This window comes from Microtus pennsylvanicus, chromosome 11 (genome assembly GCF_037038515.1).
Source record: "Microtus pennsylvanicus isolate mMicPen1 chromosome 11, mMicPen1.hap1, whole genome shotgun sequence".
NCBI lineage: Eukaryota > Metazoa > Chordata > Mammalia > Rodentia > Cricetidae > Microtus > Microtus pennsylvanicus.
Window position 1 is genome coordinate 79,113,545 of NC_134589.1, and position 72,089 is coordinate 79,185,633.

A 72,089-nucleotide genomic window follows, 5' to 3' on the forward strand; every position below is an offset into this window, starting at 1 on the left:
GAGAGAGAGAGAGAGAGAGCCTCAGGAAGGTAGAAAGAGCTGAAATGAGCTATGTGCAGTATGTCCAGGAGGGCACTCAAATCTAGCAATTGATGAGGTACAGACAGAACATAAAGATTACTCTAGGAAGCAACTACAGGATCCTATGCTGATTCATGGCAAGTTTGACCTTAATCTTTTGGTGTTGGCAATTGATAGTACTTTAGAGCTTTTTGCTAAGCTATTACTTTTTGTGTTTTATAAGTTTTACAATAAATTAATATGACGCAAGAGGATTTAGAAATGTTAAAGCCCTTTGCCCTCAAAACTTACTGCTGTCCGGGAATGCGGAGACACTTATCCCTAGAGCCCGGATGCTCCAAATGCAATGTTTTTATGTCATTAGTCCACAGCTCTGTACCATCGCTTTGTGATCGGGAGAAATCGAATTCCAGTTTCTAACTCTGGCCTTAAAAGACCTACTATGCTATGTCACAGAGTGGACAAGGCTTGTGTTTGCACCTTAGGCTTTTAGAATATTCACAGAGATAGGTGATCAATTAACTATTTTTTTCTACTAAAAAAAATGAAACCTTATAACATTTATCTGTACTTTTCTTTTTTCTATCATCTCCAGCCAAGAGAAACTAAATCTACTTCAATACATATAAGTTTGCTTATTCTAAATATTAAAATATATATAGAAATATAAAATATATACTCCATAAATAGTTTCAAGCAGCTAAAATAACCTTCAAAATAATAATTTAAACAGTATCATACACAACTCTTCTTCTCATTTTTATTTACTAAATAATGTTCCTACAAAATGTTTGATATGTGGGCTGTATTTGACTTTTACCCATTCATAATAATTCTGCTATGAAAAATCCATATGTGAGCTTTAGATTGTTTTAGAGTTTTTATTTTCCAGAGTTGGCACATGAGTTTGCTGCCTTAGTTATTCATATAGAAGTGTTAGGTAGATGATAATCTTATAGCTAACAGATTGTAGCAATGTCAGACTCTTCTAAGGTGATTTACAGTTTATAGCCCACTAACAGTATCCAACTGTTCCACTGTCTCCACATCCTTTGCAATGCTTGCTGCTGTCTATACTTTTCATTATTGACCTTCTATTGAATACACTATGGTGTTTCATTGTGAGTCCTATTTCTATTTCTTGGATAGTTAATGATGTAGAGAAATTTTTCATTTTTTGCTATTTACATGTGTTCCTAGGGAAAAGTATCTATTTAGAAATTAATGTTTAGTGGAGTGACTCTCAAACATTTTCAAAGCTAGGAGTTTGGAGCTAGAAGATGGGTCAGGGGGTTAAAGTGCATGCTGTGCCATCATAGGACCTGAGTTTGAATCCCCAGCATCAATGTATAAAGGTCAGCTTGGTCATTTGTGCTTGTAACCACGGTGTTGTATGGAGACAGGACAGAGGAATTGCTGTGGCTTGCTGAATACCAGCTTAGAGAGACCCTGTCTCAAGAAGATAAAGAGTGATGGAAGAGAACACTTAACAGTCATGTCACCATTATGTGGGAGGGAGCAGATTATTTGCGCTATCTACAAACTCTGAAAATCTCTGCATTTGTTTCTGCTTCACCCCAGCTCCTCTGGATATCAAAATGCATCCGAACAAATGTATAGATAGTTGCATACTATTTCTTTGCACCATATCTATTCATATTTACAGTTTTACTCCCGATATTTTATCAATGCCTTATCTATATCTATTCAATCTATATCTATTCAAGCACTCACCTTTAACTTTTACACCTGTGGTGTCTATCACCTTTTTTCAAGTGTACCTCTGGCCACATATCCATGCAATTATCTGTCATGCATCATACTTTGAGGAGTGTTGTGGTGGCCCCAAGTCCGGGTGACATCTGTAGCAACCCATATTTTGGGGTGACACTTGTGTCAGGTCTAGCCTTGATGTTGTTTGTGCGTTCTTGGGTAGGTGTGTGAGGATTAGAGTTATTAAGCAAAAGGAACAGATACATGATACAAATAAAAGACAGAAACACAAAACAACATTGGGAGGGAAATTCAGAAAATACTAAATCTACCCTTATTTATTTTCTATATCTTTATATATGTCACTTCAAAAGATGAAGGGGGAGGCAACTGACTTAGTATGATATAAGGAGTAGAGAGAGCATCCTCAGTCAAGCACTCTGTTGTTTGGACTTGAATTCTCTGACCTTTGGTCAAGATGGAGCAGTTCCACCTCCGTACTCAAAATACTGATAGGTCAGTATCTCTTGCTTGTAGCCACACCTTTTCTCAACAACTCTGAGAGAACAAAAATAAGCTCAAACTCGCTGACCTTTAGTCAAGATGGAATGAACTCACATCGGTGGGCCCTCATAGATATTCTCTTTCCCTTTTGATTAGTTTGAATAAGGGTTTGTCTGTCTTCAAGAAATAGCTCCTTTGTTGCATTGATTCCTTGTATTGTTTTCTCTTTTTCTATTTTATTTCTCAGTTTGATTATTCCTGTCATCTACTCCTTGATGAGTCTGTTTCCATTTGTTTTAGAGCTTTTAGGTATGCAGTTTAAGACACTAGTGTGAGATTTCTCAACTTCTTTTTATGTTGGCATAGTGCTATGGACTTTCCTCTTAGCACTGTTTTCATAGTGTCCCATAGGTTTGGGTATGTTGTATATTCATTTTCCTTGAATTCTAGAAAGTTTTTAATTTCTTTCTTTATTTCTTCCATGGCCAAGGGGTGATTCAGTTGAGCACTGTTCAATTTCCATGAGTTTGTAGGCTTTTTTGCAATTAGTGTTGTTGTTAAATTCTAACTTTAAAAAACAGTGATCCAATAACATACAGGGGGTTATTCAATTTTTCTTTTGTTTTTGTTGAAGTTTGCTTTGTTACAGAGTATGTGGTCCATTTTAGAGAATGTTTCATGAGGATCTGAGAAGAAGGCATAGTCTTTTGTTCTTTTGTGTTTGGGTAAAATGCTCTTTAGATGTCTGTTAAGTACATTTGAGTCATGGCATCTGTTAGTTCTTTTATTTCTCTGTTAATTTTCTGTTTAGCTGACCTGTTAATTGGTGAGAGTGGGTATTGAAGTGTCCTACTATTAGTGTGTGGTATTTGATGTGCAATTTAAGCTTTAGTAGTAGTGTTTCTTTTACATACGTGAGTGCTCTTCTATTTGAGGCATAGGTAATTGGTGCTTTTTATCCTGACTGCCCAGTCCCAAATAAACAAACAAAAGCTTTTATATAGATTACAAAATGTTCAACCAATAGCTCAGACTTCTTATTAAGTAACCCTTACACTTAAATTAACCCATAATTCTTATCTATGTTTATGGCTTGGTACCTTTTTTCAGCATAGAATTCTCAACTTACTTCTTTGCATTTGCCAGAAACTCTCCAATTCCATGTTCCTCTTCCTGGAATTCTCCTAGTCTGGCTCTTGGCTCAATCTCTTTCTGACCAGCTATCAACCAAAGAGGTTTTATTAGTAAATGAGAGTAATACATAATTGCAGTATATAGAAGGGTTATCCCAAAAGCCAGTGAAAGAGGGGATACAGGAAATGTATTAAATTAGTGCATTGATTCAGAGTACAACAATTCAGTGACTGGAAAAATTGCTATAATATTAATAGAAATTGAGTTTTCAAAAGGGGGCAATAAAATTTGAACGAAATATGATGAGTAAATATAGTGCTGAAATTCTTCTTAAATAAGAAAAATCAATATATGTGTATTGCACAATACATACTCAATAATATTTGCATAATTCTTGTTAATATGATTACAATAAAGCACAGATTATAACTATTTGCATATGTCCTTATTGTATATCTGTACAAGTTGTGCAAATGTTTATGTATAAAACTATATTACTCTGAACCACATAGTATTCATTTACAAAACTTTTACTTAATTAAGTTATTTAAATTTATACATATGTAGACATCACTCATGAAAGTGAGTTAGTTGTTTCATAGCATTAAATACCTAGTATTTCATTCAAACATACTTAATACATGTCAATTATTTAATTATATGATATAAAATATATCTGTATATGAATAAATTAATTTGGTTAATACACTTAATTACTAAACTATTTTAACAAATATCATTGAATATATGAATCATTAATTTCTCATGTTATAAATACATATAAAATAGAAAACAATTAGTTTAATTTGTTTGCATATTTCTTTAGGAAACATTTATTAAAATATATAGCAAAATAAAATCCATTTTCATTTGGTGATTTTTATAATTTTGGATATAATTATGTGTGTGTAAATAAAAATGTTATTTTTCTAGTTGAGGCTCCATTCCTTAGATATATTTCTAGCAAGAGGACAATATTATATTAACAATGCGTAATTAATGCAAAAGATCAATTTTAGTAATAATCAGATCACTTAGGAGACAAGTTACCTTTAAGACATTTTAAGCTCATTTTGGGACTCCAGTAAGTATTTATAAGAAGGATATCCTGTTGTAAACATATAATAATGTCTTGGTGCTATGCACATGCCTGCATAGTGAAGAATTCAGTAAATAATCATATTATGGTGAAAAGTTCTGATTAAATTGTCAGTGGGTTCTGTCTACTTCAGGAGATTCAGCATATCTAGACACACTTGCAATAGGGACTTTTTTCAGTTAACCTGTAAAAGTAGTATGTGGGGAAAAGTTTGGCTTTGTCTGTTTGGGTAATTCTTCATTCTAAATAATAGTACATATCATTCTTAGCTAAATTGTCTTTGGCATGTATTTGAGCTTGGTATTGAAAAATGCATTCTTATTCATTCTTTTTACTGGGGTGACAGAGTTTCAGAGCTTTTTTATTTATTCAGCCTACTTCAGTTTTTTTTTCTTTAAGAGATTGAAAAACAAACTCACAACTTACTCTGACCATCAGTGACTCACGTTGAACAGATAAGTGTTTTGTTATTTGGACTTCCACATAAAGACTCTCAAGTTCTTTCTGATCTATAATCAGTCATTGGTAAGGCAATAAATATAATTTTCAAATTATTGAATATTTTTTCTTCTCTCATCAAAGTAACCTCATTCACTAGAAATGAGAAACAATACAAACCATGATTGATCAGACATTTATTAAATCACATATTTCGCCTCCTACCTCAGGTAAGATTGCTAGAAATTCATTAAAATGCTTTTAACAGTGAGCATTAATATGAAATAAATCTCAATTTGAGTCTTTGGATGGTGATTAATCTAGAATTATTTCCTTTTCCACTGCATAATCAGGCATTTATCAGTATTATGGAACTAGATGTAAATTTGTCTTTCCTGATTAAAAGTAATTTATTACTTCATTTTTATAATAACTATAATTTTTCAGCAAAAAACCATGTTTCATACTCTGGTAATAACACTTGTGTAACTTTGTACAAAGGGAGAGGGAGACTACAGTATTCAGAAACCATATCTCTTCTTATATTTCACAACCATTGCACATTCTCAATTTCAAGGAGAAATCAATAATTAGAAAAGGACTCTTTTATTTAGATCCTTTGTACAGTAGTTCTCAGATACGTACTTTGATTGGCTTCAAAAAGAAGTGTCATAAATTCCCAAACAGATTAACTAAACAAATGTTTCTTCTGGATTGGACAACTGGAGGGTAGTATCTAACCAGAGCAGCTGCAGCTCAGATTGCAGTTTAGTGTTATCAGAGATGCTAGAAGTGTGCTTTTAAACAATTTCTGACTTCTCAGGAGGGACCTACACAGATCAGTGTGTGTGTGTGTGTGTGTGTGTGTGTGTGTGTGTGTGTGTGTACATCTTACCAATTCACAACATATTGCCACAATATTTGTAGGCCTCTTCCTGTTTCCCTCTCCTGAACTGTACAGCATATGTCCTGTGTTGGCATACAAGAGTTCCAAAATAGTCCAGAATGGAGAATAACAAAGGTTTACTTATCTGGGGATAAACTCACAGAAAGAGTAGCAATCTGCAGTCCTCTGTGTGTGCTTGGAACTGGAACCAAATGCAGCATCCAAGAGGCTCATGCATGTTTTTTGTCTGCATTTATAATACATGAGACCATGGCCAAACTGGGTCAGTATCTTAAAGACTATTGGTTGAAAGAGTTCCCACAGCACCTCCCCTTTTTGTATAAATAAGAGAGTCCTAAACCTAACACAAAACAATATACAATAAGAGCAAATATCAAGTCTTGTCCAGGGAAAAGAAAAAGCAAAGCACACTTAAATATTAGAATTGGAAGTAGCAAACAACAACAAATAAGAAACATATGCTAAATGTTTCTATAGTTATCCTATTCTAAAGAGTCTAAGTTTATATTAAATATGTCTTGTTAAGTTATGTGAGGAAAGTAACTATGATTATCTAGACTTCATCCCTATCAAAGACCTGAAAAGAGAAATAATAATACTTGACTAAATAGAAAGTTCAGTCAAGCAACTTGCAAAAGGTACAAGAAATGACCAAGACAACTGGATACCTAGGCAAGAACCCAAAGTCTCATTTCCAATGTTGGGACAATCAACTTTGGCTAAGGCTGACAGTAACCAACAGACCATTTTCAAAAGCAGGAAATTTTTAAAAACCATCTTACCCTGTCTTGTCAATGTTTAGCAGTCTTTTTGCTTGGATTCTGCTGGTCCAGTCTAAACATCATGGATTTTATCAGTGTCCGAGGCAGGGCAGTTATTTGCCCAAAGGCCAGTTGTGTCAAGAAGAAAACAATCTCAAAGTGGTGTGTCTTTGGTGCCCAACAATCTCTTGGGAATAGGTCCATGTTGCCAGGAGCAATACCATATTCTACAGTTCTTTGAAGTGATTGAAGATTACCTATCTATGTGCAATACAATCTCTATGCATCTAAAGAATCTGATTAGTCTAAATATAAGTCTGACAAATGTGGATGGCTATTGACCTGTAATTCTTAATTATACCTGTATAGCTTAAAGTCTAACACCTTATATTAAAAAATTAAACAATCTTTAAACAAATTTGGAGTAAATGAGGACAATGACCTCAAAATGTAAATAAAATACAAGTATCTTGATCAAAGGTAGAAATGTATAGTGCAATATAATAAATACATCCTAAAATTGCATCAATATACAGAATATCTTAAACAGAGATAGAAGCATACATGCATACAATATAACAAAATAACTTTGCATAATTGCACAAATATTGTAAACAGAAAAAAAGCATATTCAATATAACAAATATAATTTGAATTTGTATCAATATAGGAGAATCTATACCAATTTAAATTATCTATAAATAATAGCTCACAGGTATTCTCCCTATTACTCACTACTACTATCAGTGTGAGTAAGCTCACACAAATTTACCTATTATAACATTCCATCCACTCCTTCCCCCCCATTTTTATCAAAAGAGATCCCTGAATTTACTTTATTTTTAACCCCAACCCTATACCACTTATAACCAACCCCAAATAAAAGGTCCCTAACCCTGAGGACAAACTTCTTTTGGAGAGGGGATGTCATTTGCTAGAATTAATTCCAGGTTTCATGAAGGCAATGTTATTTCTATGGGGTACTGTTAAAAATAAAATGATTTTTAAGTTTCAAGATTTCTGGTACAATTCCAAACAGTCTCTCAATAGTCAGAAGGGATTTTCTGAAATTCTTATTTGATATTCTGGCCAGAACATTGTTAAGAAGGTGCACCATCTCAGCTAGTCCAGTTGGAATCATCTTGAGCAGTTTGTAACCTCAAACCTTAATTTAAAGGTGGCACTGTTATCTCAACTAGGGGGAATAGTTGTTGTAGGGCCCCCATCTTCTTCCTGGAAACTTCAAAGATTATTGCAGGAAAAACTGTTGTTCATTTCTGTGGTAACTCTTTCTGTCAATAGCTCTTAAAATACCAACCTACTTTGGGTATGATTTTTATATACTATAAATGCAGATATAAAGCATGTGCAGACCTCATGGCTGCTGGATTTGGTTTCAGTTCCCATTGCACAATGAGGACTATGCATTGCTACTCTTTCTATGATCTAATAATTCATTTAAAACATCTTAGATGGTGAAAAAGACTTAATAGTCCCAGGGAATTAACATCTGAACATGAGAAAGAATTGACTTTGATAAGAGTAAAATTACAGGAGATGCATGTGGATCACATAGTTCAAATTTTAACTGATTCTGGTCATATTACTCTCAAAATTAAAAGGGCTTTGTTCCACTTTACTTAAATCTTCTGATTTGTAACCTGCCTTTTCTGATTTATTTGCATTAATATAGAATGTAGGAGCTCCAGTTATTGTGTGTCATGTACAATATGAGGAAGGAATTCCTGTAGAGAAATTTAATGCAGAAGAAAGATGTTATCTTAGAATGGATCTTTTTACCAAATAAACTGAGTAAAAAAAATTAAAATCTTATGTAGAAATGTCTCTAAATTAATTTTAAAAAGGAAAATTAAGACTTCTTCAATTAGCATGAATAGATCCAACAGAGATTATAGCACCTCTTACTAATGATGAAATTCAAAAAGTATGGGAAGACAATGAATCCTGGCAAAGAGCTTGTACTAATTTTTTGAGAGAGATAACTATCCCAAAAGTGATAGAATTAAACTTATAAGAAGAACTACTTGGATCCTTTCTCACATTGTATATGACACACAATAACTCGAGATACTACATTCTATACTGATGCAAATGAATCAGAAAAGGCAGGTTACAAATCAGGAGATTTAAGTAAAGTGGAACAAAGCCCTTATAATTCTGTCCAAAAGTTAGAATTTTATCCTATTCTCATGGTACTAAAGGATTTTAAAGAACCTCTCAATATAGTTATTTGTTCACACTATGCAGAAAGAGCTGTTTTGTATATTGAAACCACTGAATTTATACCAGATGATACAGAATTGACTTCATTATTTATTTATGTTTAAGATACAATAAGAAATAGGCTTTGTCCCATATATATATATATATATATATATATATATATATATATATATATATATATAGTATGCATCCATACCATATGTGTCTGTGAGGTCCTCTAACACAAGATAAAGCAGAAATTGATTGATTACTCATTGGAAATGTGCTGACCGCCCCAGAATTTTATAAAAAGAGATCATATCAATAGTAAAGGTTTAACAAAGGAAATTTCTATTACATGGCAATAAGCTGTGTAGATTATAAGGAGATGTCCTACTTGTTCTCCATCTTGCCCCCATCCCAACCGCCATCAACTCTGAATGTGAGTGACAGTTGTATGGCTGGGGTAGACTGTGAGGACACTCTCAGTGAGACCAGAATTTATCCTTACTGCTTGTACTGGCACTTTAGAACCCATTATCTTTAATCCCGCTTCAATAAGATTACCCCACAATCATAGCTACTCTAGCAATGAGCTACCAATTTCAAGGATGCTCCTTTCTTTTTTTTTTTTTAAATCTAGCACTTTGATTCCAAATCGCCTTTCTTCCTTGGCAGACATGTTCTGTTTTTCTATAGTCAACAATGTGCCTGGTTTGCTATCAGTGTAGCTGATTGTGTGTCTCTCTCTGCTGGATTTCAGATGCATGTCAGCTCTATTTCCTACTGCTCTGCCGACTGTATACCAGTCCCACTTCTCCATATAGCTGTTCATGACAGCATGGAGCTTACCTTGTACATTCCCATGATAAGGCATCCACTCATTCACAACCCCAACAGACAACACTATATTCCTTCTATAAATTTGAGTCCAAGAAGCTGTGAGAACAAGTGCTTTATGATAAGTATCTGCTGCCAAAGACTCTACAGTATGTGTTTAGACTTTCAAATGCTTCTCAATGTGGCTTCTAGCAAATTATCCTATATTTAATCAATAAAACAATATTCATTCATTATATCACAGTTTTGTACATAAAAATTTCTTTCAGGTCTCATTGGCTTATTTTCAAGGTATAAACAAGCCTGTATTCCTCTTCATGGATGTTAAATTATTCAAAATCCTTGGCGTGTGATTCTTTCCTTTCCTATTTTTTCGAAGCTATATACATTACTTCTATGTTATACTTCCGTTGTTACATCTTCCTAAACTTTCCTGTCTTTATAATCTCTTTTCCACATTAAAATACCATTTACTCATGTTAGCAATGCCTGGATATTTCAAAAGAATTACCCACAGTAACTCGCATGATTCACCAATTAAATATAATATGTAACTTAAATTACATTATTCCATGTAAGATAGCACAGATCAATTTCAAGGATTGAGTCACTAACACCTTTGAGAAGTAATTATTCTGCTTATCAAAGAAATTATACTCATATGCACTGATTCATGGGAACCATTAACAATGCTTACTTATCTCTGGCTAAGGTCCTCAGAATTATTACAGAACTAGATGACAAGATTAAACTAGGCATCAACTTACAGAAATGAGTACATAAGAGGTTGGGTTTGATATCCTGGTTGTATAGAACTGTTTCCAGGAGAGATGAGAAAAACCTTAGTTCCACAGAGACCTGGGGATAGATGTGACACTTTGATACCTTTATTGAGTTGTATGGTAGCAGTGTATAAAATTTACAAGGGAGGAGAGGCTCTGGCAGTTCCACATGAGTTAGACTGGTGCATAAATCTGGTTCACATAAAATTCTAAACTAATCAAGAAAGAATAAGAAACAAAAAATAGAAAGGAAATGTAGCCCCATCTATGGCACTCACAAACAAACAGGGCAAAGTTTGTGGTTGAGCTGGAATAACTGGGGGGAATTTCTCAGAAAACAAAGGCTGTGTTTGTGAGCTTCTGAAAAAAACTTTCAAGTTTGGACAGTAGTTCAGTGATGGTCTAAGGAATGGAACAGTGCTGTTGAAACTGGTTATTCTTGTCACGGGTTAGACAATTATCCCTTGTGGAACGTGCTCACCTTTCTCTTTTTACAAGAAAGTACACTGGAAGAGAAGGGCATTCTCACCACTGGGTCCTTTCAGCAGCAGGAGGGAACAGTGGAGCATTTGTATTCTTTTCTCTTTTCCAACCAACTTCTAAGTATCCTAAGAAGAGAGACCTGATGTGGTGTTTACTAATGTATCCCCCAGTCATTTATTAAATAAATCAATAAAATTATGATTGATAGACTAAAAGAATGAATATACAATTGAAGGTATACTTACATACAACTTTCTAACAAAGCAATATAAAACCAATAAAAATAATTATTGTTAAGGAGTGATCATCTAGGAATTGGGGACAGGACAGTTTGGGGAGTAGGGAAAACTGGATGCTCATTTCAGAGTATTTGGGGTTTTAATAAGCTTGAAATATAATGACTTTATTCCACCTAAATAGGAGTTTCAGAATAACAATATGGTTCATTTTCATTTATTTTTTATACTTCACTAGCTTAAAATTATGATATCTTTTAGTTTAAAAATGTCAGGAAAGAGATATTTCTTGTTCTACTGCATTCAAAATGAATGTAGCTGAAAACCTTCAGAAAGAATAGAATTGATTATAGTTCAATCATTTATGACAGATTTGGAAAGACTACTGTTACAGCAGGACATGATTGTTAAGTAAAATAGTCACATGATTTATCCATCCACTCCCAAAGAAAACAGTACTGCTGCTGTTTAAAAGAAAATTCAGACAAAATTTAACTCAGGTTTCGTGAAAAAAAAATATACAGAAACCATAGGAAAGGATTCATACCCTAAGTAGTCCAATAAAGATAGGTGTCTGCTAATAAAGATATACGTTAAGTCCAGATTATGCAGCTAAAAATTAGCTCTCAGAGACCAAAAAAATGTTGAAGATTTCTCAACCTTATCCGGTAAGACCTCCTTCTCTTTCCTGCTCTGGGTGGAGGAGCGTGTTTCTCCTGGAAGCCTTAAAGTGGGAATGAATAGCCCCATCAATCTGTTCCATGATGGTTCTTGTCCCAGAGAAGTTGAGGAGGAAAATATAAATGAAGTTGTCCCAGTTCTCAGATTATGAGGCCAGATGAACGTCACCTGCACAGCAGAGGACTTGTTGAAGTCTTTTTGACTTAAAAAAGACTTCCTTCCTTCTTCCTTCGTTCCTTCGTTCCTTCCTTCCTTCCTTTCTTCCTTCCTTTTTCCTTCCTTCCTTCCATTCTGGTATTCATCATAACTTATTTTAGTATTATTAATTACATAGTCAAGCACGATGATAGGTTTCATTATTACACTTTATTGTTTATTTTTGAGATTATATATTTTTTTATTTTTGGAGTTGAGAAACATGAAAGGTTCAACAGAGTACACAAATCTCACTGTAAAATGGAAATAGAATTGAGACTGTATCTTAACTACATTTCCCCATTCACTTCCCACCCTCTTCCACTCCAATACCCTTCTTCACTTGCTTTCGAATTCATGATCTCTTTTTTCCACAATTGTCATCGAATGCATGTGTGTGTGTGTGTGTGTGTGTGTGTGCAAAAACATTCAAAATATAACCTGTTTAATACATAAAATGTTACTAGTAGGTATTTTTTCAGGACTGATCATTTGGCAAGGAGTAACCAGTTAGTGGTGTACTCTGCAGCCCAGTTGGCTTGGAAATAGAATATAAACCAGGCTGAGCTAGATTCAAAGCAACACTCTTTTTTAACCCTCCTTAAATTGGAGATTACAAGCCAGGTGGTGGTGGTGCACACCTTTGATCCCAGCACTCGGGAGGCAGAGGCAGGCGCGGATCTCTGTGAATCAAGGCCAGCCTGGTCTACAAGAGCTAGTTCCAGGACAGGAACCAAAAAGCTACGGAGAAACCCTGTCTCGAAAAATAAAGAGAGAGAGAGAGAGAGAGAGAGAGAGAGAGAGAGAGAGAGAGAGATTACAAGCATAAGCCACCCCATCCAACTTGTTTTTGAGAATTAGAAACTACAGATTTTAAATACTTCATAGAATCTAATGAATTTTTTTTGTAGCTGACCATGTGTATAGAGAGAAAGACAGGAGGAGTATAAGAAAGGAGCTTCAGAGAGGAAAAGGAAGAGGAAAAATTGTGGTTCTTTAATTTAAAAAATAAAAAAATTAAGAAGAAAGAAAAAAATCCATCGAGGATCTATTTACTTCTATTTTTTGAGGGCGGGGTTATTTGTTTTCTCCTATTCTGGTTTTATTTTACTTTATTTTAGCATCATTATGACCACCATCATTATTTTAGATGCCTATGTGTTTTGTAATTAAAGAGTAAGAGTATGGATTTTGGTTGGTGGGAAAATAGGGAGGATATTGGAGACATTAGGGGAGGGGAAGCTATAAACAGAATATACTGCATGGGGAATAATCTATTGGATGCTGACAACGAAGATGAATGAGCATGTGTTCTTGCCAACTGAAATGGTTATCTTTTTCTGTTCATCTCTAGAAGATTAACTATAGTTCCAGAAAATTAATCACTTTGTACAATCCAAAAATCTACACATTACCTAGAATGCCTGATCAGCACAATTTATTTTCATGAGTAATTGCTAGAGGGCCAAAATAAAGTTTTAAATGCAAATTTCTGTGTGGTGGCTTATTTAGGAACAAATGCTTTATCTGACACATGTGCCTCTAGACTCGGGCTTCTGGCCACATCATTTTATTTTCTGAATGAAGCAGGTATCCTTCAGTAAAAAGACTAGTCTGAGAGAATAAGCTCCATGAAAGCAGGCACACTGATACATCCGCAGGCACGTATCCCTCACTTTGTTATAAGGCCCACGTGTTCTCAGCCTCTCGTGTCAGTTTCCTTCTTCCATGCAACAGCTCTCTGCAAAGGTCTGAACGCCAGAAGTTCCCACCTCGCCTTTTAAGCTGCATGATTGCAAAGCTCGGCTGTCAGGTCCAGAAGCCTGCAAAACATTTTCAAATCTCCCCTGCATGCTTTTAAACTCTAATTCTTGTAATCTGCAAAAGTCTGTGTTTAGCCTTATAATTTATGAATTCCTCACAATCTGTCCATCCTCTCATGATTCACCCCAGTCCTAAAAAATCCCAGTTCTGAGACTAGTCAAGTATAGCTATGAGGAAAGGCTACCAGGGTTTCAGGAGGAAATAAAAGTTTACTGGAGGAAGAGTCATAAATAAATAAGCTGATTGTTTATGAGACAAAATAAAGATAAATCAGAATGGTGATGCGTTGTGTGTAAACTCTCTGGAGCTCTGCTGTTGTCTTTATGGTGCACAAAAGACTGATGTACAAATGAGGACTCTTGAAAGAGCTATGGTGCATGAAATCTCTTCCCACCTATGATGGTTCTTCCTCTGTAGAAATTATATCATCAAGGTTTGGACAAACCACTCCAAATATAAATTTCTTACCCCAACACAATCTGTGCGAAATGCCCTTCCTTCTCTTATTTTCAAATGATTATACTCATCTCATCTGACTGAAAGAGAAACACAAACATCTTTCAAAAAATTAAGTCTAAAGTCACTGTCTTAGATGACTATGCAGTGTTCTTAATAAGATTATGGATTTCATGCCTTTATAATACAAACTTCCAGTGGACCAGGTAATACGAGTTATTTGACATGCGAATTGCTCAAATTTCACCCTCATACCACTACACTCACTTTAATCAATTTGCCACTAAAAATGTCTTTGTAGAATCATGACATGCAGAGCTACAGCTTTCTATCCCACGAGGAAATACAAATGATTCAGTGTTTAGCAGCAAGTAAGATCACTGCAGCAGCTTGCTTCCAACTGAGCATCTCTCTGGAAAATTATCCCTGTGGATTGGAAATAATAGCATGAACCAATCACTGTTTAAGAAAAAAAAGCTCAAAAATTGGGATTCCCTCCCACCATGACCAAGAAAACAGTTTGCTTATATTTGTAAAAGCTAAAAACACTTTGCAAGTTCCCAAACTGCCCCCTTTCCCTTTAAAGAGGCTGCACTTTGCTGTCTCTCAGTGACCCATTCCATGCATCTAGATCTATTTTTCCCTTGTGTCTTAGTTTATTAAAATAAATGTTGTCTTTTCTTGGTGTGAGCAAAAATAAACGGTGGTTCATATTGTGCGTGGGTTCTTGCCCATGACAGTCCAGACTGCTAACAGATTGCTAATATGTTAACAGCTCTATTATAAGAGCCTCAAAGATGCCATTTGTGAAGCCGAATCCTCCATGCTAAATGTGCTGCTCAGAAACTCTGGGAGAGATATTGAGAAGTCCAGATGGCTTCCGTGTACAGGTGTCTGCACAGGTGTAAGAGATGCAGCTATCTGGGCATGCTCCACTCCCCTCTGCAAGGCTCCATGCTTATCCAGGTGTGGTTACTCTGCGAATCAAAACGTTGACTTAAATAGTACAGTAACAGCTCTGCCTTCCGACTCTGCCTACCTATGTTAAAATGGAAGATACTTTAAATAAAGACATTTCTGAAAATGAAGGATCTTAAAAAAAATGAACAATGGTTGGACTGAAGGAAATTATATATATTTTGGTTCCTCCTTCTAAAGATATTGATAAAAGCCTTTACCTGATATGACTCACAAAGCCTCAAGACAGGGTGTTATTCAAAATTTCTATGCATTATTCATGCAGAACCTGCTAAATCATGCATAAATACACCCCTTCCTTTATGAGCAGAATTCTGCTGTTCCAATGACATTATAAAGGAGATTCTAGTTTTAGCTAGGAACATGGGCAATAACTAACAAGAGTACTTGTGAGCCCATGCTCACAGGCTGTGCTCTGTAAAGACAGCCCAGGAACCTTCCAGTGGATCAGGATGAAAATCATCTGTTCTGCTTCCCAAAGCTTCTTGTTACTGCAAGGAAAATATTCTATTGCAGGTTGTCATGGTTGCCACCCTCGATCTTTAGAGATGCTGTATCGGTGGGGTTCAGCCACCGTTTTATGCAATCCCCGATGAATTCCACACAAATAAATCCTACCCAGTGCATACTTGCCAGCCACTCTAGAAAATATTTTATGTGTACAAATTTGGAACAAGTTTGATCATTTTAATTATATTTTGCATTATTGAGTACACTCCACAGCATAAAAAAATTGTATCTTTTGAGGTATCACTAGTTTCTATTTATGTATATACACATTTCTGATTATTAATTTTATATATATATAGCTTGCTTTGGCAATTCTTTTTATGTAATGAGTATATCTTGACCCAAATAGGGCTCAGAAGCACACCTGCCCAGCATGGATTATTTGATTTATTCCCCACATTCTTCTTATCTCATTTATGGGTACTGAATTTGTTTTTGTTTGTTTTTGAGACAAGGTCTCACTATGAACCCCTAGGTGGTCTGGAATTCACTATGTAGACCAGGCTGACCTTGACTGCAGAGATACTTATTCCTCTGCCTCATGAGTGCTGGGATTAAGGGCATGTGGTTCCAGACCCGGGACACCTATTTTAAATTTAAAAATATAAAAATAAAAGATGTATTTCTAAAAATTTAATCGTGATATTATGAGAGAAAAAACTTCCAAAGATGTCATTGAGTTTGCTTTCTGTTGGACTTGTAATTCTGGGCATGCAGCCCACCCTTAAGAGTAGTTTATATCACCAAAAAGAATCCCCTGGTGAAAACTGCATTTCATTTGCAGTAGTTATAAATTAGAAATATATTCTGGATAAATGATGGGGGGAGGTGTTCAATCCTTTCATCTCTAGGACCCCATCTGGTACAGACCTTTGTGAACCTATGCATGCTATCTCAGTTTCTGTAAATTCATATGTGCAACCAACCTGTTGAATTAGAGGACCTTGTTTCCTTGGTGTCCTCCAGCTCCTCTGTCTCTCACACTTTCTGCCTCATCCTCAGCAGGGTTTGTTCTGTTCTTTTTTTGTTTTGTTTTGTTTTTGTTGTTCAAGATAGGGTTTCTCTGTGGCTTTGGAGCCTGTCCTGGAACTAGCTTTGTAGACCAGGCTGGTCTCGAACTCACAGAGATCCGCCTGCCTCTGCCTCCCGAGTGCTGGGATTAAAGGCATGTGCCACCATTGCCTGGCGGTTTGTTGTGTTCTGATGGAAGGGATTTGATGGACATATCACATTTAGGACTGAATATTCAAAGGTCTCTCAATCTGTGAAATTATTTAGCTGTGGTCTCTGTATTTATTTCCTTTTGGTACAGGAGAAAGTCTCTCTGATGATGGATGGCTAAGCAAGGAACTGACTGATGAGCACAGCAAAATGTCATTAGAAATTATTATTTTTTTATTCATTTTCAAGACAGGGTTTCTCCATAGCTTTTTTGGTTCCTGTCCTGGAACTAGCTCTTGTAGTCCAGGCTGGCCTCGAACTCACAGAGATCCGCCTGCCTCTGCCTCCCGAGTGCTGGGATTAAAGGTGTGCGCCACCACCGCCCGGCTCATTAGAAATTATTTTACTGCTTCATTCTTTAAATAGAACAGTAGTATTTGGTTTCACCCTGAGTCTCTGGGCTATGTGCTATCAGGTTTTTGGTCACCCAATCTGTCTCAGATCAGCATGTCTGTTTTTATGCCAATACCATGCTGTTTTTATTTTCACAACTCTGGAGTATAACTTGAAATCAGGGATGGCAATACCTCCAGCTATGTTTTTATTGTTCAGAATTGTTTCAGCTATCTTAGGTTCTTTTGTTTTACCATATGAAGTTGAAAATTGTTCTTTTAAGATCTGTGAAGAATTGTGTTGAAATTTTAATGAGAATTTCACTGAATCTGTGCATTGGTTTTTGGAGGATGATCATGTTTAGTTCAATTATCCTACTGATTGGATTAATTCTGAGCCTGGGAGATCTTTCTAGGGTCTGATATCTTCTTCAATTTAATGACTTGAAGTTTTTTTTATCATCAAGGCTTTCACTTGCTTGGTTAGAGATACCTCAGTATTTTTATATTATTTGATGTGATTGTGAAAAGTGTTTTTTCCCTCATTTTTTTCAATCCATTTTTCATTTGTATATCTCCTGATTTTTGTAAGGTAATTTTCTATTCAACTACAATTTTTGAAAGAGTTTATCAACTGTAGGAGTTTCCCAGTCGGATTTTTTTGTGTCCCTTATATATACTATCATATCATCTGCAAATATAGATACTTTGATGTCTTCCTTCCCAAATTGTGTATCTTTGATGTCTTTCAGCTATCTTGTTACTCTAGCAATATATATTGCAAAATATACAATTGTATATTTGTAGTACAAGTAATATATTGAATATGTACTGAGATAACGGTTAGTCTTGACTTATTCCTGATTTTAGTGGAATTTCTTTCAGTTTCTATTTAGGTTGAGGACAGCTCTGGGCTTGCTGTAAACTGCCTTCATCCTGTTAAGGTATGTTCTTGTTATCCTTTCTCTCTCCAGGCCATTTATCATGAAGGAATTTTAAAGTTTGTCAAAGGCTATTTCTGCATCTGAGATGATCAAGTGGTTTTCATCTTTCAATTTTTATATCAATTTATGTATGTTGAACTATTCCTGCACTTCTGGGAAGATGCCTACTTGGTCATGGTGGATATGATCTGTTTGCTATACTTTTGTATTTGGTTTGAAAGTATTTTATTGAGAATTTTTGCATCCATGTTCATAAGGAAAATTGGTATTTAATTCTCTTTCTTTGTCAGGTCTTTATGTGGTTTGGGTATAATTGTAATTGTGGCTTTGTAAAACAAACTGGGCAATGTTCCTTGTGTTTCTTTTTGTAGAATGTGAGGACTGTTGGCATAGGTTTTTCTTTGAGAGACTGATAGAATTCGGTACTAAAACCATATGGCCCTGGGCTTTCTTTGGTTGGTAGACACTTAATGATTGGTTCTATTTCAGTATGGTTTAAGGTACTGTTTATATTGCTTATCTAGCTTGATTTAAATTTGGTAAGTGGTATGTATATAGAAAGTTATCAGTTTCTTTTCTATTTTAGTTTGGTAGAGTACAAGATTTTACAGTATATCCTTATGACTCTCTGGATTTCCTCTTTTGTCGATAATTTTGTTCGTTTAGAGATCTTTTGCTACCTTTTTTTTCATTTTCTCAAAAACTAATTCTGTTTCTTTGATTCTTCTTGTTTTTTTCCTGTTTGTTTGATTTTATTTTATTGATTTCAGGCCTGAGTTGATTATTTTTTGCTATATACTCCTTTTGGGTATGATTGCTTCTTGTTTTTTTTTATGTACCTTTCAAATGTGCTAATAAGTTTCTAGTATGAGATAGCACCATTTTTTTTAATATAGGTATTCAGTGTTATGAACTTACCTTTTAGGATCACCATTTTTTGTATCATAAGTTTGAATATTTTGTGTGTTCATTTTCATTCAGTTCCAGAAATGAATGTTGCTTTTGTTATTCAGTTTTAATTTGTGGTGGTCAGATAGAATGTTTGGTTTTATTTCAATTTTCTTACATCTATTTACTTGCTTTGTCTGAGTATGTAGTAAGTTTTGCAGAAAATTCCATAAGGTGCTCAAAAGAAGGTATATTCTTTTGTGTCTGGGAGAAATGTTCTGTAAATGTTTGTTAGGTTAGATCCATTTGTATGTATTTTGGATGCAACAAAAGAATGGATCCCATTTTTGCATCCATTCTGTTATTCTTTGTCTTTTTCTTGGGAAATTTAGACTAGTGATACTAAGAGATATGAATGATCAGTGTTTGTTTATTCTTGTTATAGTGGTTTGGTGGTTGTTCTTGTTGTAGCTGTGATGTTGCTGTTGATGGTGGTGGTGGTGGTAGTGTATGTGTAAGAGTGTATGTGTTTCCCCTTTTTTGATTTTCTGATCTGAGATTATTCCCTGTGTTTTCCTGGATGTGATTAAATTTTTTAGGTTGGAAGTTTTATTCTAGCACCTCATGTAGATAGATATTGCTTAAATTTGGTTTAGTCTGGGAATATCTTATTTTCATGTCTATTATAAATGAAAGTTTTGCTGGGTATAAGATTTTGATCTAGCATCTGTGGTCTTTTAGAGTGTATAGAACAATCTGTGCAGGCCCAAGTCAGGTGTTATTCTAATAGGTCTGCCTCTGTATGTTACTTTGTCTTTTCCTTTGTTTCTTTTAATATTTTTTTCATTCTTCTGTACATTTAGTGTTTTGATGGCTATGTATAGAAAGGACTTCTTTTCTCGTCCAGTCTACTAGGTGTTCTATGTGCTTCTTTTACTCTGATAGGCAACTAATTCCTTAAATTAGGATGTTTTTATGATTTGTTGGAAATATTTTTCTTTCTAATTTCACTTTCTAATGTGGCATTCTTCTCCTTTTTCTATTTCTATTATTCTTAGACTTGGATTTCTTTAAAGTGTCTCAGATTTCCTGGATCTTTTGTGTCAGGATTATTTTAGATTTAATAATTTATTTCCTCAAGGTATCCATTTCTTCTATCATGCCTTCAATACCTGATTTCTCTCTTCCATCTCTTATATTTTGTTGGTGAGGCTTACCTCTGAGGTTCATGTTTGAATTTTTAAATCTTTTATTTTCAGATTTCTCTCAGATTGGGTTTTCTTTATTGATTCAATTTCTTCTTTCAGGTCTTGGTTGTTTTATTCATTTCCTTCTACTCTTGTTTGTGATTTCATATATTATTTTAAGGTCTTTATTATTTTTCTTTTAATAGAATAGATTGGACCTCTATATATTTATAGAGTCTATAGTAAGGTCTTTGCCTTATGCTTCAGTTGTGTTGCTATTCTTAATGCTTACTGTGTTAGAGTTACTGATCTTTAGAAGAAACAAAATGTCCTGGCAACTGGTCTATAGCGCTGAGAATGAGACTGGAGAATTGGATTTGGAGGAGAGGAGAAAGGGGTAAAGATCCCCTGTAATCCTACCTTTTTCCCTGGCCAGATTAGCCTGTGGGTTCCCAGGGAACCTCTAGTGGTTTTCAAGGTCAGTATATTGGGATGAGTTGCCATTTATATCTGTTTATATTTATTTATAAAGCAGAAGTTTCCTTTGCTTTAAAGCTATTATCTACTTATGAGTGAGTACATACCATGTTCATCTTTCTGAGTCTGAGTTGCCTCACTCAGGATTTTTTTTTCTAGTTCCATCCATTTGTATACAAATTTCAAGATGTCATCATTGTTCACTTACCACTGAGTAGTACTCCAATGTGTAAATGTGCTACACTTTCTTTATCCATTCTTCAGCTTAGGGGTATCTATGTCATTTCTAGGTTCTGGTTATTACAAATACTGATTCTATGAACATAGTTGAACGAGTGTACTTATAGGTATGATTGAGCATCTTTTGGAAATATGCCTAAGAGGGTATTGCTAGGTCCTGAGGTAGGTTGGTTCCCAATTTTGTAAGAAACCACCATACTGATTTGAAGAATGGTTGTACAAGTTTGCATTTCCACAAGCCATAAAGGGGTCTTTCCCTTACTCCTTGTCCACTCCAGCATATGTTGTCATTGGTGTTTTTGATCTTAGCCATTCTGACTGGTGTAAGATGGTATCTCAGAGTCATTTTGATTTTGCTGATGGCTAAGGATGTTGAACATTTCTTTAAGTGTCTTTGAGCCATTTGAAATTCTTCTGTTGAGAATTCTCTATGTCTGAACCTCATTTTTAAATTGGATTATTTGGAATTTTGATGTCTAATTTCTTGAGTTCTTTATATATTTTGGAGATCAGTCCTCTGATGTGGCATTGGTGAAGATATTTTCTCATTCAGTAGGCTACCTTTTTGTCTAATTGACTGTGTCCTTTGCTTTACAGAAGCTACTCAGTTTCAGGAGGTCCCATTTATTTATTGTTGCTTTCAGTGTCTATGCTACTGGTATTATATTTAGAATGTGGTCTCCTGTGCACTGAAGGCTAGTTCTAACTTTATATTCTACCAGGAAGCTAAGTAACAAGGTGAGCCCTAAGAAAAACGTACATAGATCTACCTGAAAAGGGAAAATAGACAATATTACATGACAAAATTTGGAACATTGGGTTGGAGCGAGAATGGAGGGCAAAAGGGGAAGAGAAGGAGAAATGTGGAGTGGGGAGGAGAACTGGATAGTTGTGAGATGGAGGAAGGACAGAAATGAGAGCAAGGAAAGAGATATTTTGATTGAGGGAGTTATTATGGGACTAGCAAGAAACCTGACACTAGATAAATTCCTAGGAATCCACAAGCATGACTCCAGATAAGACCCTAAGTAAGAGGAGAGGGCGAACACAGAGGCCTTGCCCTATAGTCAGACTCATGAATATCTTAAATGTCACAATAGATCTACATGGGATCACTGAGCTGAGCTCCAAAAGTCTAGCTAAAGAGTGGGAGGAGTGAGAATATGAGCAAAGAAGTCAAGACTATGCTGGGGACATCCACTCAAACAGTTTACATAAACTAATGGGAGCTCATTAACTACAGCCAGACAGGGAAATAACCAACATACATCCAAACTAGTCCCTCTGAAGATCAGTGACAGTTGCATAGCTGGGGCAGGCTGTGGACTCACTGACAGTGGCACCAGATTTATCCCTACTGCATATACTGACTTTTTAGGAACCTGTTCTCTTTGGATGGATACCTTTTTCAGCCTAGATATAGTAGGGAGGGCCTTGGAACTTCCCCAAAGCAATCTGCCTTACCTTCTCTGTGGAGTGGATAGGGTTGCAGTGGGGAGGGGTAGGTAGGAAGAATGGGAGGATAGGAGGGAGTGGGAACTAGGATTAGTATGTAAAATGAAAAGAAGATAATTTGTTCTCTTTTTTAAAAAATTAAAAGAAAGTATAAAAATAAAGCAGAAATTTAAAAAAATAAAAGGGCTTATTTTAGCTGTCTGTACATGTTTAAGAATCCTGTCATTAATTCGTTGACATCACTGGACAGATTTTACACTTTTATAAAACAGGAAGATCTTGTGCTTGCCAAGGAATTTGTTTTAATCATTTTCTCCTTTTGAAAGATGTATTTATTTATTTTATGACTGAGTGCTCTATCTGCATGAACAAATTTATACCAGAAGAAGGATCAGATGAACTACAGATGGCTGTAGGCCACTATGTGGTTGCTGAAAATTGAACTCAGGCTCTTAACTACTGAAATAACTCACCATCGATCTTTCATTAAAGGCTAGGCTCACAACCAAAAATAATTTAATTATTTTCTTTGTGTTTTAATTTGTAGGCAAATTATATAAAATACATTCAGCCACCACTTCAGGTTGCTATCCTAAAAAGGTTTTCAGTAATTCCAGTGAATCCTAAATTGCTCACTCATTTTTTTTTTGGCTATGCCTAAGTAGCAAGGCCATTTTCTAGAAGAGATTTGATACCATCTGAACAAAATGAATTAAATATCTCTTAAAAGTTACTCAAGAAGTTACTATTGGAAGAAGACTGGAAAAATGCTCAAATGTCAAAAGCAATATGTGTCCCATATGCCCTTGCTTAAAGAAATAAGTACTATTTTGAAGCTTTGGTAACATGTCAAATATACAAAACTCAAAGTTCAGCTGAGGCCTACTGGCCCATAGAGTGATTATTGACAATTGCCCTGCACTGCTCCCATTACAAACTTAACCTGCTCTGGTATCAGCTTCATTTATCCTGGTATATTTCCCAGAATTTACATTACAACAGCTCTACATATGAAAGTAGCTCATTAATTTTTCATCATAGGTGTTATCTGTGAATGTTACTATTATTTTTGCTTCTGAAAATCCAGGCTTATGTATGTACATCATGTATTTTTGATGGATATCACAGGAAAAATTGACTAATTCTGAGGGAATTTTATATAGAACTTGAAATTCTCAGAGGCAAAGAAGACATGTATTTTTATATATAATTTTATAACTTCTGTATGAATATATTATATTAAGAGCATATCTGCCCTCTCTTGCTCCCACCAACTCCTTTAGAAAACCACAAAATCTCCCAAACACATATTTTCATCCATTTCTGACCTTCATGTATTGCTGTCATCTTTTACAAAGATTTTTATTATTTGAAATGTACTATCTGAATGTTTTCAATCATATCTCTGAATTTCAATAAAGAAGACTTAAGAATAGCAGGGGGAAAAGTGATTCAAAGACTGATTTATTTTAGTCCTCAAGAATATATGGCAATTCTCACTCCTTTTGACCACCGGCAATCACCTCTATGAAACTTCCTAATGTCGTATATCAGGCCTAGGGATATAGAACTTATATGTGTTGACTTACATGGGGCCACAACACATAATTTGACTCCTTTCACACTGTGCCTGAAGTCAGCTAACTAGCCTCTCACCATGACTTGTAATAAAAAAAAATTCTCATTACACCCCAGGAAGCTTGGAAACACTCACACTGCTTTGCATAAAATATCTTCAAAAGCAATGAAGAAGGCATCCACGGCTTCCCATGAGAGCTGTGTTGATTATGGCATTATCATTTTCAAGATGAGGAAAACAGAGAGGGGTTAAATGACTGGAAGAAATGGCAGTTTCATTTGGAACATTAGAGAACTTGAATCAGCATTAGCTACACAGTCACAGTTGGGCAGTCAACGTACCGTCTGTCTATGGCATGTTATTAAAATTGTGGCTATCCCCATATAATGTGTCATTGTTGCTTTGCTCTTGTGTGAGGAATTAATCTTCACACTGATACTTAAGTAACCAGATTTTTTTCTTTGCATTTGATTTTACATAAAAGCCTGCCATTTTATTTAAAGATGGCCCCCCTAAGCCTCAGATGTTGGTACTTTGTCATATTATAGAAAGGATATTCTATAGACCCCAGGTTTCGGTCACTCAGTATATGAAAAAATATACAAACTTCTAGCTGATTCAACTACATTCTTATTGCTCTTACATTATATGTCTTTCACGATCTTCCTTGTGACTGAGAAAAGTGTCAACAACAAGGATCTGTTGTGCAAATCAATGCATAGATTAGTGGATCACTATTAAGTTTAGAGCCAAATAATAATCTTTAGATTCCCAACCCCAGGTCCTATATAACAATGACTATTTTTTTCTTTTCTTAAAGTCTACAATGATAAGTTTTCACTGTTTATTTTCTCATGTATTATAACATTCAAAAATGATAAAGATCCAGTACAAATTTTCTTACTACCTAAAGTAAAGATCCATTCTCAAAAGAATGATTTTTATTGACAGTATGATCAAACACATTTTTTCGTGGATCATAAAAAAGACCGCACCTCAGTTGACTGTACTCACAACATATCAAATTAAAGGTATGTTAGAAAATATGAAGAGGTATACGGTATGGGGAAATAGACATGATCAATGCATGATGCATGGAAATGTAACAGTGGATCAAATTAATTTTCTATAAATTATATGTGGTAGTAATTATAATGATAAAATTTAAATAAAAATATTATTATTCAGCAGTATGTATGTCTAACTATGAAAGAGAAGGAATGTTGCATTCACAAGTAAAACTGGAAATTGTTTCTAATTGCATGTAACATTCAAAAGTAATATTTAAATGCAATGAGGAAGAAATTTCTACTGTAAAATTCATTCTATTTTTTATAGACTTTAGATTAAAAGTGATCATTTTCCAATGAGTTTGTATAGTAAGTATAGGTAACTTGTCATAGGGTACTTTGGAAATGGATAACATTTTTAATGTATGTTATTAAAATAATAAAATTAGTAGATATGGAAAACCATGTACAAAGTCTGTAGACTGAACTAAGAACATAAAGGCTAGAACAGAAGACTTCAAGTTTAGAATCCATAGGACACAGTGTTGTTCCGATTGCTTCTCTCTTCATTTTTCTCTGTATACTCCTTTTCTTCCTGAAGAATCTACATAGTTAAAGATTCTAGAAGAATGCTGTTTATACTAGTTGCTTGGAGCTGGTTGGAAACAAAATCAAATCAAAATCAATTATCTATTCCATTCAGAAAATTTACATTTAATTCTGACAGAAATTCAAGATGATTTCTATGAACTCTTCAAATCAGGCAGCTTGGGTTTTCTGGAGCCTCTGAGCTGGCTGCAGATGTTGATCATATTAAGCAGATTCTGTAAATTGAGCTCATAAATTCTATTTCATTTTATCTTCAGTCGTTCTGAACAGCACTTGAAGTCTGTAGAGAGAGCACCATGTGTCTACACTAATTATAAGTTCAGAACATATAAAATTACCTACTGACAGAAGAGTGTTCTGATTTTCAGTCTATAGAAAAGTTGCCTGATAGGAGAAATCTCTTTCCTCAAGATGAACTGGAGATACAGTTGAGTATGAGAGTTGGGTGCCAATTGTCCAAGGATCAATAGGCATTTGACACGATTTCCTTTACATGCATTTAAAGAATTTAAGATAATGTAAGTGACATTTGATTAGGAAGTAGAGTTGTGTTCCAATAAGACCTCAACATTAATATTTTTCAGTTTTCTTATTCACCAATTGGGAAACATTGAAAATATTCTATAGGTGATTTCTATCAGAACTATGTATTAAGAAAATGCTTTAGGTGTGACAAATGGTTAGCTCGGTCAGATCAGAATAATCCTACTTGGTAGAAAGCAACATGAGATAATCCACAAGATATGGAAGTGGGGGGTGATGGGGTATGGAGCAGGGTAGAGTAGAAGTATAGTTATGTATGCCTGCAGGCCAGAGGAGTGCACCAGATCTCATTACAGAAGAGCCACAATGTGGTTGCTGGAAAATGAACTCAGGATCTTTGAAAGAACAGCCAGTGCTCTCAACCACTAAGCCATCTCTCTAGCCCCATTTGTTTTGGTTCATGGTTTCTGAAGGATTTTAGTCCCACATGCCAGGTAGCACACTGAAGAGTTTATTGTAGCTAGCCTATCTGGTGAACACTACACACATCAGTTGAGAAAAGTAGGAAAGATCTACTAGAAATGGAAGCTAGGATTAACGTTCAAATAACCTCTCAAAGTAATCTCTTTCTACTAATTCGGTCCCCTATCCCAATCGTAAAGGCTCCAAAGACCTCCAAAACATTCTAATTGCTGAGAAACAAGTGTTCAAAGCATGAGTCTGTGGGACACATTTCTTATTCAGACCATCACAATGAGCCTTAGAGGACTCATTCAAATCATAATATTCTGCTCTGTCCCTTACAAAACATATCTTTCTTTTGTATAAAATCCATTTATTATCACAATAACACCTAAGTACCTTAGACCCACCAGCAGCAACTGAAAAATGTGAATCCAAAGTCTCCTCTAAACTAGACAGGGGCAAGACTCCCATCATGATTCATCCTGAAGCAAATTCTTTTCAGAAGTGAACCTATGAAATAAAAATACAGAGGTGCAATAGGTATTAGGCAGATATTCCCATTTTAAAGAGGAGTTAAGGGAAACCTGACACAAGGCCAAGTAAGTCCAAAACCCAACAAAGAAAATATTGTCCTCAGCATGCAAACTCATGGGGACACTGGGGGATTTGAGAACTTTGGAAGTACTGATCCCATAGTTTTGGTGATGTCAGTCTGGACAGCAGGTATCAATGTTTGGAGACCTGTGGTTAGTTCTCCTCGCCACCTGCTGGTGGCTCTGCTACTTTGGTATCTCCAAGGTAGCCCCTTTCTCACAGTTTCTCTTGATATTGCTGTAAGGGGAGCCATGCAGGGGCCTCATTCTTTTGGCTGTGCGAGAAGTTGCTCAGATATAGTGTCTCATTAATGATGACTTAAGAAATCTCCTGAAGTAATTTTTTTAATGACAAATCTCTACTGAGGCTTCTCGGTAATTCATGAGAACTCCGAAATTCAGGTGAAGGAAGCCATAATTCTTATAGTTCTTACATTCTGCCCACCTACTATGTCAGCACTATAAGAATACAATAAGTCTGTTGTTTTTGCCCTTGGGAAGAGCAAGCCAAGTTAGCCGAGTTTCTTTTTGATTTGAATGTATTCATGAATACTCATGTGTGTGTTGGAAAGACTATATGTACACATTTACACGCTGGTGTGGAGGCCAGCATTTGACAATAGGAATCTCTCTCTGCTGTTTTCTGCTTTACTGAAGCAGGGACCCTCGCTCAATTCAATATCTGGCTTTACTCACTGCACTCTCACTGTAGTCCTTCTGCCAGATTCAAGTCAGGAGAAAAGGTGGAGATTCAAGGACATATACTTATCCAAATTGCTCTTCAAAGTAAAAGGTTTATTGGATGGTTCTTGATGCTACAGGAAACATGGCATGCGTCTGTAGAAATAGACTTAAGCTTCTCCCAGAAAAATAGAAGTTCCTAATATTAAGAACGTTCAAAGGAAGACTATGATGCTACACAATGAATGTAGCAGTAGGCTTGCTCAATAAGCATCCTTCACTTTGCGCTCATGCCCAAAGGACCTCTGATTCCTATCTGGCAAGGAGGAATAGAAATAGGTTAAGGTATTGATAACTTCAGGGTCATAGCCCGCATCCCCTTTCTGCTTCTCATAACAAGTTGGACAATAGGGAATGTTAGATGCATGTGGCCTGGTGTGTGAGACAATAGCAACCTTATCTAACATGCCTTCTTGAGACAGATGTGAGGCAGATGAGGATCATGTCTCAGAATTTGGGAAGCAAAGATCCCAGATTTCACTGGGCAACAAGCTATTGAGTTTCAATTAAGGATACCACGAATAGCTAAAGGGGGACTAAAAATCAGAGGGGTAAGAAAGCTACCCACAACAGAAATCATCCATCCATTTTTCTTTATTCTTCTCTCTTCATTCCATCATTTCTCAGTGTTCCTTCTCCCTTGTGCTACATTATTCTTCCTTGCCCTATCCATTGCAAATGTTCCCATTCATATATACCCTTAGAACCACCAATTCCCCAGCCCTAGCAGGTTCCAGGGCTGGAATTATTTTTGCTCCATAGGAAACAAGAATTCACACACACACACACACACACACAGAGAGAGAGAGAGAGAGAGAGAGAGAGAGAGAGAGAGAGAGAGAGAGATCCCTGGCCTGGCCGTGGCTAGTACATGTCTGGAGAACTCCTTAATGGAGAAAGTTATTTAAGAATGGGAATTAAAACATCTGGGAATTTTAAAGGGGAAAGTTAGTGCCCTATGCTACATTTTTAGGTGGCAGATAAAAGGTTAAAAGTTTTATTTTCAGTAAAATTATGAATAGTGCACAGATTGTTTAAATCAACGTGTCACTTCTCTTCTCCTAGTAAACAGAGAAAATACCAGGTAACCAGGAAACCTATGTAAACAGTCAAGGAGAAGCTGATGGCTCTTGATCAGATAGCACATACACCAGATGCTGCATTTTCTTTGGGCCTAGGTCAGGAATTTTGACTTAGGAAATAGAAACAAAGAAGGGATTGAGGCTTCAGTTCCAGGCTATGCTGTTATCAGCCATTCTGGTCATGAGGTAAAACCAGAACAGCAGCTTGGGCAAGTAGCAATTCTATGTTCTTGAAGAGCTGTGACTATCTTAGAATGCTCTATGCCAGAACCCTAAGCATTGACCAAATGCTTACTGATGAAGATAATTGCAGATCTCTGTGCTTACCTAGAAGAGAGGAACAAGGTCTGGCCGTGTGAAATTGTTTTTATGAAATAGTTCTGAACTGTGGGAATAAATTTCCAAGTATGTAACAGAAAGAGAGTTAGCTACATTAGAGAATCTACAACAAAGGACAGTCACTTTATTCACAAAGAAATAATGCCAAAATGCCTGGCCTTTTGGTTTAGCTTTTACCAGATCCCTTGGTTCCAATAAGTCTCTCATGAAAGATGGCTGTGCAATTACTTTATAATATTGTGGCTTGTAGCAACAAGCCTAAGGAGGCAGCTGAAGGACACTCCACAAGTCATTATGCCCTCCTAGACTTCTAATTCCTTGATGAGACAGACTCAGACTGAAATGCCATGGCTTCTGTCTTCCACTGTCTTTATAAATATCATCTAGTTTGTTTCTATTCTCATGAATCTCTTTAACAGAGGTTTCTTTTATTTTCTCATGTATGTATGTGTGTCTAGATATATAATATGTACATATAATATATATGATTTATATTTATATATAACATAATTCTTCATTGATTCTTTGGAAATTTTACATCATACACCCCAACCCTGCTTACCTTCCAGTCCTTCCATATTCATCCTTCATCCCTACAGCATCTCCCCAAAAGAAAACCCCCAAAATTAATAAGCAAAACAAAACAAACAAGCAAAAAACTACCTCTATTCTCCACTCCATCCTTTCCATCTCTCCCACACTTCCTCATTCACCTTAGTGGCACTGAGAGCTGCAGTGTGTTACGCAGTTTATCGTTTGGTTCAGTCACACCCACAAATGTTCTTTGCAGTAAATCATTGGGCTGGTTCAAGGCCTCTGGCCTTAGACACACCATCGTCTCTAGTTCCTCGCCAAAACTCCTCTCAGATATTCTGCCATTGCTCTAAGTCATGGAGATCTCCAATGACTAACATTCCACAGGACCAATTCTCATGCTCCAGAAAGCCACAGATGGGGTAGTTGTTAGGGTGTATCAACGCAAGGCCCAAGATTTGGCTCTGGGTGATAGCTGAGCTGGTCAGTGCAGGCCACTGACTGCTCTCCTCACCCAGGGAGCAGAACAAGCTCTTGCAGGCCCATGCCATCAGAGCCAGCTCTCCCATATCCAAGGTTAAGGGTAGGGCCAGTTCTCCTAAGCACATGAGTGCATGTTCTTGGATACCGCTCTCTCATGAGGGGTGTGACCACATCTCCTGCTGCTGTGTCCAGCACGGGTCATGACCAGCAATCCTGCAACCAGTAAAGGGCAGGGCCAGCTCAACACAACGCTTAAATTTCAAAATGCACGGTTCCTATGACACCCCCCCCATTATAACATGGGCCATGTACATCAATACAGACCCCAGATGCAGCAGGAACACGGACCCATGCAGCAGTACATCGCCCTTGGCAGCAGCTTGGGCTCAGTCATCACCATGTCCCCAGTAGAAGGACAGGCCACCCAGATCAGTATGATGCCAGTGGAGCATGACCCTTGAACACCATTATGGCTTGGGTGGCTGACCAGATCCCAGGGCAACTTCATGATTCTTGGTGGTAATAGGAGCCATGGACCCTGACTGTTATAGGGCCATGGATCCAGACATGGCCAAATGCTGCAACCTAGACCCAGATATCAGCATGGCCCCTGCACAGGCTACTCAGATGAGCACAGCCCCTGCAACAGCAAGGCCCTCAGACACCAACATGGCCACTGGTGATGGCTGAGACCCCAGGTATCCTTATGGCCTTTGGTAGCAACATGGGTCATGAATAACATCACAGGTATTCCAATGGCATTGCCCTTTTAAGAAGCTTGGAATCCTAAAATGAAAAGGGCATAAGGTAGATAACAGAGCACACAAAAGGGATTCATATTTCTATTCATATTTCAACTCTCATGTAATAACCCTGTATCTTTGTATGGTTCTTACATTGGGAACAGTTGAATTATTCTATAAGATACCTGATGTTTTTCTAGGTCCTAGAATCTAAGACTAAGTTTCTGTCAAAAAAAAAAAAAAAAAAACAACCCAAAAAACAAATCTTGTACTTTCTTTGATAATAGTTTGTTTTAGTCCTCAGATTTCTTAACTCTCAAAATCATGAGTCAATATTTGCTGTTTCCAGTGTGTGTGTATGTGTGTGCACATATATGTAGGTATATATGTAAAGCCACAGGTTAATAGGAAGTGTGTTCTTTAATCAACCTCTACCACGTTTTGAGATGTGGTATCTCAGTAAATCTGGAGCTTGCTTATTTAGCCAATCTGAGAGCAAGCCCCAGGAATTCTCCTCTCTCCACTTGGCCCCAAACAGAGAGCTCTGTTGCATGAGCACTGAGGATCAAACTCAAATTCTCATAGTTGAGCTGAATATACTTTCCTGGCTTAAACATCTCCTTTGTTCCCTGTTGCCACCATTTTAATTGTAATTATGTTTTTTTTTTTTTATTTTATGTGATTTCCTATCACATTCAGGCATGCTGCAATGTGTTTTATCTAATTGTTTTCCTAACTCTTCAACATTTCTATTTCTATTTATTTATAATACCCTTGAAGAAACTGAATTTTACTATTAACCCACTTGCAAAGATAAGAGACGTAATGCTCACGTAAATTACTTCTTCACATTTACACACTTGAACTTACCTGGAAGACCAAGAAGCAATTACTTCTTCTGACTCAAAGGAAAGTTGCTTGACTGAGAACACTCAATACGTAGCGCACTTAAGGGTCTACTTTTGATTATAAACTAGACTCAGGTTCTTAATAAATGCCTTTCCCTTTTTCTTCCATTAGCCCACCTTTAATCTTCCCGCAGAATCATTTTATTATTTTCAACAACCATTGCTTGACCTTATTTTCTTTCCAAAAAAAAAAAGACATGAATTTTCTTGATTGAGTAGTTGTAGAATTGTAGTAGTAGTGTTCCTTTTCTAACCTCATTTCTTTATCACTTATCCATAAATCAAGTCATAAAACTTCCTACTTATCAACTCTACTGTACCTCTTAAGACACCGATATAGATTCTGTGAACAGACATAAGCATTGGTTTATTTCGTTTACATCTTAAGTAGTATATATCAGCCCTTCTTTCTAGGCACCTATTCAGTTTCTGTACAGGCTGCTTCACTAAATCTCCTTAGTTTTGTTATATGAGTACTTTAGCTTCTGTTCCAGTTAGTTTATCAGATCAATAAAGTAAAAAAAATGCAGAAAGTTCTTTTTGTAATGGTCAAAAAGTGGGTAGAATACTTAAGGAGGATTATGTAGGCTCAGGGCAATCATTTCAAGGAGTCAAGTCTCTGTGGGCTTTATATTGAAAATTTGCTGAACCCACTAGAATATTACTTGAAGGACACAACAAATTTTAAAGAATAGCAAAAAAGAGATAAAGCTAAATGTAAAACATCTAACATTGAAAAGAAAAGAGCTTAAGAAAAAGTTTTTCCCTCAAAGTATATTTTTAAGCCTGCTTACTAATTATGATTTGAAGACAGAAATCAACATTTGTGTAGAAAACAATGTGCATTCTTTTCTCTGGAGTCAATGGTAGCTCTAGAAGGAAAAAATGAAATAAATAACATTTTATTACCATAAAATTTAAAATACTTTAATCTAATTTATGACAAACTCTCACATGTCATCATTAAGGCAGAAACTTCACCATTAAGGCAGAAACTTCATAGAAGCCTCCAACATTGAGATCTTTAGATGTACTTTAGATTAAGGCTAAGAAAGTTTCCCCTACTTAGTTTTTTTTTTCTTTAATTTTTTTTTATTTTTTCCATTCAAAAATTTACACTTCCTCCCCTCCTCCCACTCCCTTCCTGCTCACCTACTCACCCTTCCTCCTCCCCTTCCCTTCTTAAGAGAGAGGGCAGGGAACCCTGCCCTGTGGGAAGTCCAAAGCCCTCGCGCCTCCCTACAACCAGGCCTAGGAAGTTTTGCATCCAAATAGACTAGGGTCCCAAAAAGTCAGTAAGTGCCTTAGAAGCAAGTCCCAGTGCTTTTATCAATGGCTTCTCAGTCAACCCCCATTGTCAGCCACATTCAGAGCATCGCATGCTCATTCAGTCCCGGTCCAGCTGGATTTGGTGTGCTCCCATTAGAACAGGCACACTGTCTCAGTGGGTGGACCAACCCCTCGTGGAAACTTCATATCACATTATTTGGGTTATTGTAACTGAAGCAAGCAATAAACATGTGATACAAGCTAACTTTATGCAACAGAACAATTGGTTAACTAATGTACCTTAAAGGACTGTAGCTTTGTGTATGATTTGTGCTCAGAGTTTTCTCACCGTCTTTACTCTGCAATTCTTCTATCCCATTGGATGTGCCCTCTTTTGCCAGTTCATTATGCAGTTCTTATGAACTTCCAAGCATATTTGAAAGGTTATCCAAATAATTGGACAAAACTTTGGAATTAGGTGTTTGTCCCTGGTTGGTTTATACAACTCCCAAAGTTATCAAACTCCCAAAGACTTTGAGCAAGGAAGTATGTTGATAATTATTAGATTGGCAGGCAGGTTGGAAGCAGGGTGGACTTCCTTCTAATTAAACAACTGCACATATGGATTTGCGTTTGGTGCTCTGTATTTATACTCATGGAGGTTTACATCAAAGAATAGTAGATTCTTATGTAGATCATTCTGTGTCTATTCTCTGCGTCTTTTACACCCAAACAAATTGGGTTGAAAGGCAAACCTGAGCCTATAGAAACCAGGACTCTAATGCTAGGTGAAAGAGTCACTGATTTCACAGCTGCCAGAACTGACATTCAGTTTTGATTTTCCTTTCTCTTGTCTTCTAGTTAAACAAATGCACATATGGATTTGTTTTTCTGCCCTCTGTATTTACGCTGCATGGAAGTTCACATCAAAGACTAGTCGATCCTTGGGTGGCTCATACAGTGTCAGTTCTCTGAGTCTTTTTATATGCTCGTTCCTATCAGCAGAAATGCCTGCCTCTCCCTAGTCCCCTTGGATGTGCTTCTTCAACCTGTAACTGCATGACCAATTCCATTAATGCTCAGTTAAATGTCAGTTCCTCAATGAAGACTTGGAGTAAAAGGTTCAGAAAGTTGGATTTGCTCGTTGCCCCGTCAGATTAAAAACCAAATGAAAGTGTTTGCACCATTGCACATGATAAAGCGTCCACATCACTGGAGACCCGAAGCAGATCTCTGCTGGATGTGCTTTACGGCAGGACTTCCAATATTGAAAGAAAACAGAAATGGAGTGAAAATTGAAATGGGCAGAGTGGGATATAATCTGACAAGAGTGAATTATTATGGCTGGAGGGCAATAAAAGGGAAAGTTTGTTGGAGAGAAAAAAAAGTTAGAATTGCAGTAAGTCCACATTGTTTGGGATGTCTGCATTTATAGTGTGCAGCAGTTGCACTGGGCTGAGTCCTAACTGACATCTGGAAAAACAATACAGTAGTCCTAGAGTCTTCAAAGGTGACTCTACAATTTAAAAACAACATCAAGAATAAATCCAAACAACACTGTGATGTGTCTCAAGCTGCTAAGTCCTTACATTCCCATTTTAGGATAAATAAGAGCACAGAAAAGGATAATAAACACAAGAAGAAAACATCTCAATCATTCCCCTTTTCCTGGGATGTCCCAAACTGCTACCATCAATTACATTCTAAAGTTTTAAACTAGCACAATACTTATTGAAGCTAATGATCTCAAAACTTTCTTTTCGCTATCTTGTAAACAAATTCTTTGTGTCACCCATGCGGAATTTTCTTCTGGCATGTAATTCCCTCTACCTTTGCCTAATGCTTTGAATTGATGGTGCTATTTCAGATATGTCTATGGTATTGATGATCATCTAAAATGTTCTCTTTTTACATTACTTCACATGTTCCTATTTACTACACACTTTTAGTTGGTTCTATTTCGTACATGTCTGTCACTCTTGTAGGCTAAATTCTTTGTCTATTTTGTTTTCATTCAATACATATAGGATAATATTCCAAAGGAGATATTCAACACAAATAAGTTATTCTCAGAGTTCAAAAGGAGTGCAGGTCATCCTAGATATCAACAACCTTTCTTCTCTGCTGTACATCCTTCTCCATTACCTTCCTCAGGGCACATTCACCGGGCACTCAATCTGCCATTATTATTGTCCTTGATTATGATACAATCCTGAAGCCATACTGGAATATAGGCTGATAGTTAAAGTGGTCGAGAGAATGAACACAGGAACAAAGAAAGCAGTAGATGGGTTCTTTATTCTCAGGCCTACAAGACAGCGTACATAATGGCTGAGGAGTTATACCTGGCTGAGGAGTCCAGAAACTCCTACGCTGAAAGCCCCAACCACTCTTCAGCTGGAAAAGATGTAACTCAAAAGAAAGAAAGGATACAGTTGTACTAACCTCATTCCTTAAAAATATTTTAAATGTGATCTTTTTAGACTCCTCATTACCGTTCACAGTGAAAAATATTTTTAGTGACTTGGTTCTGGAGATTTCCAGCGTGACAATATAACAGTGCTATTAGGGGCACATTCTGCCATGAGAGTGAAGACTAATGAGCTGACGCATTCCCGAGGGACAACGTGACTCCTGTATGATTCAGCTGATCTCCATCACATTCTAAGTGAGAGTGAGTCACAACACCCAGGGAGCTCCCTGATTCCTCTTTGAAAAGAAATGCAATTGAAGTGTCCAAACACAGGTATTGGGACGTTTTGAAATGCCTTTTTTCGTTTGGGGACTGGAGGAGATTCTAGCGCCTTCTATCATAAAAGAATCTTTAAAAGCAGTGGTATTTATCATCAGCTAAGAAAGTGTAAATATGCTGAATATAAGCAAGTGTATTGCATGTGTTTGCATTTGAATAATTGAACAATATGGCAATCTCATGAGCAGGAATATGGCTTCTATAGATAATTTATGCAAACATACTGTGCAGATGATATCCATTTATTAATGCACTTACACTGACTATCAACTATGTACAAAAATGTTCTAGGATCTGTGGATGCAATAGTGAGCATACCAGTGATAGGTTCTAATCTTAGGCACTAACATTTCTATAGTGGAAGCCATCAATCAATAATAAATTTAATAAGATATATAAGACATTAAGCAAGGCCTAGAACTGACTAAAACATCAAAAAGAGAGAAACTAATGTTCCCTTTCTTACGGCACAATGATGGTCAGGAAGAAAAAGTCTGCTTTTAACTAAGGATAATAATTGTTAAAACAATATATCTGAGTGTAAACACAGTAAAAAAGTTAACAGAATATTTCTAGGAGGAAAATATCCATGTAAAAGCAAACCTATATAGCTAAGTTAATAATTGTAGCATGCTGGTGTGTTTCCATGAACAACACCATTGTCAGGTTTCTTTTCAAACTGGGCAGAAATGAAGGCCCATGCTGCTTAGTGTCGCAGAATAGAAATCCCTTTCCAATGCCACTGGTGGTAGAAGCATTTAATTTCTCAGATGGAGCTTCGTTTAAATAAAAAGTCAAGAGCTTGCTGCTTCTAAGGAAGATGGCATTAGGTAGCTGCAAAGCAAAATCACTGTTTCCAGTTTTGAATTGAACTAAAGCAAAATTCAATTCTATTACCAAATGAACAGAAAAACAGCTCACTGCAAACAGTCAAAAGCCCGCGTTACTTTTGCTCATATTGCTGTAACATCGTATGAATGTGAGATTATCACATATAATGTTTTCTTAACCATCTCAGCTCTTGCTCAGATGGGATTCCACAAACATCTATTTACATCTAAAATTAGCTTGATGGGTGAGCCATCCTTATTTTTTCCTGCTTTTGGGAGGATACACATATAATCACATTTTACTTTTCATAATTTATATTACTACTTGCTGTGAAAGTGAAAGGTTTTTTATATAAAACAATACTGTTCATGAACAACAGTTAATTAAAAATGAAACTAGAATACTTTTTTGGATTTTAATTACTAAACATTTGCATACATTTTTTTCCCTCCAAATAGCCTGATAACAAAAGGCAGTCAATCCACAATTTATCAACTGCTTTGGAAATTCCCTTTCTGATGTCTGTTTTCTCCAGCTCTACTCTAATGAGTAGTGCCATTCACAAGTCCATATTCAACACATCTTTCAAGTATAACTTAAATCTCTTGTCATTGATTTACTCATCAGGCTTTTCCAAATACAAAGCCTAAATGTATTAAACACATCATCATCACATGCTACACAGACCATAAATGAAGCAACTTACTAAACACCTTCTAGCAAAAGAACAAGGGCTTGAAGCTTAGGATGCTTGCTTTTAAGCATGAGGGCCAGAGCTTCATACCCAGAACATACCACACACCAACACACACACACACACACACACACACACACACACACACACACATGGCTGTCACTTCTGAACTGGCAAAACAGAGGCACGATGGTCCCTCGGGCTCATCCAGCCAGCCATGCCTAACTGATAAGCTCGATGAGAGACAATCATCTATTCCCTGAGGGAACAGTAGAGCTAATTACTGGTTTCGGTGTCTGTGTTGTGACAAATGACTACGAAACCCATTAGAGTTATCATATCATTTGTAATAGAGCAGTTCTAGACTTTTAGCAGGCATCCGTTTTTAATAAACCTAGACATTGTGGCATACTGCATGTCTACTTTGTGGAAAAGAAAGTAGGGATTCAGAAGTGTGGCACTGCCCAAGTCTGCTTATCCACATTTCCCACTGTGCCTGAAGGAAGCTCACTTAAGTGCCTGGTTCTAAAGAACAGATTCCTTATGGAAATAATAGTTGTCATTCCAATTAGTTAGCATGGATGGGAGTATGCTCTGTTCTTTCCCCACCTTTGAAGCTAGCTGTTGAGACAATAGTGTCATAGTGTGAATCACACTTGGCTTGTTGAATTAAATATCACGTATACTCCAATGGTCACTGTGCTAGCTAGTTTATGTTAACCTGATGCAAACTGCATCATTTTGGAAGAAGGAACCTCAGTCTAGAAAATATCCCTCTTTAGTTTGGCCTATGAGCAAGTGTTCAGTGCATTTTCTTGATAGATGCATGTGGAAGGGCTCAGCTCATGGTGCGGGGCACTACTGCTGGATTGTTTGTACTGGGTATTATAGGGTAGCAGAGTCAGCAAACCATTGGGAGCAAGCCAATAAGCAGCTTTGCTGCATGGTCTCTGCTTCAGCTCCTGCCTCTAGGTTCCTACCTGCCTTACCTTGGTGATTAACTATTACCAGGAAGTATAAGGTTAAATAAACTACTTCCTCCCCAAGTTGCTTTTAAGCATTGAAGTTTTATCATGGTAATAGACGCTCCAACTAAGACAGTCACTGATCTGTATTTGATTCACTGAGCAAGGAAAATGTTTCTTCTATATTATATCATAGAGTTCGTGGGTCTTTATTAGTTACTATAGTGTAACCTACTTTACTCTCGTACTGTGGGTTTTAAATAGTTTTGAAATGACCAATTATGTAAGTTGGAGAGAAGTTTCACTTAAGGTCAGAGTCTTTAGTCTTTAGTACCTTCTTATACAAGAGTAACAATCTCACTGGCTGATTAAGAATATATGATTTTTGATGTCAATTACTCAGGGTCCACAAAATAGCCCTGGATTTTTTTTCACTGGTATGTTAGTCAAGGTAGACTGGATATGAAGAATTAAATGTTCTCTGCAGTAGCACCTTATCCTAAGGGGACCACTCTCTGAAAAATACAAATCCCCGGTACATAGGAATAACCTACCCCTTTTGAGTCAAGGTTCTTGAATCATGCTGAGCTCAGGTTCCAGTTGTCTGGTCCACGAGACTGTATACTCGTGTATATTGGGAAGTCTGAGATCTGGCAAAGTGGCAGACTATGAAGACTGTTTCTCTGATACTTCTTTTTCTATGTGAATTACAATAAATCCCCAGCAAAAAAAATATATAATCTAGGCTCAACTCTTCTTAGAAACCATGAAGAGCCCAACTAACAAAAGTTACTCATTTTTTAAAAATAGGATGTTTTCGAAGGCTGTATTGATACTAGCATGAGCATTAACATAAACACCCTACTGAATTATAGTCTAAGCATGTTACCCATTGCAAATAGCATTTCACAGTTATATTTCTTAAAATAGTTTTTATGGTTGGTTGGAAAAAATGGCAATCAGTGGGTTCAGAATCCTAACTCCAAAGCTCACGTGTGAGTGTGTGGGTTTACACATGTGTTTGTATCAGAGAGCTAAAAGAACTGCTACTGTTTATTTTCACTAGAGAACCCTGTTTATCTTTTAAAAGCCAGGCTTGCACAGAAGAATTCTGCAACAAAAATGACCTAGAAGGGCACATGCTTTTCAGCATGATAATTGCTTTCTCCCTAAGGAAGGAGCAATCGTTTGTACAAGGCTTTGTGTTTCCTAAACTACATATATAGGTTTACTGTATCAAGGAGTGAAATTTCTCCAAAGGGCCTGAAGCTTCTGGCCATAATTATATAATAGATGTTCAGGTACTGCTTGCTCTAGACTCATAGACTTTCCGTACCAGAAATTATTGTTACAAATATGTGTCTTGCAAATAATTAGTTGAAAATATTAGAAGAAATCAATAGAATTTAATTTCTAACTTACTATTTATTTATTTTACATCCCAACCACAGTTTCCCCACCTACTCTCTTCCCATTCCCTCCCCTACTCCCGCTCCACTTTGATCCCCCTCAATCCACTCCTCTGTTTCCATTTAGAAAAGGGCAGGTCTCCCATAGGTATCAACAAAGTATGGCATGTTAAGTTGCAGCAAATCTAAGCATCTCCCCCTGTATTCAGGTTGGGCAAGGCAATCCAGCATGAGGATTAGTTTTCTGAGAGCCAGTCAAAGTATTAGGGACAGTCCCTGTTCCCATTCTTAAGAGTCCCGCAAGTAGACCAAACTATATACCTGTCACACATATGTAGAGGGCCTAGATCTGTCCCGCGCAGGCTTCCTGGTTGTTATTTCAGATTCTATGAGTTCATGTGAGCCAGTTTGGTTTTATCCTGTGGGTTTTCTTGTGATATCCTTGACCCTTCTAACTCCTACAATCCTTGCTCCTCCTTTTCAGTGGGATTTCCTCAGCTCAGCCTAAAGTTTGGCTGTGGGTCTCTGCATCTGTTTCTGAATAAAGGCTCTCTGATGACAATGGGAGTAGACATCAGTCTGATCACAGAATATGACTAGATCAGGCTATGTACCCACTATTGTTAGGAGTTTTCGCTGGAGCCATCTTCCTAGGATTTTAAGGGCCACAATGAGCTAAAATATTGACAGTTATTTTTTCTCTAATATTGAATTAATATGTGATTTTATTTACCATCTGGGGAGATGTAAGCACATCAGTTCTTATTGACATGATGAATCTACAGAGATATGAGATGATGTAGAAGGCCAATAATGACTCCAAAGCTTGTCTTGTCTTTGTAAAAGAACTAAGTAGAGATTTAGGAGATTCTATAATTCCCCTCACAATTTAAGTCAAGAACAAGGCTGGTATTCAAGTGACTTAACTAGTAACTCTGCCTGATGATAGGAATGATTCTTTCTACTGCTTCTGGGGACAGAAAGATTTCATCCAAAAGTTATCTCTCATGATCCCCAGTTCTTGTAACTGAATGTATGTGACAGCACCTATTCCTAGAGAATAGTATAAGTACTTGTAAATAAGAACAATTAGGTTCTCTCGTTAACATATTACATTTAGGAATAGAGCTATCTAGTTCAGACTAATACAACTCAATTCCAGCAACTTGGTTTTAAGTATGACTCTTATGATAACCCTTGCTTGAGAATAATGCCAACATAACAGGAATCTCTTTCTGTTGTTGGCAAGAACTTGAGCCTCTACATGTAGATAATAATGTACTGGCCTTGAGCTTTTCAGTGGCTTTTGGCAATAAATCCTTTTATTTTCGTAAATCAGTTTGTTTTTCCAAACTCACTTCTACTTATGGTTCCATTAGTTGCACTAAAAGGCAGTAATAAAAAGCTAGGTAAAGTGATTGCAGAGACAAACCAACAAACCTGCCTAATAAAACCGGACTGTGTTGTGCTTGCAGCCTGGTAAGATTTCCCACATAACAACTTACTGCATGTCAATCAATGTTACAAGGGCACATTGTTATTGATAATGATTTCCTGTTGGCTTACAATACATCGTGGACCTTATACCTTTTCTCGTCAATTCACTCATTAAGAAAGTCTATGATGCCTGTTGTGTGCTGGGTATTTATGATTCTCAGTACGCCAGAATTCTATCAATCACAGCAAAATAGCAGTTGGTTCTAAAATAGCTGTATGTCTGGATACATAAGCAGAACATATATGATCAGAGTTGTAATGGAAGCCAGAGTTGTAATGGAAGCTTGCAAGAGAGCACTTAAGTTTAGGAGCTCAGCAAATGTTCCAGGAGGGGTAATTATGTAATACAATAGAGATATGAAAATATTGTCAGAAGTGGAAGAAGATAGTTAATGTGTGACTAAGATATTCTCTCATCCAAAAATAAAAATGAAAATGGTAATATTTGGGATGGGATGACAAGGACTGTGACATAGGAGATTAACAAGAGTGAATTCCAGATATTTATTATATTTATATACGTATGTATATATTTCTAGACTGAGAGATCAAATGAGATATCCCAGAGAGAGCAACGAGTGAAAACCAGCTTTATGTAAACTTTAGAAAGCACAAATACTTAAAGACAGAACTATCAACAATAAAGGGCAAAACAGTGAGTCTGATGAGACAGGAACCAAGATTAGAACATATTCCAGGGAGGAAGTAGCTGTCAAGAGTGATAAGTACCGTAGAAAGGTCAACTGAGGTATGGCATCCAGAGTGGTGATGGTATTTAACATACGGAACTGTTTACATCTTTGCTGAAACCAGTTTCAACAAAATCATAACAGCAGAAGGCAAATGACCATTCCCTGAATGTTTGATGAACAAGATGAAAATAAATGAAAAGAGCCTTTCTTCAAATAACTTGACCTTAGCAACAAAGTGATGCTGATAACTTGATAGGGGTAGTAGATTTGGGGATATAAATTTATATTTAAAATGACAGAGCTTTGAGAATGCTAAAATTCTTTTGAGAAGAAATAAGAAGAGAGGTTTAATATAAACAGAGAGAAGAAATAATTAGCAGGTAACTAGACAGAACCCAAGACGTGCATACATATGTAAATGGGTTTATCCTTTCATTCCTGGTAAAAAATTCACGGCATAGCACTACATAAAGCAATATAAAGTCTTTAAATATCTAAATATTTTATCTCAGCTCATGTAAGCATATCCTTTGCTATCTATTGTCCTCAATTTTCTCAAACATTGTGGAATCATGCCAGAACAGCCACGTATTGATGTTGCCTGTTCCTGTGAAAACATAAAAAAAATAATAATACAAAGCCAGTTAATCAAACTTTCATCAGAGTCTCAGAACTTTTTCACTCTCATTTTAGGTTGTTTTTATGTTTTAAATGATGTGCGTATTTGGGTTGGGTGTGTGCATGTGAATGCACTCCATAATAGGGTGTCAGATCCTGCGAAGCTTGAGTTGCAGGTGGTTCTGACCTCCTGACTTGGGTATTGGGAATTCAACTCAGGTCCTCCATAAGAATAAAGCATTGTTTTCATTAGTGTGTTTCTCTCCAGACCCTCTTTAGACTGAAACAATATTTCCAAAACGTATAATTTTGCAACTTTTAAGTTCTGACAGAAACACAAGCAGTTTGTAAACTCACCTCCCTCTTGGCTTTGGTGTTTCAAATGAGAAAGTGCACCTATGCATTCCTTTCACTATATCTGTGTCTTTGTTTCTTCAGTAAACCTGTATTCATTATGCAAAAGAAATACGAAAATATTTGAGTAAAGAAAAAACAGACTATTAAGGATAAAACCTTCAACAGAGCCTTTGAAATATATTTGAAAAATGTTACCATATTAAAATATAAATAGGCACATGTCCTCTGAAAACACGAGTCTTTGGCTCATTTAAGGAATATGCTTTAGCCTCTAAGTAAAAACATCTGTTACATTCTGAATTAAAGCTATCAAGGGTGAAGGAATCAAATTCAGTAGACAATGGATTAGCTCTTCATATAACTACCTCGTATTCCAATTCACCCCCAAATTATTTAGTACACAATAACCATTTGAATTATGAATAGTTCACTAATTTTACTGTCATTTATTGATCAGTTCAAATAGAATGCTGAAATACAACTTCAAAGTAGCCTTGACACATGTGTGTCTTCCATATTGATCCAAAGGAATCTCAATGATAGACAGACATAAAATGACACGAATTGTGATAATCTGATTGTTATAATTAATCAACAACTTTATGTTGATAAATATCTAAAATATTCCCATAAAGGTATATTAAAATCATACACTCATTTTTAATTTTTTCTTGTACTTCATTTCCAGATATATTAAAAAAACGAAGTAATTGCTAACAATCCATCTTCTGTATAATGGAAACTGTCTTTTAACAAATTGACTAAAAAATGGCTCACATTTAGGAAAATGGACTTTTAAAGTAAGCTGTTTATAGTCTTCATCTATATGTTAAAGATATTTCTTTTGAAGGTTTTAAAGCTCTATAATTGTTTAGGTAATATAATTTATCATATTTTGGCTTCAGGGAAAACAGAATAAACATTGCAACCACTCTAGGAATAAGAACTGTCAAGAACAGTGAGAGAGAAAAAAATCTTAGACTATTGTTGCTACTTCATAGACACTAAACACAGCTCGTACATTTTAGCCTTGGGCAGATACTAAAATAATAAAGAAAGTCAGAAAGGCTTAGGACAAGAAAAAGTTGTTGGCATAATGACTTCATCTCCTTCATTGATAACCTGTAAAATCATCTTCACAGTGTCACAGAGGTCATTATCAAAAACTTGGCAAAACCAGTCAAGTGGCAATGTGGGCTAATTCTGATCCCTAGATCCCACCCCAGAAGATAAAGATATGGAACTTGATGTGGCAGAAGATGTGTTCTTAGAAGGAAAGTCAGAATACGTATCAATACTCCTCTCTACTATTTAAGAAAAGTGAGCCCCATTCATCATCAGTTAATCATTCCTCCTCATTTATAAACAAAGGAAGAGAGTGATTGGATTGATCTTTATTATATCACCAAGGCACATTAAGGTAGAGAAAACAAATCTCAACACTCATAATCAAAAATTAATTTCTATACCCCGTATACATTTTGCAATCATTTTCCACTTAGCTTTCAACATGGAGACTTAACCTCATTCTAGCAAATTTGGTTTCTCTTCTTGAAACAGCCTCTTGGATGACCCACCCTGTAGTTTATTTATTTCTGTGACAAATATTGAAAACAAACAACTGAAGGGAGGAAATAATTTTTTTTATTGAGCTCTACATTTTTCTCTGCTCTCCTCCCTGCCTCTACCATCCCCCCTTCAACCCTTCCCCAAAGTCCCCATGCTCCTAATTTACTCAGGAGATCTTGTCTTTTTCTACTTCCTATGTAGATTAGACCCATGGATGTCTCTCTCAGGGTCCTCATTGTTGTCTAGGTTCTCTGGGATCATGGTTTGTAGGCTGGTTTTCTTTGCTTTATGTTTAAAAACCAACTATGAGTGAGTACATGTGATAATTATCTTTCTGTGCCTGGGTTACGTCACTCTATTTATTTTCCTGCAAAATTCAAGATGTCGTTATTTTTTTCTGCCATGTAGTGCCATGTAGGATTCCATTGTACAAACGTACCTTATTTTCCTTATCCGTTCTTCGGTTGAGGGGCATGTAGGTTGTTCCCAGGTTCTGGCTATGACAAACAAAACTGCTATGAACATAGATGAGCACATGTCCTTGTGGCATGATTGAGCATCCTTTGGATATATACCTAAAAGTGGTATTATTGGGTCTTGAGGAAGAGTGTTTCCTAATTTTCTGAGAAATCGCAACACTGACATTCAAAGGGGTTGTACCAGCTTGTATTCTCACCAGCAATGCAGAAGTGTTCCCTTTTCCCTACAACCTCTCCAGCATAAGTTGTCATCGGTGTTTTTGATCTTGGTCATTCTTACAGGTGTAAGATGGAATCTCAGAGTTGTTTCGATTTGCATTTCTCTGATGACTAAGGATGTTGAGCATTTCCTTAAGTGTCTTTCAGCCATTTTAGATTCCTCTGTTGAGAGTTCTCTGTTTAGGTCTGTACTCCATTTTGTTTTATTGGATTATGTGGTTTTTTGGTGACCAATTTCTTGAGTTCTTTGTATATTTTGGAGATCAGATCTCTGTCTGATGTGGGGTTAGTGAAGATCTTTTCCCATTCTGTAGGCTGTTGTTTTGTCTTGTTGGCCGTGTCCTTTGCTTTACAGAAGCTTTTCAGTTTCAGGAGGCTTAAGGGATGAATTTTTAGGACTTCAGTTTTGAGGGTACAGTCATCATTGCACAGCAGTCAGACAATTGGAAAGCTTGTCATTGAATCCACAGTTAGGAAGCAAAGAGGGATTCAGGCTTTTATTCCTTCCATTTTCTTTTCTCTTTTCTCTCTGAAATCCAGGTTCATTGAATGGTGCTGCCTGCATTCAGGTTGATTTTGCTCACCTTAGTATTTTCCTCTCTGAAAATATCCTCATAGACACACATGAAGGTATGTCTCCTAGGTGATTGCAAATCTCATCAAGTTCATCAAATTGAAGATAAGTTTAATTACCACCCTGTTTATCATATATAATAGGCTTGCTTTTTTAAGAATATGCTTACACTTAGCAAAGAAATAACTCAATAGGACATGAAGTAATTTTACTGGAAATAAATATTTAATAACAAATAAATCATCACAAGTTCAGCCAGATGTATAAATTAACAAAATTAAAAGATTATTAACTAATACATCAATTCTAAGAAAGCCTATGAATGCTGTCTGTGCTTTGAGGCTAAGGGATTAAGAATCTTGGAACTTTTTATATAGATATGAATAGATATGAACTTTTTTATAGATATGAATAAATCTATATTTAGAGATGTACCAAACCTCTAAAAGTAACCAAATCTGACCATAAAATTCAATCAAATATAGATTTTATTTTTTAAAATATGTAAAAGGCCCAATTTTATAATCTGCAAACTAACTTTCTAGTAACTATCAAGGTTCAGTTATCAAAAAGAAAATCTGAGGTCTCATATGATGTCATGGTTACATTGTTTAACATTTGACAGATAATTAAATCATGATAAAAAATATACATGATTTCAAGATGCAAGTATAGCATTTATTGAGCATACATTAGGTCCTCGATTTGATACATTATTGTTCATTAAAACTGAAATACTTCCTACCCTATGAGTAATAAAACTGGTGATTCTGTTTGCTACCAAAATTAAATAGAATTGAGAATTAAGAAGGAGAACTAGGTGCCAAAAATTATAGCCCAGTGGCCAAGAACACCTCCTGCTCTAGAGGAACCCTTGAGTTTGGATCCTAGCACCAAGGTTTACAGCGTACAGCTGCCTATAATTCTTAACTCTAGGTGTCTTCTGGCTTCTGCAGGGACTTGCTCTCAGGTAAACAAACACACACACACACACACACACACACACTCATACATAATAATTGAAACGTATTGATCTGACATGCTACATTCTATTTGATTTCAAATATTTATCATTATGAAAAAGAGCAAAACAATGAATAAAACTTGTAAAATGACAAGTGGTTACCAAGGATTTAGAGGAAAAAATGATGGACAAGACATGGAGAAATTTGACTGCATGACAATAACTGTAAGATATATTGTCTAAGCCCTAAAACATGCCACACCTAGAATAAAGTCCAGTGCAAACAAAACGTCTGCGTGATGGTAACAATGGGTTAGCATATTCCTGTCACTCATATCAGTGGTACTGTTCTCTTGAAGAATGTACATAGGAAGGAGAATTGGGCCTGAATTTGAGCAAGGGCGTATAGAAAAATCTCCAAACCTTTCACTCACATTTACTGTAAACTTAAAACTACATGAAGACATTTGAGGGATAGACAGATGGTCCAGTGACTAAGAACAATTATTGTTCTTGTAGAGGACCATTTGTTTCCTAGTATTCACTTGGGGAAATTCACAACCCCACTTCTAACTTCATCTCCAGGGTATCCAACACCTGCTTCTCACCACTGTGAGCACTCACTTGCGTAAACCCACACACAGATGCTCACATATACATGATTAATTTCTAAAATTTTAAAAAGAAGACGTTTATTTTGTTTTAACTTTAAAATTATATCTATTATATCATCTATTTATCTATCTATCTATCTATCTATCTATCTATCTATCTATCTATCTATCTATCTATCCTGAAGGAAGCTGTGCCACAGGTCGAGGTCAGAGGACAATTTGAACAAGTCGGTTCTCACCTTCTGCCATGTAGGATTTAAGGATCAAACTCAGATTGGGAAGCCTGATGTCAAGTTAAAATGCCCCCTGAACTTTCTTGTGAGGCCTCAAGTCTGTGTTTAAATGGGAAAAGTTTTCTCCCAAGCTTATAATTCATGAAGATATGGAGCAAGTAAAGGAGGTTATAACTGAGGGTCTGATATATGACCAATTAGTTGATATTATTGGATAGCTCTGTTGTCTAGTAAAATCATTCATGTTTCTTCTCCTTGTTCTTCCCCCAACTGGCAAATCAATCATCTTTTACATCAATAAACCTGCATTATTTCTTTCCTCGGTGTGTTAAGTAGCTTAAAAGAACAACCACCAAAAATGAGACTATAATATGACATGGGAGTTTACAGCACATTACATGTAAAAGAATAGCACTTTTGCACAAAATGGTGAACCAGATGCAGATGTCAGTAGCCACCACTGGGGTTAAGGTAGGGTTGAGGATAGGCCACTCAGTGGATTTGCTTCCAGAGAAGGAACTAATTTCTCAGGGAAAAAAAAATAACTTGTTTCACATCTAAATCAATATGTGCATATTTCCTGACTCTCTTTTTATCTTTATAATTTGTTAAGCTACAAGGCAACAGGAGGAGACTGACAATATTTTTCATCAGCTCTGGCACTAACTACAAATAAATTCATTTCCTTCTACCAAGTCTTATCTTCCAATGCCTCAGTAGATCAGTAAAGCAATGGACTTTTTGGTTCTGCTAATATATTGAAAGTTGTATGACATCAAAAAGGTTTTGGCATGCTTGGGGGAGAGCATTTTCCACACATATCTACTCTGAGACATCTCTAAAATGTTTGATGCAAGCAGAAACACCTGCAGAACAAAGCAGTTACGCACACAGAAAATGTCTCAAAATTTATTTCAGAACAATATGCTGTGAGCAAACACTAGGTCTTTAAACAGTGCTTTATTGTAACATGTGTTAGTGCAATGAAAGAACCCCAAGTCTATTAAGCACCAAGAATTGTTTCCTACCGAGAGTATCCCCTGTGCCTTTCAAAATAAAATTGAATGTATATTTATGACTGAGGTAATAAAGGAACAGAACTTACATGAAACACGATTTTCAAAAAGGCTGATTAAAGTTTGGCAAATTGCTTAAGGATTCTTCAGGGAGATTTATTTTCTTTCTTCTGAAACAATGCTTTCCTTGCCTGGAGACGCTCATGAGCTGCGTATCCACTGACTGAGATGAGAAGCCCTCCCCCGGCGGTAGGGAGATAAATCGTAGGTGTGCTCCAAAGAGAATAAATCAGAAAGGCCATTGAGTTATCTTACAGATGCCAAAATGAATTCTGTCCTTCTGTGCCCACTCTGTTTTTCACTCACTCTGTCATAAAAATTAATACGACAAAAATTGTCTGATTTTTAGGGAAGCTTTTGCAGCTCCTCTTCTCCTGAACAACACACACATCCACGTGTTTCCTTCCTGATGAAGAGAGTTTGTTAATCAACTCAGGTACTCTAGAAAGTCAAGTGCAATCAGGTATTAAGAAAGAAGTGATTAGGGGAGGTATTTTAGAGCCACAGGAAGGAGTCATATTAAATGTAAATGCTGCCATCTCTAAACTTAGAAAGATTTGCTTTGTGACATTTAATTTCTGTTCTCATCTATGCTATCTATCTGCCTTTCTAATTAACATTTTTTATTCACTCCCCAATATCAACCTCTCTGAAAGGCTTATGTCAGTATTTTAAGCCTAGTTCTTATGTATCAATGTAGATATTGAAGTAATTCTGCTGAGTCATAACGGTGTTGAAAAAGATGAGCTATTTACGCTCAAATCAACTTGATTTTATTTAGTTTCACTATTTGTAAATGGGAAATGTTATCTTCACTGAACTGTCTGGCCATCTGAGAACTATTGTAACAAATCTACAATTGCCATGCATGCAAACAATGACTGAAGCAGACACATGCTTTCTCTCTCTCTGTTTCTGTCTCTCAGTCTCTCTCTTTATCTATGTATTCTTCCCCTCTCCTCTTCCATCCTCTTCTTCTGTTCCTCTTCAGAAAATAACAGGTCTCCCAAAGATATCAACCAGACATGGCATATCCAGTTGCAGTGAGACTAGTCTTCTGTTAATGCTGAACAGGGAAACCCAGTTGAAGGAAAGGGTCCCAGAAGCAGGTAACAGAGAAACAGGCCTTGCTCTCACTGGTAGGAGTCCCACAAGAAGACCATGCCACACAACTGTAACACATATACGGAGATATATCAGACCCATGCAGGCTACCTGGTTGGCACTAAACCGCATCCTTACTTAGGAGAAAAATTTAGGCTTTGTTTCTACATTTGGAAGGTTTTTCTATACAAATATAACCTTGAGATAAACTTGAAATAGACACAGATAATAAACAAAATATATTATGTCTCTGAGAAGTAAAATTATAAAACTATAATCTAGTAGCAATAAGAATCATAGGTACAGCAAAGCAAAATAAAAATGGTATTTCACAAAAAGAGCATTCCTCCACTCTAACATGGAATATGAATATTCCACGAAGAGTTGATTACTTGTATTCACATTCAGACCCCAATTAACCAAACAACTCAGGGCATATGGGAGAATAAGTTCCAAAATGATCAAATAAAGAAGCCCAGGATGTGCTTCTTTTTCAAAAAAGAAAATAAAAACAAAACAAAAAACAGGGCAGCAGCTACAGGCCTCCTTTCAGAATATTTTGCTGTTAAAATTTTTCTGTAATTAATATGCATGCATAACTCTTAAAGGCCAAGAATGTAATATGCAAAACATTCTAAAGATCAATATTCTCTTTTTGCTTTTTTGTCTTCTCTGGCTATGTTGTTTGCTTGTTTGTTTTTAGAGAGAGAATTCATTTTGAAATAAGTGATGCTGAAAAAATTCTGAACTCAATCAGTAAAGGACAGAATAGAAGCTCAAAGGCTCAAAGGCCTGCAAAAATAACACAGAAATTCATGAAATCACTTGTATCAGCAATCACCAGTCGAGATTCCCATCTTGGGAAGGTGGGTTCTAATTTGCTGAGGAAAGAATGAAGGGGAGAGTTCACACACACTCTATTCATCTGAGTGCTGTTAATTCGAGCTATTAGGATTTCCTGATGTTGGCATAGTTTGAAATCAAGTTGAGAAAGCAACCTAAACTTTAGACAGTGATTGTACCTTGTAGAATGCATTTATTAACCTCCCCATAACTCCTGAGAACTTTTGTGACTGGGTACCACTTGAAAATGGAACTAATGTCTAACTTCATACTTTTGCAGAGCTCATAATATGTGGCATCCAAATGAAATACTACATTGGTGTAGAGTAGGAGATTGCAGTCTCAATAACCCAACAGAGAAAAGTAGAGCAACCATAAACTGAGCACAAACTCTCTGATGCACCACACTGCAAGAAACTTATGTTATATGGCAGAAAGGAGTGAAAATATCGTAACCTTCCAGGACTAAGGTCATAAACCTTGTCTGTTGGGGAAAAGACAAACAATGATTATCTATTTGTCAATATTATAGGTGGCTTTAGTGAAAACAAAGCCAACACTGTATACCAAACCAGGATTCAAATAAACATCCTTAGGCCAAATGTGTTTGCTATTCACTCTGCAGAGGAGAAATGAAGGAGATAATTATCAACCAGATACTTAAATCTCAAAATAGGAGCATAGAATTATAAAGTTGGAAGACAGAAAATTTTTATTGAGAGAATACAGTAACACTTCAACTACTACCTGAAAAAGAAGCTGATGTTGCCTAAATGCAGAATGAAAATGTTTAAAAAATTATTCATTGAATATCATTGATATGCAAGAGAGCATAGACCAGGCAATTAAACTAAACTAAGAAATAAACTCATGTTACAAATGAGAAATTAAGCAACCAGAGGTCTTAAAATGAATCAAACAGAAATGTTGGAATGGAAACACTTAATAATCAAATGAGAAACACTCTTTGGAGTCTGAATATGAGACAAGATCAAGCCTCAAAAAGATATATGTCTTGAAGGCAGGTCCTTTGATATATGCAAAACAAAAATAAAAATCATATAAAATAAGATTTATTCAAGGTCTTTAAGATACCATGAAATAACAAATGCCCACATTTTAGGAGACACAGTGGTGGAGAGAAAAGCAAAGATGTGGTGTTTAGAATGAAAAACAGCAACCATAAACCCACACATTTGAAGATTTGGTCTTTTATTGTCCGTGCTGTTTATTTGGTTTAGAACATATAGCCTTTTTGGGGAAAGTATGTTATAGGAGGTAGTCTTTGAGGCCATATAGCTTCTCAAATCTTCTGGTTTGAACTCTTCTTCCCTCTTTCCTCCCTCCATTTTCCTTCCCTCCCTCCTTCCCTCCCTCCTCCTTCCCTCCCTCCCTCCTTTCCTCTCTCCCTCCTAACCTCACTCCGCCCTGTCTCTCTCTAGTTTAGGATAGCATTAAAGATGTGATCCTCAAGCTCCTGCTTCTTCCAACATGCCTGCTGTTTGCTCTCAAGCCTCTCTAGCCATTGTGGAATTCCTCTGAAACCTTAAGCTCAGAGAAGCTCTTTCTTCCTCAAGATGCCTTTGGTTATGATACTTTAGCACAGTCATGGCAATGTAAAATCAGTGCAGTAAAGTGATTTGATAAAATGCCAGTTGTAAAATGTGCAAGGCTATAAATGACATAGATGTGAAGTAGAGAAGGCACAGAGGATCCCACATAGACAAGATCAGATGAAAAATCTTCACTTCTAACATATTCAAACTATCAATATTACAAGGCAAAGTGAGAATCCTTAAAGTCTCAATTTTGCAGATCACATTATATTAGAATATCATAAAAGAAATCTTTATGTGGGAAAGAGGAGCAAAATTATATAGCCAAGTTCTGAAGGGAAGTAATTGTCTACCAGAACTTCTGTGACCAGCACAGCTAATCCATATAAACTAGGATTAAATAAAGACATTTCACGATAAGCCAAATCTGAGGTAGTTAATCAACACCAGACATCCTTTCAAAAGATGCCTGTGGAATCACTAGAAAAATAACTATGACAACACACGAAAGCAAAAAACCCACTGGTGAAATAGATATGCAAGAAGTAGAAAATTCTGAAACGGAATGAATACCAAAAAAAAAAAAAAGTCAGACCACAGATTCACAAGAAGCAAAGCCAAGAACAATATTCTGATAGAAATTTCACAAATAGTAGACTCATATCCTTATTTACTTATAATAACTTAGAATTCCCCATTGACAAGAATACAGATTGGCAGAATGGACACAAAAACCTGACTAGATGACATTCTCCATGCGCATCCCCACTTCACTTAAGCAGTAAAGATGCACACAGATTGCAAGTGAATTGAAAGAAACAGGTATTCTCTTCAAACACATGGCCGAAGCAATTAGAAGCCATTGATCTCATGTCATCAAATATAAAAAATAAAAACCCGTAAAGACACAAAATGTAAAGGTTTTAAAATTGTTGAATACTGATCAGAGATTGAGTTACAAAGAAGTAACTTTGTAAAATGTTTGTTTACCCAATGCGAGACCACCAAATTTCCTAAAACAAGCATTAAATTATAAGGATAAATAAGGCATGATAGAAAGTAATGGGAGACTTCAAAGTCACACTTTAATCAATTCATGGATAATCCAGATTGAAAGTCAGCAATGAGAGAACAGAGTTACAGTATTCTATAGACAAAATGTTCCTCTCAGATGTTTATTGGCCGTTTCCTCTCACAGTGATAGTCTGCACATTATCTTCTTGAGGACATGGAACATCCCCTAAAACAGATCCTGATAATGGAAACAAAAGGAAAAAAAACATTTAAAATATATCTCTGAACACAAAGAATCAAAAGTGCAAATTAATAATAAAAAGTATAAAATTGTACAGATCCAGAGATGCTAAGCAAAATTCAACTAAGTATTCAATGAGCCACTGAAGAAAAGAAAAGAGAAAGTTTAAAACATCTTGAGGCAAGTATAAATGTAAGTAAAACAAAATAAAACTCCCAAGACACAGCTTAAGCAAGGCTTCAAATGATGTTTATAGAAATAACTGCCTGCGTTTAAACATAAGAATATACATATTTTTTAAAGCCTGATGAGGTGTCCTCAAGACCTAGGAAAGAAAAGGAAATCAACCATAACCGTATCTGAAAATAAAAATCAATAGGAACGAAATAGTAAATAACAGGACAGAAATAAACAGAAAGGTGATTAAAATCAATAAAATAAATCAATAAACAAGACATTCTTTAAAAAAGATAAATAAACTCAACAAATATTTGTTCAGAATAAAAAAGAGAAAATCTCTCTAACAAAATAAAAAACATTTTAAATGATACCAAAAGGAAGTATTTTATTTTATTTATTTATGAGATATTGGTTTAAAGTAGCCTGCTACACTGGGCCCCATGATCAGACCAAACCATAGTGATGAGTCACTTGTACTGTGCACAATATCTACAACTGACTATGGAAAATGATATTTTCCTAGCAAACAAAACCTCAAGTGAATTCAGCTACCCTGTTCCAGCTCAGTAACTGTAAGAGAGCTTAGAGTAAAACGATCTTTCTAGTTTTTGTCTGGATTTTTGTCCATTTATAGCTATACAGACAACACATCCCAATAAACTAATTGGTCCATTTATTTCATTTCATAGAAATATTTAATCATTTTCTCAAATCAAAAAAAAGCTAATTGAGTTATTTACACTAACTTTGTTGTGATTTTTGACTCTTGAGAACTCTGATATTCATGAAATCTCACCTATATGAATGGCCCCCTAATATGAACCAAATAGGGTCAAGACCAATCATCAAGCCTCAACCCTACACAAATACTACAGACAACTAAGAAATGCTTTGTACAGGAGAATATCAAAAAGTCAGTCCTAAAACAATATACGTAAAAGTGATGACATACAGACTAAGAAGGTTGTATTTGTGTATTTAAAATATATTATTGTGCATATAATATATTATGTTTAATTAAAGAAAAATCAAGAACTTAAAAAAGAGGGTAGATGGGATTTTATGTAACAGAAAAGAATGGGGATTTATATAATTATAATATAATCTAAAATATTTTTAAATTCCTAAAGTCTAAAAGTTCCTATAATCTCAAATATTTTTTTTTTGTTTTTTGTTTTTCAAGACAGGGTTTCTCTGTTCTTTGGAGCCTGTCATGGAACTAGCTCTTGTAGACCAGGCTCACCTTTAACTCACAGAGACTTGCCTGCCTCTGCCTCCAGAGTGCTTTTTTTAAGTGCAACTCTGAAACAAGTCATTAATTATATACATAGAGAATTTCTGAAATGCTCTAAGTATTAAACTTTCTTGTCATTGAAATATAAATTACAGTATGCTTGCTTATATTTTCACTGTTGTTTCTCTAAGCTTTGTTTTTTGTTCTTTGCTACTTTTTTGTCCTATCATTATGAATTTTTTATCAAATATTTTCTGTACATAATCTTTATAAGTCCAATTGATGACAAGTTTAGAAAAAGATCTTTCTCTTCTCTGTCTTCCTTCTTTCCTCTTTCCATCTCTTTCAGTCTTCCCCTCTAATTCTCCTTTTCTCTGTTCCTCCATTTTCCTCCCGCTCCTCAGTTCTTCTTGCTCTAACAATTGTTCATTTCTCTTTGTTCACTATTACTAAATTCCTTTTGCCCAGGATATGAAGTGCTACATTTAGGTTTTGATTTACATTTTATTATTTATGTTCTTGGTTTGGTTTAAGTGGCGGTAGGTCCAAACATTCACTCAGAGTCATGTCAGCAACAATGTAAGTTGAAAATTAGGCAAAGGCAGTGAGATCCTAGCAGCACAGATTAACCTAGTTCCCAGCCAACAACTTGCAAGCATGTATGTGGAACAGAGAATAAGACCAGTGACGCAGGGTATTTTTCATATATTGTCTTTCTATATCCTACATTCTACTGGCTCCCAAAGTACTTAATTTGTTTTACTTTAGACTTGCTCTGCACACAGGACAAATTGGTAATTAAAAGACAAACTATTTTTAAAAAGAACACTTTCTCGGTTACCTATGGTGAAGAACTATGAACCTCAGCATGTGCAATTAGGTGATTCACATAGTTTAAACAAAAATCCTGTTCCCTCCAAGATAAAAATATAGTGGTTTTTCTTGACCACAGCAATAGTTATGCCATATCTTAAAACTTGCTTGTTGGGGGCTGGAGAGATGGCTCAGCGGTTAAGAGCATTGCATGTTCTTCCAAAGGACCCGAGTTCAATTCCCAGCAACCACATGGTGGCTCACAACCATCTGTAATGAGGTCTGCTGTCCTCTTCTAGCAGGCATACATGCAAACAGAATATTGTATCCATAATAAATAAATAAACATTTTAAAAAAACTTGCTTGTTTCTGATGCCTATGTTCCCTTTGAATAAGTCCATAGTTTGTTTGTTTTTTGAAATTGCCCTTTTGCAATGTAAATTATCAACAGTTTGTAAGCATTTTCCTTCACAGTTCAGTAGACAGAATCATTACCTTTATAAGGTATACCTAGTGCCAACTGTGAGACACAGGTCTCTACATTTTGGCCCACCAAGCCCGGTCTCATATGACTTTTTCTCTTGACGTTATGGCAACTCTGTAAAGAAAAAGAATAGATTAAATCTTAATGCTTAGCTCCTTAGTGTGGTTTAATAAAGGTGCATTGGACAATGGTACAAATAAGTCAATGGGGATTGCTAGGAGATTAATTAGGGCTAGTTATATCTTACATAGTCTCTTCTACATGATATAAAATTCTTTTATGATATTTTGACTATTTCTGCAGACTAAAAATAATGCCATGAAACCATCATTATTCTTTATCTTTGGGCAATTTAGAAAGCATTCCTGTTCTTGTTTTCCCTGGGAAGAACATTTCTGTGCTACAATTTGAAGAACACATTTATCCCCTCCAAAAAGATTAAATCTGTCTCAAGGAAACAGTGATCTAAATGGAAAGCGGGTGACTCATGCATAAATGGCTTACGGTGAAGCAGCTACTCGTGTCATAAGAACAGGAGTGGAGAGGTTGGTGTGGTTATGTTGCTTAATCTGACTTGGGGGTTGTAGTAATAGGAGCGGCGGGGCTGCGTCCCCAGCACCCGGCTGTCCGCATGGCTAGCTTTACAAGAAATAATTACATGGACACTGTATTCTTTTAAACACTGCTTGGCCCATTCTCTTCTAGGCTAATTCTCACGTATATATTTAGCCCATTTCTAATCATCTGTGTGTAGCACTCCAAGGTGCGCTTACCGGGAAGATTCTAGCCTACGTCCATCCTGGGTCGGAGCTTCATTGCGTCTGCCCTGGAGATGGGAGCATGGCGTCTCTGCTCCAGAGCAGAGCTGTAGAGTCTGAGCTCACTTCCTCTTCCTCCCAGCATTCTGTTCTGTTTACTCCATCTACCTATGTTCTAACCAATAAAATGGGCCAAGGCAGTTCCTTTATTAGCCAATGACCTTCCTCCATCAGGGGGTCTTAAAACTGATCCTGAATCTTCTGAATGGAAGTAATGGTTCTTAAGATTTTCTTTTTTTTTAAGAAAGATGTTTTTATTCTATTTTCTCAAAGTTGAAACGAATATTAGGAACATTTCAGGTAAATTTTTAACCAAGTAATGTAACCAATTGCCAATATTCAGTACCTCACAGAGGTCTTTACATCTGTGTTTTCTTCTAGTCAATAAGTATTAATTGATTTCCTATTGCATCTTAAGCAATATTCATGGCATAAATCAAGATTAGGAAGAAGGCAAAAGACAAATAAAAATAAAAGGACAAATGAAAGATAGGATCTGTGGTGGTATTTTGTTTGTGCTATAAAAATAAAGTTTGCATGATGATCAGAGTGTATACCTAAACCACTAGTTAGCCATAGAGACCAGGCAGTGGTGGCACACGTTTTTAATTCCAGTACTCAGGAGAAAGAGGCAGACAGAGCTCTGTAAATTCAAGGCATGTACTACATGAGACTGAATCTGTCCAAAAGAAAAACACAACTCACTCAAAGGTGATCCCAGTACTTGGGATCCCACACTCTTAATCACGGCACTAGGAAGGTAAAGACTGGAGTGATACAGCTGAACAAAGAGGAATATAAGGTGGGAGGAGACATGAGCTCACATGCAGTCTGAGGTTTCATAGAAAGAGATGTAGTCTGAAGTTTTGTAGAGAGAGCATTCCGCCTAGGGATTCACAGGGATCATCCTTTTGGCCTGAATCTTGGTAGAGGTAAGAACTTTATAGGGGCTATTCTGATCTTTAGCATTAACCTCTATATCTGACTCTGGGTTTTATTTTTAAAAACAATTAGAATTTGTGCTACAAGTATCCAAATACAACAAAACAAATACTTATAAAGCACATATCTAGATGTCTGCCACATTCTTTATACTGTTTATTGCTATTTCAGAATGTTTGTGCCTGGATAGTTAACAAAAACTAGATATTATTTCTAGTTTAGATATACATTTCTAAAGACTGGAAAAATCACATATCAAAGCACCCATGCCTAAAAAAGGCATTGTTCCTGCTTCATCTCTTCACCAAAAGAGGAAAAGCAAGAAACCAGTAAGCATGCGAAAAATAGGAGGGTGGAAATAGCCAAAGCCACCCACCTATCATCAACCTATTCCTTCCATAACTAACCCAATCTGTAATGTTAGCATTAATCTCTTAAAGAATAGAACCTCTTTTGATGTCTAGATTTTTGAGTTCTTGGTAAATTTTGGAGATCAGTATTCTTTCCAATGTGGGGTTGGGTGAAGATCTTTTCCCAATCTGTAGGCTACTGTTTTGTCTTATTGACTGTGCCTTTTCCTTTACAGAAGCTTCTCAGTTTCAGGTGGTCCCATTTATTAATTGTTCACAGTATGCATGCTACTGAAGTTATATTTAGGAAGTGGTCTCCTGTGCCAAAGAATTCAAGTGTACTTCTCACTTTCTCTTTTATGAGATTCAATGTTGTTAGTTTTATGTTGAGGTCTTTGACATTTTTGGACTTGAGTTTTGTGCTTGGCAATAGATATGGATCTATTTTCATTCTTCTACATGCTCATATCCAATTATTCCAGTATTTGTCAAAAATGCTTTCTTTTCTCCAGTTTATATTTTTAGTTTCTATTTCAAAAATCAGGTGTTCATAGATATAAGGATTAATATTGGGCCTTCAATTAGATTCCATTGGTCCTCCTGTCTGTTTTTATGCCAATACCAGGCTGTTTTAATTATTGTAGCTCCACAGTAGAGTTTTAAGTCAGGAATTATGATGCCTCCAGAAGATCTGTTATTGAACAGGATTGTGTTGGCTATCCTGGGTTTTTGCTTTTCCATATGATGTTGGGTATTTTCCTCAGAATGGCCAAAATCAAAAACACTGATGACAGCTTATGATAGAGAGGCTTTGGGATTTAGGAAACACTTTTCCATTGCTTGTGTGAGTACAAACTTCTACAGCCACTATGGAAATCAGCGTAGTGATATCTCAGAAAACCAGGAAAAAATCTACCTCAAGGCTCAGCAGCACTGCTATTGGGTATATACCCAAAGGATACTCAGTCATACCACAAGGACATGTGCCATGTGCTCAACTATATTCATAGCAGCATTTTTCATAATAGCCTAAACCTGGAAACAACCTAGATTCCTCTCAACTGAAGAATGGATAAAGAAAATGTGGTACGTTTACACAATGGAGTACTACTAAGTGTTAAAAAAAATGGCATCTTGAAATTTGCAGGCAAATAGATGGATCTAGACAAAAACCAATTGAATGGGGTAACCCAGATCCAGAAAGCCAAACATAATTTGTACTCACTTATAAATGGGCTTTAGACACAAAAGCAAAGAAAAACAAACCTACAGTCCACAATCCCAAAAGGCTTATACAACAAGGGTGACCCTAAGAGAGACATACATGAATCAACATAAGAAAGAGAAATAGGCAAGATATCCTGAGTAAATTGTGAGCATACAGGTCTTTGGAGAGGGTAGAGGAGGAGAGGGAGTGGAGAAAAATGGGTAGCTCAATAAATACATTAAAAGAAAAAGAAAACATAAAGAAGAGTGTCCTCATAACCTAATAACTTCTAAAAGGCCTTACATTTCAACAGTGTTAAAATAGGGATTAAATTCTCAACATGGGTACCCTGAGAGACAATTTCAAATCATAGCCCATGCGATAGGTAGTTCATACATATTTCATTCAGATGATCAAAAATTATCCAACACAGTGTATAGTGACATTACTGTGGGTTATCTTAAGATGGTAAACTTGTGTTATCTTCATTAATCAATTCTAAATATTTCTTTTAAATATAAACTCTGTGTAAACCTTTATCTCTGAGAATAAAATAAAAAAATTCTCTAAGAGATGTACTTCAGTATACAAATAAAGTAGTGGAATTTATGTCATGTGACAGACAGAAGAATAAAAATTTATTTGCTTTCTCATGAAAGATATTACAAGAACAAGTTTGCCAAAAAAATCACTTGTTTTTAGAAATTTGACATACATAGACTTATAAAACAGCTGCTATTTTAAAAACAAACCCTACAATGAAAATTAGTAGCCACTATATTCATCATTCTATTGATTGTTTTCTAATACTAACAGCACTGTAAAATGTCTAAATAAAGTTTTCATGTTTATTCACATTCCTAACTGCTTCTCCAATGATGCTAAGTAATTTACTATTTTGCATAAATATGTTAATAGCTGGACAACCTGACATTGAAATGATTTATAGGCATGCAGATGTTTAGAGGAATTAAGAAATTTGTCTAGAAAACTCTAGTAGTGAAAAATAGAATATTCATTTTTTTTCTGATTAAACATGAAGAAAAGATATTTTTCATAGGTTATCCCTGAAAACATCCTAAAACTGTTTCGCTTCTGGTGGGGTGGAATGTACAAAACAGGAATAGAGAAAAATTATCATTCTATATTTAGATACTTGAAATTTACTAAAGTTATTGAGACTACTTTTAGCAATTAGGGCTTTAAACATATAAGTACTTAGAAATTGCAGATAATTGCAGGTTTGTATTTATTTTAAAAACATGAGTCACATGTGGTTAAAGTGACTCTGAATTGATTTTTTTCTACCACCTTCAAAGGAAAGCAATTTCAAACAAAAGTAGAGAGTTAAACACTGATAAAGAAGACAGGGAAAATAGATGTTAGACAAGTCACCATAAAAGGCAAAAACTAATCACATAAATATTGCTCTTAAATAGTACCCAAAATGTTGTGTATCCAACGTACTCTAGAAATTGCCTGCTTGATCCAAGTTGAGAAACACTGAAGTAGACAAAGGAAAGACTAAAATGAAGGCTATAAGCAGGTGCAAAATAGAACCCAAGACCTTTACTATGGGAATTCCAATGTATCACACCTTATATGTGACTTACAAACACAGATGGTGGTATGAAGATTAACAGTCAAATGTAACAGTTTGAAAGAAATTACATAATCCTTGACATCTTACTTCTCTAGATATTTTAATGTACCCAGTCTGACTCTATTTTGTAATTTTGAGTTTCAGTATTATACTCATGATAGCCAATGTAAAAGCTGCTAGACACATGGTTATTTAGATTAAAATCATTAATACTTAAAATTCAATTCCTTATGGACCCTAAGTTTTAGGAATTGTAGGCAAGTGCTCTACCCTTAAACTATTTAACCTCTGCTCAACCAGTCACCTTTGAAGTGATGGTAACTACATAAGCCTATTGTGATCATTTAGTACACAATAGCTATAGAAGATGATCATCATCACAGAATCTTCTGTTTTTACCCCCGGTGCTCATATATCTAATAATCTTATTTCTTATGGGAAACTTCTCAAGTGGATGCAATGAATCTTGGATAACTAATAAATTAGTCATTTAAAATCTGGACACCATTTAGTTTAATCATGGTTTTTCTGGTTTTAACTATCACAATTAATATCTCATTTAGAGAAATACCATGTTGGAACATTGTAGAAATGGACAGATCCAGTCCAGCTTAAAACATTTAGCTCTATCCTATATATACTATTTTAGGAGGAAAGTACATTTTCTGTTTAACACTTTGTTAATAAATTGATCAGCATATTTGACTGAAGAAGAAAAGTACATATTGATGGCAACAGAACGACCCTCTGTCCTTTGTCCCTCCTCGTTCATTTCTGAAAAACTGATTTGAGGTCAAGTGTCAACAGCATGCTGATATCTGCAAAGGAGTTTAATTTTTCAAATAAAAGCCCTATTTGGTTTTCATATTACATGTTTCGGTTAAAGGAGGCAGGTCTATTGTGAAATATTCTCCCTGTTGTTTTTTTAGTCTGTCACATTCCCAAGAAGGTTTATGGCTCCTCGGTCGGCTGTTATCTCGCTCCTATCCGAAGCAGAACAAACACATAAACACATAAAAGGCCTCAAAGGAATACTGGAAAATGAATTTAAGTTGATTTTCATGCTGATTCTTATTGATTTTCATTCCAATCTTTGTCCCTTCATTCAGTGATGATTGCTAAACACATGTTGCATGCCAGATGCTGTTGAGTGCACAAGGCAGGGACTTCTGACCCCTGAGACTGAAAATCTACTCTACCTTGAAGAGAAGGGCACAGAGGTACTTGTAAATAAATATATAGGTAATATAAAGTTAAACAGAGCTCCGTTCTGTGAAGATAATAAATCAGGCTAATGCAAGGGAAGAAACTAACACAGGGTCTGCTTTTAGAAGGCTGTACAAAAAAGTCCACCAATGGGTAACAACTGAGGTATCAGGCGAATCACATTAGATGTGTGGAGCAAGAGTACAATGGTCTTTGTTTGTTTTAACAGAAGAATAGAAGTGAAAATCCCTGAAGAAAAGGCAGTGTTGGCCAAGGCTGTTAGCATATAGAGTGAGGAGGAAGAAAACAGGATTGAATTTGGGGTTAGTTACAAGGAAGATTTTAGCATTTGGTGGAGCACTAATCCTTTATAAATTCGTTCTCACTAAAACTATGTGAAATATGTTAAACTGTGAAAATCACCATTTTGACTTGATTTTTTTTGTTTTTTGTTTTAATTTCATTGTATTTTGTTAAACATAAATTTTATTGATTCTTTGGGAATTTCACATCAGGCACCCCAATCACACTCATTTCCCAGTTCCTCTATATCTTCCTTTACTCTTGTAGTTCCTCTGCCAAAGGAAAATTTAAAAGAAAGAATAAAAATAAGAAATAAAAATATAAGTAAGAATATTAACTAAAAAACAATAAGCAAATATAAAAAAGCAAAAAAAAAAAAAAACAAAGAAAAAAGCGCATAGAAAAACACTTCACTGGTCTCCTGCCTCTCCTTTGCCTCTTTGTGTTAGTGGCATTCATTAAGAGATGTTGTGTGTCATGGAGTATATACTTTTTTGTCCAATCAGCTTTATTTGCGAATTTTCGTAGTGTTGTTCTTTGGGTCTAAGGTCTCTGACTTCTGGTACACCGACAATACTGAACCCTCACCGACACACCTCTAAGATATCCTGCTGCTGTTCCAAGTCATGGAAACCCTGTGATTAGGGTTCTGCCTCACCAGTCCCCTTAAATGCTCCAGCAGGTCATGGATAGGGTAGATGGTCAGAAGTTCCAACTCAGAAGTTAGGGGTGGAGTCAGCTTTATTTAAGAATCTTTTCATACAATGTATCTTTCCCCCCTCTAGCACCTTACAGATCCTCCCTAGTTCATATTCACCCAGGGTAATGCTCACTACCTATCTACCTATCTATCTCAAATCTGGATTCAGTTTTTGGGGAGATACCGTAAGGAACTTGGGAATAGATTACATGCTGCAAAAGAGAAAGTGAGGTCACCTGGGGGAAAGGCAGGCGACTGTGGTACTTTCATTGGTAATAGTTACTGTTAGGAATAATAACAGAGGAGACCAGAAGAGAAGATTTAAAATATGTCTTGCATTTTTATATACACACAAGATTTTCTTGCTTTTGAGTAATTAGAGAAAAGGTAAAATGAGGTTAATGGGACCTCTGTACTTGCTCCCGAGAAAGTAGGCTGATTGCATGAACTTCCGTGAACTCAAACATGGTTGTCACAGGCATGGTACCAAATATTCTAACAGAGACATTGACTGCTGATGTCCTCTTGCTGTAGCCAACCAGACATTGTGGCATTAACTGTCCACATACTGGTCAATGCTCCAGCAATCAGTATGTCAGAAACACATGTTCTGTCATAATGAGTTTTCTATTGCTATCACAAAATATTTGAGATAGTTTGGACTAATCATTTAATATCTTGTGCCTTACCTATAAATGGAGAAAGCACTGTTTACAGCATTGAGGTGTAGACTCTATGAGGTAGTACATGTGTAGTATATCATTTACTATATAAGATACAACTGGATATCAAAATGGGAAGGCAGGGGCTTCTCTCTTCTCCATTACTGCTTTGATTTCAACATGACTGTATCATTATTTAGCATTAACTTAGCAACCTTGGCATTAAATTGATGTCTGCTTCCTAGTATCTTCAGCAAAAGTTCTCAATTTGTTTTCCTCAAATGTGTGTATTTCAGAGTCAAGTACTGGAGTTTAAGAAGTGGATTGTGTTACCTGGCCAGAGGTATTGTCACTTGTCAGTTCCTGAGACAAAAGTGTGAATTTGTAATGCATAATTTATGTCTAATGTATGAGTGAATGGGGTGGATCCATCCACAATGAAAAATTAAAATGAGGTTTCCAGTACAGGGAATAAAGAATGCTGATAAAAAAGTAAACTATTGTCTGCCATGTTCAGAGAGTCTGTTTTTATCCTATGCTTTTTCAGACCCAGTCCAGCTGGCCTTGGTGAGCTCCCATTATATCAGCCCCACCGTCTCAGTGGGTGAGTGCACCCCTCGCGGTCCTGACTTACTTGCTCATGTTTTCCCTCCTTCTGCTCCTCATTTGGACCTTGGGAGCTCAGTCCGGTGCTCCAATGTGGGTCTCTGTCTCTATCTCCATCCATCACCAGATGAAGGTTCTATGGTGATATGCAAGATATTCTTTAGTATGGCTATAGGATAGGGCCATTTCAGGTTCCCTATCCCCAGCTGCCCAAGGACCTAGCTGGGGACATCTCTCTGGACCCCTGGGAACCCCTCTAGAGTCAAGACTCTTGCCAACCCTAAAATGGCTCCCTTAATTAAAATATATACTTCCCTGCTCCCATATCCATCCTTCCTTTATCCCCACCATCCCATTCCCCCAAGCTCTCCCCATCCTCCCCTTCTCACTTTTCTCTCCCCATCTCCCCTTTCCCCCATCCCACTCCACCCACTGGGTTTTGATCCTACTGCATGTACTGGCTTTGTGGGAGCCTAGCCTGTTTGGATGCTCACCTTCCTAGACCTGGATGGAGGGGGGAGGACCTTGGACTTCCCACAGGGCAGGGAACCCTGACTGCTCTTTGGACTGGAGAGAAAGGGGGAGGGGAGAGAAAAGAGAGGCAGGGAGGAGGCAAAATTTTTAATAAAAAAAATCAGAAAAAAAGTAAACCATTATCTATTATCAGAGGTTTTATTTAAAAAAAATATTGAGGATCTTTGTCTAAATTATTTTCTAAACACGTCATTCTTGCTGGTCCCATTTCACCTCTGAACTGATAAACATAGCCAATACTGCACAGTAAGGTCAACTTGAGATAAGCAATCAGTAAGCATATTTCTATATTTTTATCTTTACTGTTATCAGTTTTCAAAGAGAGGGCAAAAAAGGGATTAACCTGCTGCACTCTTTGGATGAAAGTACAGAAAAATAATTTCATTTTTTTTACAAGAAATCCACATTTTACGCCTTAGATACAATTACAGATGTAATCTGCTCATGGATGGAAAATAATTTCCCAGCGTTTCTGCACCAAGAAGCTCCCATGTCACTGGATTCTGGCTAATTAGACAAAGGATGTCTATCAGTGAGAAAGAATTTTGTTTCCTAGTGGGAAATAATAGAAAGTAAGGTTTCATGTTCCCACTCAACTACTGTTCCTCCTCTTTGAATGAAATCATGCTGCTACTCAACTCTCTGACACAAAAAAAAAGGTCAATAGGTTTTTGAAAAGAGTTGCATTTAATATGAAGCCTATGAAAAATTTTAATCTTCCATAAACTAACATCTAGAATAAGGGTTAAGTATGAAGAATAAAATAGATGAAATTAGACAACTTAAGATTAAGTATGATTTTTAGTATCTGTTGGTGAATGATAAGACAAGAGGCTGTGTTGTTGTGAGTGACCTTGTATTTATTCTGGAAATGATACGATGGAACCAAGATAAGGAGTGTCTATGGAACAAGTGCCAATGCTTTTATGCCAATAATTCATAGATTATTGAGCTATATGAACCCTGATAAACTGTGTGTATATGCATACATTCTTGGAAATCACGGAATGAATATGAGATAGATATAGATTAATATTTACAAACAGATTGATATTTTGTTCATCTGCCAGCATGTCAGATAGCAACTTCATGAAGTAAGTTCTATCCTCACACTATGTAGCATCTAGGGATCAACTTAATGTTCTCAAGCTTTCAGAAAATGACCCTTCCTCCTGAACTATTTCATGTTCTGGGCAATATTTTTTTAAATGCTTGTATTATTCAACAGACTATGTTACCAGTGTAATTAGTGTATGTGGACAGAGTCCTTGAGGAGAACAGTGTTATTGTGATTGACATTGGTGTACCATTATGGCTTTTTTGATATCCTTGTGTTTTTACTTTCTACCCATTCCTTCACATCGTACAGTAAGAATTTGTTTATATACTAAACAAGTCTATGTTTATCCATGGCTTCACTTTTCATGGTTTCAGTTACCTACAGTCAACCACAGACTAAAACTATTAAGGAGAAAATTCCAGAAAGAAACAGCCCATGCTTTAACTTATATGACTCTATGAGAAGTAAGAAGGAATTTTTGGTTGTTCTGCTCCAATCAGGAAAGGACGTGACATTTCTTCATCTAGGGTACCCATAGTATATGTGCCAAGTCATAGTCACTTAACAGTTATAGTAGTTATTACTACCTGGTACTATAATGTTGTGAGGTAAGTCCACCAGGGACTACCATACAGACATTTTTAAAACCAAAAAGCATGCCTTCACTGATCAAGGCAGCTGCACGGAGAATTTGCCCAAATCATGCAACCCCTGAGCCTTACAGTTCTTTGTCTTTTATGCACACACACACACACACACACACACACACACACACACACAGACCCACATTGTAGCTGGCACACTTCATCTAGCAAGAACTATAGAAGCAAAAAAAGCAGATTTGTAAATTTAGGGACTTTTTCCTGGGATTTTCCTGGAACTTTGGAAGAGTTTTTTCTTTTTTTTTTTTTTATTGCTCTTTTGGCAGGTATTGGAGCCCAATGCTGGGTATTAAAGTTAGAACAGTTCCTCAAACATGGTATCAGTCATGGTAAGGTCGAGGCCTGTTACAGTAATACATCTGTTCCAGTAATTCTTGTTTTACTTAATAGCAACCCTGATATGAAACCATACTTCTGCAGAAAAATAATATAATCCAAAAAAAGACACAAGGTGCTTGGGCTTCCTTTCAGTCAAAAAGTTAATGTTATCAATTAATGAAAGAGAAAAACATCATATGCCAAGGTATTCAATATTTATGGGGCCTCTATCTGATATCTCTTACTTCAACAGAAAAAAAAGGAGATGGAATTATTTAGAAAAATATTAATCTTTATAGTTCTGGAAACTCAAAAGTTCAAGTCAAAGGAATACAACTGCTGAGTTTTCTTGCTAACACACACTGAGACAATGGGGATGTTCTATTGGGAACTCACCAAGGCCAGCTGGCCTGGGTCTGGAAAAGCCTGGGATAAAACCGGACTCTCTGAACATAGCGGACAATGAGGACTACTGAGAACTCAAGAACAATGGCAATGGGTTTCTGATCCTACTGCACGCACTGGCTTTGTGGGAGCCTAGGCAGTTTGGATGCTCAACTTACTAGACCTGGATGGAGGTGGGGGTTCCTTGGACTTCCCACAGGACAGGGAACCCTGATTGCTTTTCTGGCTGGGGGAGACTTAATTGGGGGAGGGGGAGGGAAATGGGAGGCGGTGGCGGGGAAGAGACAGAAATCTTTAATAAATAAATAAATTAATAAAAAAATTAAAAAAAATGGTAACTATTAGTAAATTTTCAATCATGAAAAAAAAAAGAACTCTGTAGAGGCTGAAGTTTGCATGAACTGACATGAAAAGAAAGGAGGTGGCCAAAAAATACATTTTGTAACCAGGTCAATTAAAGACCTATTAATCCATGTACAGATTAATATACCATCAAGGAAGAATCCTCACGAGATAATTGTCTCTCACATCTCAACCCCCAAATACTATTAAGATATAATTTTTCCAGCAAGTGAATTTTAGGAGACATATTCAAATTTGAATCTTATTTCTTTAAAATGGTAAAGTAATACAAAGAACTTTCAACACAGTCTACTCTGTTTCAAAGTACAAAAGTGATACAACACTATTTTGTATAGGAGAAAGTATGCAATAACTGAATTTAATGTGACCTGAGGTTTCAGGCATCCTCTCTTGGTCTTGTACAATCCTCTCTAATCAATCCTATTTAAGAGACAACCATGGTACCACTGAGATGCTTCCACAGGGAGTAGAGGAACAAAGGATCCTGATTATCTCCTAACCTCTGGAGCTCATGACTATTCCTCGTCTTCCTGCTCATACTAGTTCCTAAAGAATAGTGAAAGAATAGTTTTGAGACACAAGACCATAGTTTTCATGCAAGAGCTCTGCCTACTAATATAATAACCCTGGGCCTAAATGTCGTATAGCACGGATAATTAAAACCTCAGAGACAGATATTGGGGTTCAACCTGAAGATCAGAGAAGCAAAGCAGTCAAGCCACTAAAGAGCGCTTACCTTTATGAATTCTTCAGACTGAAAGAGAGCAAGTTCCTGCCTCCTCCCATCTTATATTCCTCTCTAGTTCTGGGATTAAAGCCTTGCACCACCACCAACCAGTCTCTGTGGCTAACTAGTGTGGCTGCTGACATTAAAGGTGTGTCATTACTGCCTCGTCTGTATGACTGACTAGTGTGGCTGTTTTGCTTTCTGGTCTTCAGGCGAGCTTTATTTATTAAAATGCAAATGAAATATCACTACAATGTCATACCTTTCTGTGTTATCTTACAAACGAATAAGAAAGGGACTGTGGCACTGAAATAGTCAGAGCCTTCTACGTGGTACCATAAAGACAAAAGATCGTCACCTTAAGGTGGAATGCTTATTTCACTCTTTTTGTGAAATATTCTGAGGCTATTGACTTGCTGCTTCTGCAGTGAAGCCATACAAATGTACTCCACTGACACCTTCGGGAATCAGGGAAGAGCTGAGCAACTGAATATTTCTGCTTTATACCCAACAGGTATACCCATCTCCATCTTTGTTTCCTAGGTGAGCTACGTTAAATTATATTATTTAAAGGTTTTAACTTTTGTCCTTGCACGTAATTCAATATTAGCTTGAATTATTAGCCGTCTTCCTTATAAACAATATTTAAAACATAGACCAAAAATTATAAACCTCTTACTCTGAAAATAAGAGAAATATTACATGTTTATGTAGAAGTATTTTTAGCTGGATTTTATTAGGCAGTTATATTCTTAGAGGCACTGAATGGCTTTCAGTGATGGGAAGCTAAGTAATGGGTAATTTTATTTATGATAATCATTTGATTAGATATTCTTTGAAGTAAATCTTGTTCTGTTCAATGCTCTTTTAATTAAATACTCACTGTAAGCAAGTCAATGTTGTTAGATGTTGGGTCAATATAGTTATGACTCTGTTTATATTTATAATGACTTTTTTGCTCCTTTGTAGCCAAATTTAATGGCCTATAAATTAAATCACAATTGGGTTGTCTTGTAATATAGTTCTAAGAATTATATTTAGGATACAAGCAATGAAAGCAATGTAGCGCCCAAGAAAACAGACATGGCAGCTTATATCTATAACTCCAGCATTCAGAAGGTAAAACAGGAAGATTACGGTAAATTCAAGTCCAGCCCTGCTACATGGGAATTTCTAGGCCAGCCTCAGTTGTAGTGAGACACTGTTGCCAAATGAACAAGCAAATAGAAAAACAAATCTAGTCATCTTGAATTGGAAACTGGTTTATACATAAACCATGTGTGTGAGTGTCTGTGTATTATGCATATTAAATTTAAAATTTAGTATATAAACATAAATTAAAATACACGTGTGTGTCTTAGATATATTCTTAATAACCACAATAACTTCTGGTACAGCTAAGTCTTTTGCAAAAGACTTATTTAACATCTCTCATGTTTTTTTAACCTAAAGTAAGGAAAAAAATGTCCTTAAATGATGACTAAATTTGGATGACAATGAGTTGGAAAAAGAAGACCTCAACTGTCACCAACATTGAAAAAGAAAAGACTCTCAAAATTGGGCTGTCATTGCATAAGTAGACATCGCCATGACCAGTCTCACAGGAACAAAAGATAATGTCTACAGAAGGCTGTGCAGAGGTCTCCCCCAACTACAAGGTTCTATTAACGCTTACATTGCAGCCATAAACCTAAATTGTGGATGAGGGGCAGAAACAAAGACCTTGTATTCCTTAAGCTGAGAAAAATATGTATTCCTGATGCACAGAGACACTTGAGCCTGTGATCTGGAGTTTCCTCACCACCTTCATTAGTCACTTAGCAATGTGCAATAGCACCCCAAATATATATATATATATATATATATATATATATATATATATATATATATATATATGTATTGTGTCTAAATGTATAAGTGTCTAAATGTTTTTCTTCCTATCTATCATCTATCTACCAACCTATTTTTCTGTCTATGTATCTCTTTCTATTTATGTATTCTCAAGCTATCATCTATCTCTCTATCACATATCAATCTCTACAATATCTATTATTCATTAACCACTAATCTGCCAATCATCTATGCTTACATACAGGTCACACATATATGCATGTAATAATAATTGATAAAAATGAGGCTATACATTTGAATGAAAGCAAGGAGGAGTATATGGTAGAGTTTGGAAGGAGGAAATTTACCAATCTCAAAAAAATGGCTAAAATGATGCAATTAAACTAAGCCAATATATAATATAGATATAGATAAATATAATAAAATTCACATTCATTTTGAAGGAGAGGGAAGTTATTTCAAATGTGTTGAAAGTGAAATATCTTTCATTATTTATCTCACTAGTAATTCTGTGGAAAAGGCCATTCTACTGAAGACACACTAAGTGAGGAAAAATTTTTTGATCCTGTTTCTATCTCTTTGGAACATGCTAGTTTTTAAATTTTTTTGCTTGTTTTTATGTTAATCAAACTTAACAGCATATTGGGTTGAATAGTCAATAAAAATGTCTGACTTTAAAATGAGGGGTAGAAAGTTTCGATTTTTCAAGGTGAGAAAGTATTTTAAAATGTGATAACCAGCAGAAATAATATAATGGAATATTTAATGTCAAAACTAGTGTAAAATTCCAAGGTGAACAAAACATTATTTTGAATAAAGAAAAGATCATGGTAAAATTCTCCTTTCTGCCACAGGCTCCTGGAAATCTCAGCATGGTGCTTCTAGAAATTTCTTTAATGAGAATTTCCCTGGGTTACCCTCTGTCAGTCATAGAGTTTGCAATAAGTCAATTTTAAATAAGCAATATGAACCGGCATTATTGAAACATAATTTGAGTCACTTAAAGTGTTATTTTATCATTAACTATTAAATACGTAATAACCAGATTAAATTGATATCTTTTTCTTCCTCTCTGAACTCACTTATGAAGACACATGCTTTGTTTTAGAGATCAATGGAAACCATAAAAGGCGTGCATCAGTGTTGAGACTAAAGCCTCAAAGCCCAGAAAGCCAATGCAAGGATGAAGAAAGATTACAGAATCCACATGCCTCCAAGCTATATTCTCCTCTCTTAAGGTAAACATTAGTTTCTGTAAATAAAACAAAAGTGATGATGTTAGCTTTCTTCTTTTATCAAGATATCAAACTTGCCATGGACATGATTTCTAGGGGTTGGAATAAAGGATTTGGTAAGTTTTGTCTAAAGTAAGTTCTATGTACCATTATTCTA